General features: G+C 33.4%; 1 protein-coding gene, 2 long non-coding RNA genes and 1 other non-coding gene across 4 annotated transcripts; 1 reads left to right on the plus strand and 3 right to left on the minus strand.

Annotated features, from left to right (window-relative positions):
* Positions 1–9,030: 9,030 nt before the first annotated feature.
* LOC128282258 (uncharacterized) lies at positions 9,031–47,942 on the plus strand. The gene is made up of 3 exons (XR_008272478.1): positions 9,031–9,239; positions 10,155–10,196; positions 47,651–47,942. It is a non-coding gene; the product is annotated as an uncharacterized LOC128282258 (long non-coding RNA).
* Positions 19,703–21,219, minus strand: LOC128282260 (uncharacterized). The gene is made up of 3 exons (XR_008272480.1): positions 21,138–21,219; positions 20,576–20,657; positions 19,703–19,891 (listed from the first exon to the last, which is right to left on the minus strand). It is a non-coding gene; the product is annotated as an uncharacterized LOC128282260 (long non-coding RNA).
* Positions 27,456–27,561, minus strand: LOC128282854 (small nucleolar RNA R71). The gene has a single exon (XR_008273207.1). It is a non-coding gene; the product is annotated as a small nucleolar RNA R71 (small nucleolar RNA).
* Positions 47,943–62,377: 14,435 nt separating the features above from the next.
* On the minus strand, positions 62,378–63,256 carry LOC108488208 (ankyrin repeat-containing protein BDA1-like). The gene is made up of 2 exons (XM_017792499.2): positions 62,564–63,256; positions 62,378–62,485 (listed from the first exon to the last, which is right to left on the minus strand). The coding sequence occupies exons 1-2, from the start codon at positions 63,158–63,160 to the stop codon at positions 62,378–62,380; spliced, it is 705 nt and encodes a 234-aa protein (XP_017647988.2). The 5' UTR covers positions 63,161–63,256.
* Between the last annotated feature and the right edge of the window lie 6,524 nt (positions 63,257–69,780).

The raw sequence follows: 69,780 nt of genomic DNA on the forward strand, positions 1-69,780 counted from the left end.
TTACTGAGTCCACACGGCCTGGCACAAGGGCATGTGACCAGACTGTGTGAGACACACGGCTTGCTCACGGGCATGTTGTTAGGTCGTGTGTCTCCTGCACCTAAAATGCTACAAAACAGATTGCCACACGGGCTGAGCACACGGGCATGTGTCTTGGCCGTGTGAAATTAATTTGTTCATAGGCAAAAGTCAGAGAGCTCCACGAGTAGAAGACACAGGCGTGGCACATAAGCCACACGGGCATGTGGTACTGTTCATAAAAAGGAAAATTTAATAATTTTATGAAAAATTTTATAAGCTTCCAATTGAGTCCCGGTTTAGTTCTAACATACATTTTAAGTCTCGAGGGCCCATTAAAGGAACATTAAGATATATTTTATGAACTGAATTGTATTTTCTTTCTTTATTAATCATAATCGAATTGTAGTGACCGGTAATACTCTGTAATCCTATTTTGACTACGGGATAGGGTTAAGGGGTGTTACATTTAGTGGTATCAGAGCTATTTAGGTTTAACCGATTCTCAGATTAAATCAAGCTCAGAACTGAATCTAAAGGTACATGCCATAATTGAGTCAAAGTTGTGTCGGGGTCGGATGCTGATATATTTGCTTGGTTCTGTTTTATAGTTGAAAATGTTATACGAATATATCGATGGTATTGATTATGAAATGTATACTGAAGATGAATAGTCTCGTGAATTAGATGAAAACTGACTCGACAACACGAGTATTAACTCAATGGGTAATTAATTACTGAATGATGATTGATGAAATAATAGAGAAAGAAATGATACATATTATTTAGAACTGTAACTGATGCTCTTTAGTGAGTAGAAAAAAATTGTATCTGCTACGACATCTACCCCTCATGTTTCTCAATCGGTTCCCGAAATGCTTCAAGGTACAGAGCTTGTCTGAATGGGTAAGTTATCTGTTGCTAATAATCCGTAAATACAGTGTGGAAGAATTGAGAATTATAACTAAAAATGATCTTAAAAGAATTGGAATCTGGTTAGAGAATGTTATCAGGATTGTAATTGAATTGTTCTGTTCACCGATTAAATGTTAGAAAGGTATGATATTTCTGTTAAAAGATTCAGCTTGCCAGCGATGAGAAATATTTCTTTATGTTGTGATTAAGAAAGGGTTATTTGGAAACTTTCTGAAATGAGTTCTGACAAAAATATATATATACATCAGTCAGAGATTTCTTGATCAGAGATGTAAAGAATTTTTGAAGCTTAAATAGAGTTATGTGATTGAATAAATATATCAGAGAGCGTATTCTGATAGAAACTTATGGTACAAATTCTTAAAGATGGTTTAAATGAAGATATAAAGTTGAAGAACGTAGAATAAATAGTGGAATATGTGTTGGATATGATTCTTTTGATCATTATCTTAGTGATTGCTTAGAGAATTTGAAAAATATATTATTTAGAGTTCAAGTCCGAGTAACGCAGTTATCAGAGGTAGGTCACCCTGTAATCTCAGAAATACGAGTGAAAGTCGAAGTGTGACAAAGGATTTCATTGTAAAATCTAGAGAATGAACATCAGCCAGGGTATATGTTAATTGTATATAAGAAGATTTATCTCTACCGGATGTCATTACAGGTACTTTCTTCTTTTTCGACACTAATATGATTATTTTAAATTGATCTTGGTTTGACTATTCCTATAATTACATGAGTTCAGTATCTATTAAAGATTTGCCTGTTGAGTTTTCTGAAATTTTTGGGTTGAAGCATTAAATTTTTTGGATCAGTATTTATGGGCTAATAAGATCTGCAGGATCTGTTTGATAATGATACTACTGTTTTCTGATCGATTTGATGTTATTACTGTTTGATGTGATTTCAAGAATAGAATGGTTAATTCTGCATGATATATTGGTAAATTTTAAGCAAAAGTATATTATACTGCAACGTTAGAATGATGAAATGTTTTGTTGAATCAGAGAAGATTGAACTAATTGTTTATTGTGATATTGAACATGCCAACACAGACATATGCCGAAAAGGGGTCATGGTATTTACCTTGCTTATGTATTGAATATTAAAGTATTCAAGTTAAGGTTTAAATCAGTGGCAATAGTGCGAGAGAATTCTGATGTATTTCTAGAAGAGTTGCCCGAACTACTGTTGATTAAAAAAGTTGAATGTGCTATAGATTTTGTGACTGAGATGATAGTGAAAAATATATTTGAAAGCAGAGGTTTTCTAGAACTAATCGGTTATTACCAGAAATTTAAAAAAATATATTCTTGGATAAAATAGTTATTATAGAAAGATATGGAATTGGAATGATCTGATAGACTTTAGCAAGGTTCTGATTAGTTGAAAGCTCAGTTAACTGAAGCACTAGTTCTGGTTTAGTCTAAAATCTGGTGAAGAAATTTGTGATTTACAGGGATAGTAGTGGTTTGATGCAAGAAAGAAAGCTAATGAATTATGTTTTGGAAAGTTAGAATTACATGAGAAGAATTATTTGACACATGATTCGGAAGTGGTAGCTACTGTCCTTGCACTAAAGGATCATGATTTGATAATTGAATATCATCCAGGAAAAGCAAATGGAGTTATGAATACTCAGAATTGAAAGTTTTACTTTGTGTTATGAGCTATGAACATCCAACTGTTATTACCTGATGATGGCTCAAGTGTAATTGAGATAAAAGTTAAATTGACTTCTCTACAGCAGGTCTGCAAAGCTAAAAAATGTGATAACGAGTTATCGACTAAATGGGTATAGTGTACAAATGAATTCTGATTAAAAATTTCCGATTGGATTTGATGATTGTCTGCTATTTGGAAATAAAAGCTGTACTGAAGAATTCAGAAGCTTATACAGAAGATTTTGCATGAAATTTATAGTAGTAACATGTCTATGCATTCTGGAAGAATTAAGTTGTACTATGATTTGAAGCAGATGTACTGATTACTTGGAATGAAAAGTGACATTTTAGACATATATATGAGTGTTTATATGTCAACAAGATAAAACTGAATATCTGATGCTGATACCTTTAGAACTGTTACAGCCAGTAATGATATCAGAATGGAAATAGGATAGAATTTCTATAGATTTGAATCAGAATCATCTCTATTTGTGAAAAAGAAATATGATATTTGAATAATCGTAGAAGGTATGGCGAAGCTTGCATATTTTATTTAAACATTAATAAGTTTCTTACTTCAAAATTATATGAAATATGGGTTTCTAAGATCTTCAAATTTATGGTATGGTAGTTTCTATTATTTTTTATCGAGATACATGGTTTATATTCTGATTCTAGAATGAATACAAGATGTTTTGGATACACGATAATGATTTTCAGCACTGTATGAAGCTTCGTATAATTGTGAATGTAAAACTGCATAGTATTTGATTGAATGTAGCGAGAAATGAAATATGTAGAGTGGAAGAGATTGAAATAGATTGAAAGCAGCTTTTGACAGATGGAAATTATGCATATCAAATATTCTGCTAGTGATAAGGTATTTTTTAAGTTGCATGTTGGAAGAAAATCTTGAGATTTGATTGAAAAAGTGAAATTGAGTTCTTGTTCTGTTTTGGTATCTGAGATTATAGAAAGAGTTGGACTGGTAATGAATTGACTGGTTTTACTTCTGAAATTTACATTAAGAATTTATGAGATTTTTAGGATTTGGTCTTCAAAAGACATAGATCAGATCTTCCACATGTTACCTTGGCAAGGGATATTGAAATTTGAACTGATTCATTGTATAAAGAAGAAGAACCGATCAAGATACTAGCTTGAGAAATGAAGTCATAATATTGAGGAAGCCACACGGAAATCGAAGGAAACAATGAGATCACTGAACCCCCACCTCTCTTTCAGGTAAATTTCGAGGATGAAATTTATTAAAGAGGGAGAATTGTAATGATTCGAATTTTACAGTTATCGAAAAAGTGCATTTTCGGGTCTTTGTTTCTGAAAAAATGGATTCATAAATATTTATTAAAAATATTTACGAAGTTAAGTGAGTGGTTAATTAAAGTTTAATAAAGGGAATTAGTTTAAATTAAGGATAATCAGATAAAAGGATTAAATTGAATGAAGTGTGAAAGTTTAATTATAGATTAAAAGAAAGTAAAAAGGACCAAAATGGCAATTAAGCCATTTTGCATAAGATGAGGAGGCAAACTTAAGAAAAATCTGAGATGTTCATTTAGATTTTTATGTATTTTATAATTATTAAGGTTATTAAAATTATGATATTATATTAGGAAAATAAATTAGAATATGACAAGTGTAAAGCGATAATAATAATAGTATAAGATTTTTATATGATAATTAAATAATTATATTTTAAGATTTTATGTGATAAATATATTAAATTATGACAAATGTATGGTTATAAATGGATACAAATGTACTAATCAGATACACATGAATAAATAAATAATACTTATTATTTAAGTATAAATACAAGTGTATATATATATATATATAAGGAAATAAAGAAAAGAGAAAAGAAAGAAGAAAAGGGAAAATTAAAGGTTTGAAGCTTGGAAGTTTAATAGCTAGCGTTATGCCGGAAAATCTTGGCTAAGCGAAGAAAAGACAAAGTCAACGAGGGATAGCTCGAAAATTATGATTTGTATTTTTATAAACCGAATCTAATAATTATTTGTTGAATTTATTATTTAATATGAATGGTAATTATTATTATTATTATAGTATTGAATAGAATAAAAATTCATGAATTATATGTGATTATTGAGAAATGAATTGAAATATTTACTGATTTTAAACATCGAAAAAATGACTGTTATTTAAAAGAAGACTGAAAACCCTATTGACAGTATCGGGCTAGTCAGATATAGTTGGCATGCCATAGGATTGGAAGTGTTCAGGGATATTCCGACTTTGTGTCAATTAGACACTATTTGTATCGATTCTTCATTCGCTTAGGATTCGTTTGAAGAGATACTCCGTACTTGATCATTCTTATCGTTAGGATTTGTTCCAATAACGTACTTTGTATATCGCTCATCATTACTATTTACATTCGTTATTACCATTCTTGACACAATGTAATTCGCTCTACCGATGAAACACATGTACTATCCTCGGTGTGTGGGTTGGATCTGTGTATCCGTCCAGGTCTGAGTCACGTTAATAGGGGTAATGAAAAGTATTAAAGATTGATTGTTACTGAATAATTGACTGTTACTGAATAAACGACTGATACTGTATAAATGATTGTAACTGATTAACCGATTATTACTGTTGATTGACTGGTACTGAACAATAAAGATCAATTGGTTGTTACCAAAGAATATTTACTGTTATTGAAATGAAATAATATATAATATTGAATGAAATGTGAATAATATTATTATTCAAATGAATTGTAATGCCCCAAATTTCTCTAATTTCGGCTTTTGTAATATTAGGCTTGGAAATATCTAAACAATTGGGTCTGTGTTATTTTTGGCTTTAAACGTGTTGGGTTAAATGGTGGTGTGCTCTAGGGTGTGTTTGGGAGGTCCTAAGTTCAAGCTATAACTTCGGCTAAATTTTGGGTTGTATTAGAATAAAGCCTGACTTTAGGTCAGTGGGCTTATAAGGAATTAAGGGTAAAAACCTATCAGAATGGGTCTGCTGGTCTGGTGGTTAAGATGTGTGTTGGTGTGCTAAAGGTCTGGAGTTCGATTCCCTGCAGTAGCGACGAGATTATTATTTTGCTACAAGATTTAGTTAAGTTTTGGGTTTTACTAAAATTCTGAGTTGAGGGTTTTAGGGAAAAATAAGGGTTTTCTTATTTGTTTTCTTTTGGCAAAACATTTCTCTGCCGTTTTTTCTTTTCCCAAAACCCCTTACTGCCTAAAATTCCCTTTTCTTTTTCCCCTCTTCCCCCGTTTTTCTTTCTTTTCAATTAATGGTGATGTGTTGCTAGTGATTTCGTCGATTCTGTAAGTTTGGTTGTTAATAAAGTTAAGTGATTTCCGTTGGAGATTATTAAGAGTGATTTGTTTACTGTTAAGGGATATTCAAGGTTTGGTGGATCGCTGATCGAGTTTTTAACAACGAGGAATCATTGTTCTTCGTCGAAAGTAAGTAGATCTCACATTTCTAGATTTGTCCATTTTAAGTTTGTCGATTAAAGTGATTGATTTGGACTCGAAATTGTCAATCTTAGGCTTTGGAGTGCTCGTGGTTGGATTAGCAGTGAAAACGAACCAGGTGTGTACTCCGATCGAGTAGGAAATGAGTTTCGACGAAAGCTGAAATGCAGTCTGTCGACGCCATACGAGTGTGTGGTCTGCCCGTGTGGTAGCCTGCATCGTGGGACACGAGCGTGTCACTGACGAGCCAGGCTGTGCACTCGCCACACGGGCAAGACAGACATGAGCGTGTGAGGCAGATGAGGCTGTGTGCGAGGCACGAGCTCAGGCAAATGGGCCGTGTGGGCACACAGGCGTGTGGGAATCTGGGTCAGGCCGTGTGATCCACACGGGCAAAGGCAGTTTGGGCCGTGTGTCCCACATGGGCGTGTGGACCCACATGGGCTGGGCATACGGGCGTGTGAGCCCAATCAGTGTGAAATGTTCTGTAAGGTTGCACAGGTCGCCTAAGTCTACTATGACCTGATTGTAAGGGCGGTAAGCGTTACTCAAACCCCATACTCTGATTGATTACTGAATTGTATACAAAAGCATGTTTAATTGTCCCATTCTGTATATCTATTCTGCCATGAATTGATATGATCTGATATCTGCATATAAGCATGCCATGATATGTATGTTGCATCGCATTGGGTTGGGATTGTTGTGAAGAGAAAGAAGTCTGAAAGACGATTAGCTTGATATCTGGCAGCTACTTTGCCCTTATCTGTTGAGTACTGTTTTACGGTACCTTTTGGTGTGTAGGGCTGGATGGGTTGATTATGTCCCCATACTTGGTGTGTAGGGTTGGGTGGGTCGATTTTATCCCCACATGGTGTGTTGGGTTGGTCGAAGATGGTGTGTAGGGTTAGAAGGCATGTCTTCTGATATCTGATCTGTTATGTATGCGATATCTGTATAGTTAAGGCCGAATATCTGTATTCTGTTATCTATTTATATGCTTGATGTTTGTGGGGATATACACACTGAGTTTGCCAAAACTCACCCCCTTTGTTTATTGTGTGTGTCAGGTAATCCTCAGCAGTAGATGAATCGGTGTGGTGGAGGGCTCGATGATGACCACTGGTAGGCACTTTTTGGTTCTATGAATAATATCTATTTCATCTGTTTTACCTTAATATTTATTTTTGGGATTACTCATGCTTTCGAACTCGAATATTTTTATGTTTATTTTGGGATTTTCAATTCTTAAGTTTGTTGATTTATAACCGAATGATGTTTTAGCTTCCGCGTTAATGAAATGTTTTCTCATAATAATTGGAATAGAGATTTCACGACTTAAGTAAAGATAATAATCTGTACGATTTTCATTGGATAAGGTTTTGGAAAAAAGTTTTCTTAAAGCACTCTCATGTGACTCTGCCAAATTTGGCCATAACGTCTAAGCTAGGTTTAGGGTGTTATATTTAGTGGTATTAGAGCTAGGTTCAAAACTCGACTGTGAATTTTGGTTTCTAAAATTTGGTTTTTGTAAAATGATTTGTAAAGCGATTTGAAATAATTTCGATGACGAGTATGTGGTACATCGAGCCTCCAGCACACTGATCTTGTAAGTTCTCTGAAACTTTAATATGTATTGTCTGGAAGCATGCTTAACATAGAATATTGTCTGTAATTGTCTGAAATACTATATATGTATTGTGAGACTACTATAGGTAGTACTTTACTGAAACACTTAGGTAGTGTAAACTGAAACTGTAGTGAGCTTATTACTCACGATAACGGAATCTGAGACTCTAATATTGTCTTGTATAAAATATTTGCTAATAATTATTGGAACTGTAAACTCATGTGCATAAAAATTCTAAATATAGATTAATTTAATAGTTACGATAAGCACACGTAGTACTCGTGGACGAAGTACTAGAGGCCCAGGTAGAGGTTGTAGAAGGATTTTAGCTAAGTCCTTCGCATCTGATACGATCCCTAACCTGGACAATAGCGAGACGCCGGTGTCACCTGTTACTGAAGCTGGTGCAGAGTCCAGGGTCGTGCAGCTGGGGACGACGTATTGTCCCAGGCCATGCTGCGAATTCTGGATAGGGTCGCTAGGGCTAATGTTGGATCTAGAGGCCATGGGTCTGTTACGGAACAACTCTAGTCCAATGGGAATGAAGTATTTAAGGGCATCGCTGGAGTGGCTCCTAATGTGGCTAAGTACTGGATGGAGGCCACTGAGCATATTATGGATGATCTGGATTTTACTGCCGAGCAGAAGATCAACGAGGCTATTTCGTTGCTTCACGATGAAGCATATTAGTGGTGGCTGACGGTTAGGGATGGCACTCAGCCTGACAGTTTGACATGGGATTTGTTTAAGACAGCTTTCCAGTGTAAGTATGTGGGGGCCAGCTATATCGACGCTAGGAGGCGTGAGTTTCTGAATCTTACTCAGGGAGATCGTTCAGTGGCCGAGTATGAGGTCGACTTTCTTAGGCTGAGCCGTTATGCGCGATCTAACGCCCCAATTTTCGGGAATCCTGTGAATGTTGGCATAGGTTTAATTATGTTAGTGGGCCTCTAGAAAGCCCAAACTTAATATAGAACCCTACAATTTTAGTTAATTTTTGTTCCATAAGAAAAAGGGGGTGAAATTATGAAATAGAACCTATGTGAAAATGTTTGAAAATGCTATAGGCTAAATTGAAGTGGCCAAATAAATAGGAGTGCAAAATAGGAGGATTTGCATGACAAACCTCCCATTTTACATGAAGTGGCCAGCCATCATGTTGTTGTAGACAAAATGTGCACTTGATATCCATAATTTATGGTACAAATTGATACAAATTGATAATAGGTTAGGTAAATGTTCCATGATAATAGGTTAGGTAAATGTTCCATGATAATGGGTTAGGTAAATGTTTCATGATAATGGGTTAGGTAAATGTTTCATGATAAGAATTTCATGTCTTTTGTATTAAAGAATTAAATGGATGAAATATGAAGTTTTATTAAAAGAAAAAGGGGTGAAAAGAACAAAGTTTTGTCCATCTTTGTTCATCATAACTGAAAGTTAGAGAAGAGAAAGGAGAGGAGAAAGCTCTTGAGTTTTCGGTCATTAGGGGGAGGAAAATTGAAGGTAAGTTCTTGGTACCTTGCTTCTATTTTGAGGTTCATGAGTTCTTCTTGATTCTACCTTAACTCTTGAAGTATATTTTGATTTTTAGTTGTGTTGTGAGCATTTAGTCATGAATTAAAATGAAGGAAATGGTTGTTGTTTCATTTCTTTTGATGAAAAATGGAAGATAGGTGAAGTTGAGCCAAACAAATGAGCATGCATGTGCCTTAGATGTTAAAGGGAAAAATCAGCTAACATGTTGTGCTTTAAAATGATGAAATGGAGATTATACTTAAGTAAAATCATAGATATGTGATGATTGATTGGTGATATACATGTTTAAATAACATGCATGCAAGGTATGTGTGAAAGAGTGATTTGGTAATAAATCTGCTTGGGACAGCAGCAGTAACGTGACTTTGGAAAATCACCATAAATTGTGGGAGAAGAATTAGAAGCTGAACAAATAATGTAATTAAATCTTAATGAGTCTAGTTTCAAATGAAATAAACGAGAATATATTTTGAATTCTGTACAATGAGAAATTTGATTCGTAATGAAGGGTGGTCAGATTAGTCAAACAGTGAAACATGGGAAACTTTAAGAAAAATCTGGTATTGATTGGCCATACCAAAAATTATGAAAATTTTATGGATAGAAGATATATGAGTTTATTTTCAGGGAAAATTAACGAAACTTGATTTGGAGTTTTGTAGCTCCAGTTATAAATGATTTAGTGACTGTTGTTCAGGAAGACAACTTGCAGTGAAATTATGATTATGTGGTAAACATTGACAAAAATTTGTTAATGAGTTGCTTATTGATTTCTTATAAGCTTACTATGATCTGTAGGTGTGGTTGGCTGAATATTGTAAGGGGTTAATACGTAGTTTGTATTTGAATAGTTAGATTAACGTGTTAGTAATCCAATTGTAGGCGGTTCGTGTGTGGATCTCGTCAGCATGTCGTCGCAAACAGGTGTGTAACTAACACCCTCTTTCTTAGTCTGGATCGGCAAAAGTCGAAAAGCTGAAATGTCGAAAATCAGTATTTTGTAGATTTACGAGTGTGCGAATGCTCGTGAGGTAAATCGATTAATGTTTTTGGTAAGCTGCAAAGTTTGGACTGCAAAGTGTATGATTTCTGTGCCCTTGATATTTATGGGCTTAATGGGCCAAAATTGGAATGATGGGCCAACGGGCCCAATTTGGTAAGAACCCTCGGTACGTGATTCTGTTAGTACGTGAAAAGTAGGAATATGCATGAAAAACCCTAAAATAGATAAATTACTGAAATACCTTTAAAAGTGGAAAATTTACAATTTTACCCCTAGTAGATAAATTACCAAATACCCCTAGGATTAAATTGACCTAAATGCATGTTTGATCGTTGTTATTTATTGCATGCCATGTTGTTATTATCGATGCATGGGATTGGGATATTGACGGAGGAAGTACTTGAAAGTGGCTTGTCCACGTCTTGGAGGCTTTGCCTCAATTTACTCTTAAGCGAGCAAAGAAGGTCAAGCAATCGTGGGTGTTAAATGGGTGGGTTGAGCTATTCCCACATGGATTGTATGGTGGTACGGTGGAGTGTAGTGGTTGGTGGGTTGAGTAGTCTCCCAAATGGGCTTGCATATGTTTACCGATGTTGCATGTATTTTGAAATGGGCCTATGGGCCATACTGTTATCTGAATAAGGGCTAAGGCCCGCTTTATTGTAATCAAAAGGGCTCGCCCAAGACCACTGCATACTGAATGGGCTTAGGCCCAATAGGCTTGAGCTGACTTGGGCTTTGAATGGATTTTCCTTACACATGAGTATCCCCAAACTCACCCATTTTATTTTCATCCACGCAGAAATCCCCAACCATAGTGGGCTTGGAGTCGTGAGGGAATTCGAGTGGCCACCCGCTCGAAAGTTTGATTTTCTTCCGTGAACTGGACATCCTTTTATTTACGTTTGAAGTTTTGGGTTTTAAATGTAATAAGGCCATTTAATTATTTTGATGGTTTTAATATGTATTACTAAGATAGGTATTACTTACTTTAACTGTTGAAATTGGATAGCTTTAGGTAGCGTTTTCAAAAACAACAATTGATTTCAAAATAACACGACAACAAGCAAAGCTTCCAAGAATGAAAGTATTTTCCAAAATTAATCACTTTTCCTAAAAATGACTTAATCAAATCGGTTTCCTAGAAATATCCATGACGTTAAGGTGTGGCAATGGCGGTATGCATGTCAGGATTGGATCCGATGGGAGCTTGGTACTTAGCGATCGATGGACTCACCACCTCTTTTTCGGTTTCCTACCTGGTGCACAGCTTCCATTCACTTTAACCCTTAATGAATTAATCTTTTGAACATCAAGTACGATTTTCTGGACTTAGAGTGGAAAATTTTTTTAACGTTTTTGATGTGGCATGCCGGATCCAGCCATAACTTCTGGGCTGGGTTTGGGGTGCTACACGCGATGTATGGTAGTGACGGAGTATAAGCCTTGTGTTTGATTTGAGGATGGTCTTCATGATAGTCTACGAGTTCTGATAGCTCCTCAGAAAGAGTGGGATTTCTCAATTTTGGTCGAGAAAGCCAAGATAGCCGAAGTGGTGAAGCGCTCTGAGCGCCAAAACCGTGAGAAAGGGAAAGTTAAGAGGGATTCTGAGTCTACTAGGTCTGGGATGAGGCCTAAGAAAAGGTCAGGGCTGACAGGTCCGTTAGAGTTGGGCCTACTGTTGCACCTACTAGGGTGGCGATCTGTCAGCAATGTAATAGACACCATCCAGGCGAGTGTTAGATATCTTCTGGCGCTTATTTGAGGTGTGGATCAATTGAACATCGAGTTAAAGATTGTCCACTGAGGGGTAATCAGGTGCAAGCTTTGGTTGTTGAGACTGCACAGCTGTCGAGAAGAGTACAGCAACCACCTAAGGGCCGAGGACAGGCTAGGGGTGGTAATGGTATGGGCCGAGGACAGAGAGAACTAAGATGAAGTGCTAGGCCGACTGAGACGAGGCAGCCTGCGTTTGTATATGTTGCACGTCATCGTAAGGATGGAGATACTCCGGATGTTATCACGGGTACATTTTTTATTCTTAACGTACCTTATGTTACACTGATAGACGTAGGCTCTACACATTCTTATGTTGCATGTTCTGTGTCTGAGACTTGGGGATTTAGCATGAGAGTACTTCTAGTGAGATTTCTACGGTGAGTCCATTGGGGTAGACCATTAGGGTTAGTATATTGTTCAGGGACGTTCTGTTGGAAGTCCAATTTTGGCTGATCTAGTGGAACTTCTGTTTAGGGAGTTTGACTTAATTCTTGGTATGAACTGGTTAGTGAAGCATCGTTTAAGTCTGGATTATGCTGAAAAGAAGGTTGTTCTGAAGACCGAAGAGGATAATGATGTAGTCGTGATTGGAGAAAGATGAAATTATCTGAGTAATGTGATATCTGCGTTGGTAGCAGAGAAGTTGGTGAGGAAAGGATGTGAGGCGTTTTTGGCCTATATCAGTGCTTCTGATTCTGTGGACTCTTCGGTTAAGGTCATCCGTACTGTAAAAGATTTTCTAGAAGTTTTTCTAGAGGAACTACCAGGATTGCCTCTGAGCCGTGAGGTAGAATTTGGGATTGAGTTGATTCCTGGTACAGTTCCGGTGTCTATCGCCCCTTACCAAATGGCACCAAAAGAGCTGAAGGAACTTAAGGCTCAAATTCAGTCACTGTTGTGGATTTATTCGTCCCAGTGTGTCTCTGTGGGGAGCACATGTTCTGTTTGTAAAAAAAAAAAGACGGTACAATGAGTATGTGTATCAACTACTTTCAATTAAACAAGTTAACGATTAAGAATAAGTACCCACTTCCGAGGATAGATGAATTATTCGATCAGTTTCAAGGGGCTTCAGTGTTTTCTAAAATCGATTTACGGTCAAGTTATCATCAGTTGAGGGTAAAGGAGGCTGATGTGCATAAGACGGCATTTAGGACTTATTATGGACATTATAAGTTCCTAGTTATGCCCATTGGGTTGACTAATGCGCCAGCGGCATTTATGGACTTGATGAACTGTGTGTTTCATCCCTACTTGGATTGATGACATTTTGGTATATTTTAAGTCAGAGGACAAGCACGACGAGCATCTAAGAATGGTTCTGCAGATTCTCCGTGAGAAACAGTTGTATGCGAAGTTCAGCAAGTGTGAGTTCTGGCTTTGAGAAGTGACATTTCTGGGTCATGTAGTTTCTGCTAAGGGGATTTGAGTGGATCCTCGTAAGATTGAGGTTGTGCTGGATTGGAAATAGCTGAAGAGTGTGTCAGAAATCCACAGTTTTCTGGGATTGACAGGGTATTACCGATGTTTTGTGGAGGGGTTTTCGTTGATTGCAGCACCGTTCACTAAGTTATTGTGTAAAGGAGTTCTTTTTATTTGGATTGACGCACAGCAGGAGAGCTTCGAAAAGCTCAAGACAGTTTTGACTCAGGCTCCAGTTCTGACACAGCTTGAGCCTGGTAAGGACTTCATAGTTTACAATGATGTGTCGCATGTGGGTTTGGGTTGCATCTTGATGCAAGATGGTAAGGTAGTTGCCTATGTGTCTCAACAACTTAAGACTCACAAGGCTAATTATCTGACGCATGACTTGAAGTTGGCTGCAGTGGTCTTTGCATTGAAGATTTGGAGGCACTATCTGTACGGTGAGAAGTGTACCATCTACACTAATCACAAGAGCATTAAATATCTCCTCACTCAGATAGAGTTAAATCTTAGGCAGCATCGATGGGTGGAGCTACCTAAGGATTATGACTACAGCATTGAGTATCATACTGATAAGGCCAATGTGGTGGCCGATGCGTTAAGCTGTAGGGTTATGACTGATTTGATAATGTTGTTTGCTCAACTGAGTCTTTATGACTATGGGAGTCTTCTGACAGAGCTGCAAGTGAAGCCGACTTGGATTGAGCAGATTAGAGCTAAGCAGTTAGAAGATGAGTCTCTTCAGTTACGTTTTCGTCAAGTTGAGACTGGGACTACTACAGACTTTAGGATTAATAGTGATGGGGTACTGTGTTTATGGGGTAGGATCTGTGTACCTAATGATAAGGATTTATGACTGTCGATTCTGAGAGAAGGGCATACTAGTCCTTACGCTATGTATCCTAGTGGAAACAAGAAGTATCAAGACCTCCGAGAGTTGTACTAGTGGCCAGGATTGAAACGTGAGGTTACCGACTTCATTGCTAACTGTTTGACTTGTCAGCAGGTTAAGGCTGAGCATCAGTTACCTTCAGGTTTGCTGCAACTGGTTAAGATACCGATGTGAAAATGGGAACGAGTAACGATGGACTTCATTAGTGGGTTACCCCTCACACCCACTAAGAAGGATTTTGTTTGGGTCATCGTGGACCGATTGACCAAGACCGCACACTTCATCCCTATTAGGACAGACTTCTCTCTACAGAAGTTGGCAAAGTTTTACATTTCTGAGATAGTAAGGCTGCATAGGGTACCTGTCTCGATCATTTCTGATAGGAATCCTCGTTTTATGTCTCGGTTCTGGGGGAAAACTTCATGAGGCTTTGGGTTCCCGTCTTGACTTCAATACTACTTTTCATCCTTAGACAGATGGACAGTCAAAGAGGGTGATTCAGATATTGGAGGACATGTTAAGGGGTTGCGTAATAGATTTCTGAGACAGTTGGGAGGAGTACTTGCCTTTAGCCGAGTTCGCTTACAACAACAGTTATCAATATAGTGTACAGATGGCACCATATGAGGCACTTTATAGTCGTCGGTGTCGCACTCCTTTATGCTGGACTGAGTTGCGTGAGCGGCGTGTTCTAGGTCCGGAGTTGGTTTCAGAGACTGAGGATAAGGTTCGTTTGATTCGAGATCGTGTAGAAGCGGCATCTGATAGACAGAAGTTCTATGCGGATTTAAAGAGAAAGGACATCAAGTATTCCGTGAGAGACATGCACTACAAGAAAATAGACTTTTAGCGGCGTTTTTTTTTGGCCTTTAGCGGCGCTTTCACAAGCGCCGCAAAAAACGCCTCTATAGCTGACGCCGTTAAGGTTTGCGGCGTTTATTTAAAAAATCGCCACTAAAAGTCATGACCTTTAGCGGCGCTTTTCCCACAAACGCCGCTAAAAATCATGACCTTTAGCGGCGCTTTTCCAACAAACGCCGCTAAAAGTCATTAAATTTAAAAAAATTATTATAAAATATTATGAAGGTCATGAAAATTAAATTTATTATCAAAATATTGAGAAGAATAATATCCATGATATAAATATTCTATTAAAATTCATTATCAAATTAAATTTTCTATTAAAATAAAAATAAAAATTTAGAATCAAAACTAAAATAAATAATAAAAATTAGATTAAAATATAAAGATATCAATGAAATAAGGACTTAAATCATAACCATGTAAAATATAAGATATTATCATCAAGATTTACATCCTCATCTTGCTCAAATTTTGGTGGCTTGTACCCTTTCTTGAACCATTCATCTTGTAGAATTTTAGGAATAGTTAAACGCCAAAAGAACATGCGTAATTTCAACCAAAATGCACGCGCTAAAAGCTTATATTGTGATCAAAGATTGCATGTAATCATAAATTTTTGAAACTTACGGTAAGAGGGTTTGGATCAAGAATACGCTAATCAAATTCTCGCACCGGATGAAAACATTGATGTACAAATGAAAGAAGCCTCCCAGATCTGAAATTTATCAAGGTACAAACAATTTTAATGAAGTTCTCATCTAAAAAGACTGCCAAATCTGGAGGGTACCTACTTTCTTATACAAGCCTATAAGGCTTGGCTCATCAAAAGGCAAATAACCACCATGAGAACAAAGAGAATAACTCCATAAGACCAAATATCGATGATGTACCATCATAACCTTTATCTTTGAGCACCGAAAATAAAAATATCGATACCAAAAAGAAAAGGCAAAAAAAAAAAGAAAAGTTGCAAAGAATACAACCTAATTATTTTCGAGTTCATGAGTGAAAACCTCCAGAGCAACATAATTTGGAGTCCAAAGCAAGTGTAAAAATGAAAAAGAAATGCAAATCAAGCTCGCTCATCAGAAACTTAACAAAGAGACTTTGAAGAGAAAACAAAAGTGAAAATCATGTGATTAGCAATCAAACATTGTTACATCAAGAATCAATCATTATTGACGGGTTGGCTTAGGAAATCATGTGATTAGAGAGTATAACGGCATAAAAAGCAGAAGGATAAGAAAAACTATGGAATATATTTGTCTCATATAGCATGATATAAGGCATAACATCTGTTAAAATAAAGTTGACACCTAAATGAAAGCAATAGCAAGAACAATGGTGAAAAAACCCAGAGAGAGGGGTTGTTTTCATGCTAAAATTAGAGGTTATCTAAAAGGCATAGAAAAACAAATGTAAAATTTCTTTGTATTAAGTTACTTGGTCCCATATTCCAATAAATACATCCATCCATGACAAAGAAACAAGAAACCGACCAGAAAGGAAGCATTGCTCATCTGCATTAATTAAAGATAGAATCATAAAATTAGCTTAATTCTCTTTGGGCAAAATTGCCAAAGATCACATGTAATTCTGTTTTAAGTAAATTTGAAGCCTTAAGGGCTGGTACAAGTTACTAATATCATATGTAATTCCAGTTCATGGTCATTATAATGGTATTGTACAAGTAAAAATAACTTTGCTCATGTAATGATGAAAATGCCCCATCCAAGTTCAATTAGTTGTCGACAAACTCAAAAGAGCTCATATGACTATTACAATACAGATATACAGAGAAAGAGCAAGTTCTACCTTCTAAAACAGGACTAGCCTATTAAGTTATAGGTCATTCTTTAGCTAAAAAAATTCAATCATCATTATTTAGTTAGTTGACAAAAGGCTGCAACTTACATGCTGCAATTGATTCTAAAAGCCATGTGTGACCAATGACTTGTCCACCTAATTTTGTGGCTATATCCTGTGCTTCACTAACCCTCCGCCAAATAATCAAAGAGCTTTGGTGCCTGCAAGAGAAAGAAGTTAATTATTTGCAAAAGTAACATTACCAACTTGAAAACTAGAGCACACTTGAGCTCAAAAGAGTAAGACTCACATTATCCAATACCACGAGTCTGCCAGTTTTAGGACCATCACAACACCCATGGTTGTCAAGACTAATTTCATCAATCATGAAACTTTTAACACCAAAAAGAATCAATTAATGAGAAATTTCAGTACTTGCAAAAATATCATCAAGATAATGAGTTTACTTTTCAGCACAATAAAACACATACGCAAGTCAAAGATATAATTATTAAAAAGATAACTACTCAACAGAAAAATGAGTTTCATCTAATCTAACCTTTTCCTCGGAGACAAAGCAGATCCACGAAAAATAGACAATCTTTTTTTTAATTTAAGTTTAATTAAATATTAAAATTCTTAACAATTTAAATAGTAACTCCTACTTTTAGAAACCATTGAAGTTTAATATTTGGAACTTGTATTAATAGCAATAATGCTTCTAGAAAAGCACAGCAGAAATAGCATCTACCTCTCATGAGTTTCATCAATACACTAAAATGGGAGCTATTTAAATCTAATTGCCAAAGGACAATTTTTTAACTTATGAATCTACCAAGTTGGGGGGTTTGCCTTTACAAACAAAGGCTGAACTTTGGGGAACTTTATCATGTGTGATGTTCATCTGCAAAATCAAAGTTAACCATAACCTGGTAGACACAAGATTTTTTTCCAACCTCGACATCGCAATATAGCTCAGTGTATCGAGAATAAAAAGCTTTGAAGAAAAGGGGCCCTTCAGTTTGAGGAAGGGGTAAAGAAGCTATGTTGCAGCGGCCATGCTTGAATGCATAGCAAATGGAATCATCTATTTGATGTGATTCCGACTTAACTACCAGTGTAGGGAACCAGCCACACTTTTCATCATCATGAAAAGTTCCATCAACATCCCCCTTCGAGTCTATAACTTCAAAACTTATATTTTCCAGTTTAGAACCAGCAAGGCAGTGCTCAGGTATCTGAGAAAACATTATAGTAAACAGAAAAGTTTATGGAAATATTAGCAATGATGAAAATGAAACAAGAGTGAATAATTACTGACACTTGATGATATTCGTAGCTCCCTTTTCTCGGTTTGAAATGCTTGCTTGAAAGTTACTTTATCACCATGTAAAATAGATAGAGACACTGCAGGAGCAAGGCATGCAGGAAAAAAAATCAGCTAAAAGTATAGTTACAACTGATCTGGAAAAATTAATAGAATTTGAAACTAACAACATATGATTTATATTGAAAGGAAATTCACTGTCTTTTCAATGGGACAACTTTGCCAAGAAACACCAACTATCTAAAGAAGGAAGGTACATACCTTGTTTTCCATAACCTGCAGTGACTTTCAGTAGGCCTCCAAGGTCAATGCGTCCAAGGTTATCCACCTAAGAACACCATCATGCTTTTATCTCAAAAAGTGTAATTTTGACTATAAGTTTTAGCATCAAATTCATGAAAAATATTGAACATGCAGTATAAATTAGTACGACACTTTTATTCCCCCTTTGGGCCGAACTTGCTGTTTCAATGATGGATTTCAATGCTGAAACCGCATGGGATTTAACCATAACCTGGGTGTTGAATTCACATCCTAATACCCAGATCAATGATTTGATAATCTGATCATTTTGTTTGGGTAACAACTTTGCTTCAGCCGATGGAATTCGAATTAAGAAAAGGGCACTTAGGGCTTCCTCTAGGCCACTAACACAGTCTTCCTTGAAACAATTTACAATAAACGACAGCATAGCTGTAACGCCCCCTTTACCTGAGACCGTCGCCGGAGTCGAGCACGAGGCATTACTAAACTTATTTGAGCACTTAAACAAATTCAAACAATTTATATCACACTTTCCAGACAAGCTGTCCAACTGCATTACAGATGAAAAAAAAATCATATCTCAAGTTACAAAACTCAAAATCCAAATCCGTAAATTTTCCCCAAATCTAGGCTCATATATCTACTTACTAATTTTTTTCTAGAATTTTTGGTTGGGCCAATTAGTACATTTTATTAGTTGAAGTCTCCCCTGTTTCAGGGTTCAGCTACTCTGACCCCTGTTCACTACGAACCAAATTTCTCCATGTACAGAATTCAAATAACCAAGCCGTTTATTTCTCTTAAAAATAGACTCAATAAGGAATCCATACATATATCGTATGACTCCTAATTAATGTTTTACAATTTTTAATGATTTTTACAAATCAGAACAAGGGAGTTCAAAATCACTCTGACCTTGTCTCACAGAAATTCAAATATCTCCTGATATGAAAGCCTTTTGCTTACACAGTTTCTTCTATGTGAAACTAGATTCAATAAGATTTAATTTCATATTTTATTCAACCTCTAATTAGATTTTCATGATTTATGGTAAATTTTCAAACTCAAACTACTGCTACTAACCAAAAACTGTTTTAGTACAAAATGTTGTTAACTAGTTTATAACATCTTTACTTCATTTCATTTAAACTCTATACATGCCATATAAATCTTCAAACATAAAACAAAAGCTACCGAATTGATCTGGATAGTGTGCTTTGTTGTGTTGATCCGATCTACCCACTTCACTTCAAGTCAATCTACATAAAATATTAAACACACACAAGTAAGCTTATTGAAGCTTAGTAAGTTCATAGGTTAAAAGTAATGCTTACCAAACATAATATTTCCAAACAATACCAAAACATTTACTAAAGTTTCTGCGATTCACAACCATTGTTATAATAATTCACATAGTTGAGCTCAACAAGAATAACTACTCAATCTCTTTCATTTGGATCACTTCTCTTTATTTCTTATAATCAAATTAGGAAACGGCTTACGAAATTGAGTACGTCGTTGCTCAATGCCACGATTCACAACTCAGTATGGTTTTCCTCATTGAAATACCATACCTACATTTTTCAACTCGGTATGGGAAATGCCATACCTACATTTTTTAACTCAAGATGGATTTGATAATACCATACCTACATTTCACACTCAAGATGGATAATACCATACCTACATTTCACAACTCAGTATGGATGATACAATACCTACATTTCACACTTTTCCATGGAACAACCATGGTCTTATCCGTCAATTCATCACACGTCACGATACTGAACGTACTCAATCCTGCGTTTTCCTAATTTGCATTTCCACATTTATTCTTTCATTAACAAAATCTACACAATCCCACAACAAATTCGTATATAATAACACATTATAAACTTCAATCATTCACAAATAAACATCTAATTCCAACCATATGAACTTACCCGGCTAATTTGTAGAAGATATTGAAATTTAGGGACTATTCCGCAACTTTTTCTTTTCCTCGTTCTTCTTTGGATTCTTGATCTATAATATAAAATATTTCTACTCATTAGCATTTATTTGATTTCTATTTCACTTCACAATTTATGCTGTTCAAATTTCGAAATTGCACTCTTACCCCAAAATTTACAGTTTTCACAATTTAGTCTCTGCTTAATTCACCCATCAATTGAACTAATTTTTCTCAATTAACACTTTATTTTATCATTATAAACTATTTCAAAACCTTTTATATTCTGAATTTCAACAGCAACCTTCAATTCACAACTTTTTCACAATTAGATCCTAAATATCATTTCCTATCAAAATCACTTAATAAAACCACCTTAATATGAAATTAGAACTTAAATTTCATAATAATTCATCATAAAATTCCCTTATCCATCTAGGGTAACTTCCAATTTCACCCATAAAATCAAAAACTAATGAATTCTACAAGTGGACCTAATTGTAAAAGTCATAAAAACATAAAAATTATCAAGAAAAAGCAAGAATTAAACTCACATGATGTAAAAATATGAAAAACCAGCTTTCTCCAGACCTTCTATGGCGTTTTGGCTGAGAAAATATGAAGAAATGTCTAGATTTTTCAATTACATCATTATTTAACTATTAACTTTTATCTATTTCCAATTTTGCCCTTGTTCACATTGTTTTCTTGCTTATTTCATACCCAAACCGTCCAGCCATTAACCTTTGGGTCTAATTGCTCTTTAAATCCATCTTTTAAATACTTAAGCTATTTACTCACAATTTAACAAATTTTGTGCTATTTTCAATTTAGTCCTTTTAATTAGTTAGCCATCCAAACGTTAAAATTTTCTAACTAAACTTTAATACTAACTCAATGACACTCCATAAATATTTATAAAATATTTATAGCTCGATTTTCGACTTTGAGGTCTCGATACTTCATTTTTGACCCGTTTGACCTAATAAATTCTTTTAATTCACTAATTTCACCATTTCACAAATTCTTCTAAATTCTTACTTGACTCATAAATATTAAATTACTATCTTGTTCAATCTTATTTTTCGAATTTAGTGATCTCAAATCACCATATCCGACACCACTGAAAATTAGGCCGTTACAACTGCTCTAGGCACCCTAGCTTCCACCATGTATTTCCTGTTTCTTTCATTCTTGACTGCAAACAAATCCAATTCCTTCAAAGCTTTCATCTTGGAATCAGGATGTCAAGTTGTTTGATAAGTTTAAGGAAATGGAACATGGGTTTTCAAAACCAAAGGGAAAGGGAAAGGGAAAGGGAAAGGGAAGGGAAGGGATCGTATGGGTTCCAAGGTAAACCGATGAAAACGGCGTGTGTGAAAATGAAGTTTTGAGGATACCAATTTTAGAGGGAAATTTAGGGTTTCGAAGGGAGGGGAAATTTGGGAATAAAAAGGCGCCATTTTTTAAGTAAAATGATTTTTTACGATGTTTTTATAAAAAAACACTCTTATTGCTTATTTTTATAGTGTTTTGCACTAATTTCTATTTTATACATTTTATTTTTATATTTTATTTTTATTTATTATCAATGTTTTTATTTATTTATCAATGTTTTTTTAAATCTAATATTTAAATATATCAAATGGTTTAGATTAAATATTTTTGAAAATAAAAGTATTAATCTAAACCCTTAACCCTTAACCTTAAATTATAAAACATAAACCCTAAACTTTTACCCTTTAACGATTAAAGTTTAGCATATATTTTTATAATTTTGAAACGATTAAATAAAAAATTTTCCATTATTCAAAGGGATGAAGTGCAATTTTACCTTTAAAATTTTTAAAAATTTCAAAAAATCGAAATGAAAAATTTTTCATTTTAGAAAGGCAAAGACCCTTTCAACCCCCTACTTATGGCCGTAAATATATATTAATTATAGGGTTTAGGATTTAATTGAATATGATTCACTTGAGATTAACATACTACCCATGGCCATTAAACCTTAAACTATAAAACTATAAAACCCTAAATCATAGACCTTAAATCTTAAATATTAAACCCTAAACCCAAAAATAAATTTAATCAATATTAAGTATTGCTTCCGTAATTTATTATGAACATAAGCTTTTACATTAATATCTATGTATATACACATCAACATCCATATGATGTTTTTTGGGATTTAAGGTTTAGGGGTTATAGATTAATGTTTAGGGTTTTTTTGGGTTTAGGGGTTTAGGGGTTATATAGACTAGTGTCTATGATTTTTTAGGGGTTTAAGGTTTAGGGGTTTAAGGGTTTAGGGGTTAATATTAACCCTGAACCCATAACCCATAACCCATAACCCCTAACTCCTAAACTTTAAACCTCAACCCTTAAACCATAATTCATAAACCTTAAAATAGTAACTCATAAACCTTAAACCTTTAACCATATACCCTAAATTGTAAATCCTAAACTATAATGATTAATTGATTCAATATTTTTAAATTAACATTATCTCTTTTACAATTATATAAGAAAATATTTATCATATAAATTAAAAATACCAATTAACTAAACCCTAAACTCTTAATCCTTAATCTTTAAATCATAAACCCTAAATCCTAAAACATAAACTCTTAATCATAGACCCTTAACCCTTAACCCCTAAACCTTAAACCCCAACACTTAAACCATAATTTCTAAACCCATAATCCATAAAACTTAAAATAGTAACTCATAAACCTTAAACCCTTAACTACATGCCCTAAATCGTAAACCCAAAACTATAATGATAATTAATTCAATATTTTAAAATTAATATTATCTCTTTTACAATTATATAAGAAAATATTTAACATATGATGTGCATCGACATCCATGTGATATTTTTTAGGGTTTAGGGTTTTATGGGTTATAGTTTAATGTTTAGGAGTTTTTAGGGTTTACGGGTTTAGTGTTTTAGGGGTTATACATTAGTGTTTATTATTTTTTGGGGGTTTAAAGTTTTAAGGGTTATATGACTTTTAGCGGCGTTTTACAGAAAGCGCCGCTAATGCTTTGGTTTTTAGCGTCGTTTTACGGAAAGCGCCGCTAATGCTATGGTTTTTAGCGGCGTTTTATCGAAAGCGCCGCTAATGCTCCGGTTTTTAGCGGCGTTTTATCAAAAGCGCCGCTAATGCTCCGGTTTTTAGCGGCGTTTTATCAAAAACGCCGTTAATGCTCCGATTTTTAGCGGCGTTTTACCAAAAACGCCACTATTGCTCTGTTTTTAGCGGCGTTTTTGCTATTGCTCTGTTTTTAGCGGCTTTTTTTGTAAAACGCCGCTATTGCTCTGTGTTTTACAATTTTTGCGGTGTTTTTTGATAAAACGCCACTAAAAACACCGTTAAAGCCCTATATTCCTGTAGTGATGGTTTTCCTAAGGGTCTCGCTATAGAAAAAAGTTCTGAGGTTCGATCGCAAAGGTAAGCTAAGCGCTTGGTTTATTAGGTCGTACTGGTTTTTGAATCAAGTGGGGCCAGTTGCATATCAGTTAGAGCTACCTCCATAATTGGATCGTATATATGACGTGTTCCACTCTAGATGTTAAGACGCTACCGCTCTGATCTTACGCACATTGTGCCTATGGAGGAGATTAAGGTTAGGCCGGATGATAAGTTGTAATTTATACATATTTATACCCCATGCTTAACGTATTTTATGAATGATTTTTCCTTAGAATTAGTGAATTTGATGCTCCTAATGCCTTAATTTCATGTTTTACACTTAGGTACGCATAGGAGAGGGAAAGGAACGAGAAACGGGCCAAAAATGGAAAAAATGGGCCAAAGTACGAAATCAACATGGCCTGGACCTCCTCACACGGACAGCTTACACGGCCGTGTCAATTTGGCAGAATTGAAGCACGGCTCACACGGGTAGAATACATGCCTATGCCAATCTAATAGACTCGAACACGGCCTAAAATAATCGCACACGGGCGTGTCCCTGCCGAGCCTAAGTTGATTCCAATTCAGAAAAAGGCCACTTTTGAGGGTTCTTAGGCATTCCAAAGCCTATAAATACACCCCATAAGAGGAAAAGAAGGGAGACAGAGAATAGGAAGTGAGAAATTGCTCCGAGGAAGCTGATTGATCCATCTCAGAAGCCGGATTCACCATCAAGACTGAAGATCTCTCCTCAATTTCCCCTTCAGGAGTTTTGAGTTTTCTTTATGTTTTGTACTTTTTATTATTCTGGTATGTTTTCTTGTTTAGTTATGAACTAAACCCCTAAATACCTAAGGGGGATGAAACCTAAGACGAATATTATTATTATTTTCTGAATCGTATGATAAATATTTGACTAGTTCTTAATTATGTGTTCTTAATATCACTTCAAGTTACTACTCTTAGTTGGAGGAGGAATAGACCTTGACTAAGAGTAACTTTGTCATAATTAAGCAGGGTTGATTGCGCACCTAGAGATAGGGTGACAAGATTTTTCTGGATTAGGGTGAAACCTAATAAGGGAGCCCATAGATCGAGGTAATGTAATCCTAGGGTGTTAATTAGAGAAAATTATCGGTTATTCAACCTAGGGATCAGACGTTATTAGTCTTGAATAGGGATAATAACATAACTTAGGGATTTCTATGAAATAAGTTAAATGAATAAATCGTCCGGTTCGGAGCCAGAATAACAAGTAAAAGTCTAGGTGGATTTTTCCTTAGGAATTGTTCTTAATCAATCGTTTTCCCAAAAGTAATTTCCCAATCCTATTTTGATCGCGTGATTGTGTATGATAAGTTTTATAAATTTATAATGAATCATTCTTGAAACTAACTATTATCACGACATAGGCAAGTGTACCTATCGAACAATAGTATAGTTTTAGCAAGACTAGATTGTCGAACCCAAAGGACTAAAAGTACAAGTAACCACTGTCTTTCTATTATCTAGCCTAAGAAATAAAAGGGACTGTTTTAATTAACTAATTTAAACTAAGGAATTGCAGAAAGTAGATTTGGGAAATTACTTTTGGGGAAAAATGATTGATTGAGGCAATACCTAAGGAAAAATCCACTTAGACCCTTACTTGTTATTCTGGCTCTGAATCGGACGATGTATTCATTTAACTTATTCCGTAGAAATCCCTAAGTTATGTTATTATCCCTATTCAAGACTAATAACGTCTAATCCCTAGGTTGACTAATCGAGAGTTATCTCTAATTAACACCCTAAGGTTACATTAGCTCAATCTATGGATTCCCTTATTAGGTTTCACCCTAATCCGGCAAAATCTTGTCACCCTATCTCTAGGCGCGCAATCAACTTTGCTTAATTATGACAAAGTTACTTTTAGTCAGGGTCTATTCCTCCTCTAACTAAGAGTAGTAACTTAAAGTGATATCCTGAAATACCAAAGCAAGAATTAAGAACACATAATTAAGAACAAGTCAAATATTTATCATACGATTCAGAAATAATAACAAGGTTTGGTCATAGGTTTCATCCCCCTTAGGTATTTAGGGGTTTAGTTCATAACTAAACAAGAAAACATCTCAGAAGAAATAAGAATACAAAACATAAAGAAAACCCAAACCTCTTGAAGGGAAATTGAGGAGAGATCTTTAGTCTTGATGGTGAATTCGAAGCTGAGATATCCACACGCCCGTGTTGAGGTTGGTTTGGGCCGTGGTCGAGCCTGTTAGATAGGCACGGGCATGTGTGCTGCCCGTGTGAGGAAGCCCAGGCCGTGTTAATTCCGTACCTTCGCCCATTTTCTCTGTTTTTGGCCCGTTTCTAGTTCCTTTTGCTCTCATATGCTTACTTAAGGATAAAACATGAAATTAAGGCATTAGGAGCATCGAATTCACCAAATCTAGGGGAAAAATCATTCATAAATTACACTAAGCATGGGGTATAAATATGTATAAATTACGGTTTATCATATTTTTTGCAATTTCTTAGTTTAATTAGTTAGTTAAAACAAACCCCTTTAATTCTTAGGCTAGATAATAAAAAGACAGTCATTACTAGTACTTTTAGTCCTTTGGGTTCGACAATTCGGTCTTGCTAAAGCTATACTACTGTTCGATAAGTATACTTGCCTACGTCGTGATAATAGTTAGTTTTAAGAACGATTCATTATAAATTTATAAAACTTATCACGGAAAATCACGATCAAGTTTTTGGCACCGTTGCCGGGGACTAAAATATTAGGAACACTCAATTTTTATTACTTTAGCCATTTATTTTCTTGCAATTTAACTTTTTTTTATTTTACTAATTTTCTTTTTCTTTTTGCTGGCAGGTTCTTATAGTTTATGACTAGAAGAAACCCGTCGGGACCACTGTTTTTGATGAAGAAATTGATTGTACAGCTCGTAGAAACCGACGAGAAATCAGGCGTAGCTTAAGATACACAAAGGAAGAGCAAGAGGACGATATTTCAACTACAATCGAGGAGATGGCTGAAAATCAAGACAATCAGCTACCTCCAGCCATACCCGCTGAATTAGCAAATCAGAATCCTGCTCCTCGTATGATGTATGATTATACTAAACCTACATTAACAGGAACTGAGTCAAGTATAGTCAGGCCTGCTATTGCTGCAAATAATTTTGAACTGAAACCTAACACGATTCAAATGATACAGCAGTTTGTTCAGTTTGATGGTTTGCAGGATGAGAATCCCAACACTCACTTGGAGAATTTTCTGGAATTTTGCGACACTTTCAAAATTAATGGCGTTTCTGATGACGCCATTCGCCTTCGGTTATTCCCTTTTTCACTGAGGAACAAAGCTAAACAGTGGTTGAACTCATTACCACGAGGGTCCATCACTACTTGGGAACAAATGATTTTTACTAAAATATTTTCCGCCAGCAAAAACGGCTAAGTTGCATAATGATATTTCTTCTTTTGTGCAGATGGACTTAGAAACACTTTACGATGCATGGGAGAGATACAAGGACCTACTGCGGAGGTGCCCTCACCATGGGTCACCTCTATGGCTATAAGTTCAAACGTTCTACAATGGTGTGAACCCCTCAACAAGACAGATGATTGACGCAGCTGCTGGAGGAACCATCAACAACAAAACACCTGAAGAGGCTTATGAATTTATTGAAGAAATGTCACTGAATAACTATCAGTGGCAAGTCATGAGGACTAAGCCAACGAAAACAGCAGGCGTTTATAACGTCGACTCGGTTACTATGTTATCAAATCAGGTAAAACTTCTGAATAAAAAAATTGATGGTTTACTTGGTTCTACATAGGTACATCCAGTGACGAGGTGTGATTCAAGTGGAGGAGGTGTACATACAGAATATGAATCCTTCAATCCTACAACTGAAGAGGAACAAGTCAACTATATGGGTAACAATAACTTTAAATCTCAAAATAACCCATACAGTAATACTTATAATGCAAGTTGGAGGAACCACCCAAATTTCTCCTGGGGTGGTTGGGGGAATCAAAAGCCACAAAATCTTCAGGGTTTTCAACAACCACCTTATCAATAGGAAAAGAAACTGAACCTTGAGAAGATGCTATCCAAATTCATCTCAGTGTCAGAAACTCGTTTCTAGAATACTGAGACTACACTTAAAAATCAACAAGCATTGATCCAGGCGCTCGAGACCCAGATAGAGTCAGCTGTCCAAGCTAATATCCGAACGACCACAAGGTAGCTTGCCAAGTAATACTGAACCTAACCCAAGGGAACAGCTCAACGCAATTAATGTTTAAGATAAAGAATGATTCGTTGAGCCTGAGCTAGGACCGAGGCAAGAAAATATGGTGAGCAAAGTCATAATGAAAATAAAACGGTGAAGGTAGATTACAAACCTCGTGTGCCATACCCTAATGTGACAAGGAAAGACCGGTCAGACGAATAATTCGGTAAATTTCTTAAACTTTTGAAAAAATTATATAGTAACTTACCGTTTATTGAAGCTCTGTCGCAGATGCCGAATGCAATGAAATTTTTAAGAGAGCTTTTAGCAAACAAGCGAAAGTTGGACGAAGCGTCACATGTGGAGCTAAACGTAGTTTGCTCAGCTATTCTACAGAATAAGCTACCCCACAAATTGAAAAATCCAGAGAGTTTTACAATTCCTTGCTTAATTGGTAGTTTGGATGTGAATCATGCATTAGCTAATTTAGGGGCAATTATTAACGTCATGCCTTACAAAACGTTTAAACAACTAGGTCTTGGGAAACCTAAACAAACTAGGATGAGCATTCAATTGGCAGATAAAACTATAAGATTTCCTAGGGGCATTATTAAAGATGTACTAGTGAAAACAGATAAGTTCATATTTCCTGTGGATTTCGTTATTTTAGACATAGAGGAGGACAATAACACCCCTTTGATTTTAGGGCGGCCCTTTTTAGCAACTGCTAAAACAATTATTGATGTTAGCATAGGTGAGCTCACCCTTCATGTGGGAGACGAGACGATCACCCTTCAAGCTCATAATTCTGGCAACACATTGAATATTGAAGGTAATTGTCCACACCATTCTACTAAAACTGACAATATGACGTAACCTACTTTGCAGGAATTGAGTCTGAAAGAAGTACATGAGCCATGTTCAAGCAATAATAGAAGACCCAGTCATGAAGAATGAAGGCTACAAATCGAGAAGCTAGATGAATGGTGAGCACATAACCCGAGAAAACACGATAAACCAACACTACACCAGAATGAGCTCGATACCTCCCCAAATCTACTTAAGGTTGGAGATAAAGTATTACTAAATGTCGCAGATCCTCACATTGTCACAACCAACCCAAATGAAGAAACCCCTATTACAGTACTTAGTATTTTTCCATTCAACACAGTAGAGGTAAATCATCCCAAGTTCGGCACTTTTAAGGTAAACAACACCCGTCTAAAACCTTATTTTGATAAGATTGATAGCAGGAATGAGGAGTATGAACTCCTTAAACCACCATGACCATTCAACAGAGAGGTAAGTCGAGCTTAGACTATAAATAAGTACTTTTCGGGAGGCAACGCGAGCACTAACTGTATTAACTTTTTTAAATTTTAGTGTTTAACACCTGACATAGTAACGGAGCTCTTGAAAATAGGTTCACCATAGGGGCACGGCCAAGCACACGGGCGTGCTTAGGACCATATAGAAATAGTGCAAAGATTTTCTCAAAACACGGGCTACGATAAAATGCCACGGTCGTGCGACATGGCTGTGGGCGAACTTGTCAAAACAACACGAGCGTGCGACACGCCCGTGCCTTAGGACCATGGTCGAAACTGAGAAACTAGCACGGGCCAGCGATACGGCCATGTTTAACACCCGTGGTTGAACCTGTCGAATTAACAAGGGCGTGGGGCTTTCATACACGAACGTGGGAGAATCGAACGAAGCTAGACACGGTCGTGCGACACGGTCGTGTGCACCAATACGCCCGAGGTACACGGGCGTGTGTCGAATTTCAAACGCGCCAAAATAGGAAAAACGCAAAACACACGGGCTAAAATTGGGACACAGGGTGTGTCCCTTGGCCCTGTACCCCAAAATCTATAAATAAGTTGCACTATTCATTGTCATCCCCACTCAAAAACCCTAACCCTAGCCACTGCAAGTCCACACGGCCTCCTTGCCATGCCCGTGCGCTGCCTTCAACTACATTTTTGAAGCTTTTTCTCCTCTTCCTAGCATTTGTTTACTTCTTCCTTGTCTATTTTACTGATTTCTAGGGCTATTTATCATGATAATATGCAAGTTTTTGACTTTATTTCTATATTTTTATCATTTAAATGTCATAATCTAGAATATCCATTATCTTTTTCTCACCCATTGCATGATTTCTTTACTTCGTTTGATTAGTTAGAAGCAAATATGCATGATTAGGGTAGTTGAAACTTTCACCCCTTTTGTTTTGCTATTTTTTCATCCATATAATAGGTTACATTCTAGTCTTTATCATTTTTACTCATACCACAAGGCTCATGCTACAAAAATATGCCATTGAACTTAGTATTTTTAGTAATTGTGGTAGAACGTATTCATGGTTTTTCTTTTGAATTTAGTTGCATTTTACTTTGTCCAATTTTCAAGACGACTTAATGGTTCAAATTTTAGTTTTAATATGTCTTCGTCGCGAGGGAAGAAAGTCGTCGTCCCTGTCTCAAAGAAAAGGAAGGGAGCATCATCCTCATCAGGTCCTACCGCGGAAATTCGCCACTCATTCCTACAGTTTCCCAAAAGGACCCAAGAGGAACTCTTTCAGATACTACGTGCCTGACCTTTAACAGCAGGCCGCTGTATTGATTGGTCTGCCATCAAACAAATTCAGTTGGCTGATGCGATTCGGGCCCTCCTTACCACTGATCTATGGGAGCTATTTTTGGGGATCATCGAGCCGACATACTAAAAGTTAATGATGGAACTATGCTCCACGTTCTATCTTCAAATGATAATGACAAACTACGATGATCCCGGCACAGTCTAGTTTCGCTTAAGTAGATTAATCCACCAACTAAGCATCCCAAAATTCGGCACTGTATTGGTTCTTTATACCAAAGAGTTCAGAGAGGAGAATGACTTACATGCTCTAGACCCCCACATCTATCGTTCTCCCTCACGTTGCTGGGATGCCCTCGTCCCATGTTCAGCCACTTACGACCCCAGTCACACCAAGGTATCATCTCTCCCTCCATCCCTAAGGTACCTCCATTCTATTTTATCTCACACTTTAACAGGGCAGAGAAAGAGCACCGGCGTCGTCACTACCCACGACGTCTATTACTTATGGTGTATGTCAAACGGGTACATCATCGACCTCACCTACTTTATCGCCCTTGCCATACGCCACCAGACAGAGCGACATCGGAGGGGGGTCATCTCTATTGGTCCCTATGTGACTCGACTGGTATGACACGTCGGACTTCTCAACACCGCGGCTCAAGAATCATCTCTGACCCTTATTGGCCAGATGTTTCCACAAGGCATCTCGAGCATGCTTAGCATGAGGATGATCAAAAGACACCGAGGAACCTACCCTCTCCAATATCATCTCGCTCAATCTACCGAGGAGGAGGCTCCAGAGGACATTACTGATGATGTCCCTACCGAGTACAAGGACCCACCTTCCCAGCCACCACCACATTCTCGTCATGCGGCAGCTTCATACGCTGACATCTCTGAGTGCCTTAACAGATTCGAGCAGTAGTGTTTTCAAAGATTTTACAACATTGATGCTACTCTACAGCAGATTTGTCAACACCTCCATATCTCATCGCCAATCCCACCACGCGAACCATCCAGCGATGAAAATGTTTAGAAACTTTTATTTATTATTTTATGCTTCTATTTTTATTTTCATTTAAGACCATTTTTTATTTTTCTTTCATCTTATTTTTATTAGGATTTATAATTTTTATCTAACAATTTTTAATCTCGGCTATTCCTTTACGAGTAATTATTCTTCTTAATATCCCCTAAGCAGTTCTTGCTTTTATCACAGTTATAAAGAGCTCCAAAGCTCACAATCACTTAGGAACTTCAAACTCCATTGGAAAAGGTTATCCACAACTGCCTTGCCCTGCTCAATGACGAGATATAATATTCTTTTGGCACAGCACTGTGGTACCCAACCTCTACCACCGGAGTATCTTCCTCCACCTCCATAACTCCAAACTAGGACATTCATTCAACACTCATGAAGTTTTAATTCTCTTCCTATCTTATGATTTTATATTTTCCTATATATCTATCTTTGTACATTGAGGACAATGTACATCTTAAGCGTGGGGGGTAATCATTTCATTATTCGAAAAACCCCTAAATACTGCTTTGTTCTCTTGCAAATCTCTCATATCATATTTAGGATGAATTTTGATTGATTGATAATTTTATTGATATATCTTGAATTAAAACATAGCCATTCATGCATTGATTATTCAAACTTTAAGGCATTAGAAAATTAAGCATGATAAGTTGATTTTTAAGAATTTAAAATTTTAGGCTGTTTCCCCAAGTCTAGGTATTATCTTGAATTGAATCCCACAGGTTTAAACATCAAAAAATCCATAATTTTTGTGAGATTTTTTAGCCTTTTGAGCATCTATTAATTCTTTCATGCTCACTTTTATTATTGCTTTAAGTGTGTCAATATTGAATTGTTATTCTAGAACTTGCTTAATTATGCATGTCAAGACCACATTTTCTGATTTGATATGTTAAGATGATAGAGGCACTTAGGATTAACTCACTCATGCCATGAAAAGCCTACCTCCACGATTAACCCTTAGTAAACCCCTTTGAGCCTAACAAGCTATTCCTTGCATAACCCTCAATATTAACCCTTAATCTATTATTGTTGAAATCCCCTAAATTAATTTGATCCTTTTTTTTTTGTCAAGATTTGATTTGAATAAATTGCTTAGCTATGTCTTGTTCTTAATAGTTAGTTTATGATAATTTGACTTGTTCTTAAAAAAAATGTATATATATTAGTAGTAATCTTTTGTTTGTAAACTTCAGTATTCAAATTCTTTAGTCAGAAAAGAAGTTTTGTTGTATGCAAGTAATGATTAAATATTTTTCTAGTCAAGTAATTTTTCAAGTCAATCTCAATTCTAACCTTTTCTTTCAACTTGTGACCACACCCCCTAACCAAGCCTCGTTACAATCTTTTAAAGACCTTTTGATTGATGTATCATCTCGATTTATAGTGGTGGAGATTTGATTTTCATGCAAGCCTATGGTGATAACTTTTCATATTAACTGATGAGTGCTAATTTCATTGTCCTTAAACACTTTGAGTGATTTGAGTGAATCTTTGGTGAGGATGGTAAACTCTGTGAGGTTCCGAATCAATGATAACTACTTAGATGAAGGGAGATGCCTAAGTTTTTCATGATTAAATAATCAATTTGGAATGTTTGAAGCTTTATTGTTCTTTTAGTTGAATTCTCAATGTATGATTACTTATGAGATGGTTTGAGATATTATTGGTAGGAATTATAAGTTGAGAAAAAAGGAATTTTTAATTATGATTTGAGGATTTTGCTTGAGGACAAGCAAACGCTTAAGTGTGGGGGTATTTGATAAACCATAATTTATACATATTTATACCCTATGCTTAACGCATTTTATGAATGATTTTTCCTTAGAATTACTGAATTCGATGCTCCTAATGCCTTAATTTCATGTTTTACACTTAGGCAAGCATAGGAGGGCAAAAGGAATGAGAAACGGGCCAAAAACAGAGAAAATGGGCCAAAGTACGAAATCAACACGGCCTGGACCTCCTCACACAGGTAGAACACACGCCTATGCCAATCTAACAGGCTCGAACACGGCCTAAAATAATCACACACGGACGTGTCCCTGCCGAGCCTAAGTTGAGTCCAATTCAGAAAAGGCCACTTTTGAGGGTTCTTAGGTATTCCAAAGCCTATAAATACACCCCAGAAGAGGAAGAGAAGGGGGACGGAGAATAGGGAGTGAGAAATCACTCCGAAAAAGCCGATTGATCCATCTCAGAAGTCGAATTCACCATCAAGACTGAAGATCTCTCCTCAATTTCCCCTTCAGGAGTTTTGGGTTTTCTTTATGTTTTGTACTTTTTATTATTCTGAGATGTTTCATTGTTTAGTTATGAACTAAACCCTTAAATACCTAAGGGGGATGAAGCCTAAGTCGAATCTTGTTATTATTTTCTGAATCGTATGATAAATATTTGACTTGTTCTTAATTATGTGTTCTTGATTCTTGTTTTGGTATTTCAGGATATCACTTCAAGTTACTACTCTTAGTTGGAGGAGGAATAGACCCTGACTAAGAGCAACTTTGTCATAATTAAGTGGAGTTGCTTGCGTGCCTAGAGATAGGGTGACAAGATTTTGCCGGATTAGGGTGAAACCTAATAAGGGAATCCATAGATCGAGTTAATGCAACTCTAGGGTGTTAATTAGAGAAAAGTCTCGGTTATTCAACCTAGGGATTAGGCGTTATTAGTCTTAAATAGGGATAATAATATAACTTAGGGATTTCTACGGAACAAGTTAAATGAATAAATCATCCGGTTCGGAGCTAGAATAACAAGTAAAAGTTTAGATGGACTTTTCCTTAGGTATTGTCCTTAATCAATCGTTTTCCCAAAAGTAATTTCCCAATCCTATTTTCTACAATTTCCTAGTTTAATTAGTTAGTTAAAACAAACCCCTTTAATTCTTAGGCTAGATAATAAAAAGTCAGTCATTACTAGTACTTTTAGTCCTTTGGTTCGACAATCCAATCTTGCTAAAGCTATACTACTGTTCGATAGGTATACTTGCCTACGACATGATAATAGTTAGTTCTAAGAACGATTCATTATAAATTTATAAAACTTATCACGAAAATCACAATCACTGGATTTGACGTTTGAGGAGGAGCCAGTTCAGATTTTGGATCGCGACATCAAGGTTTTGCGTAGGAAATCTATTCCCTTGGTGAAGGTGCTGTGGCGGAATCATAGCACTGAGGAGGCTACTTGGGAGCCAGAAGATTCGATGCGACAGCAGTATCCTCACTTTTTCTGATCAGGTAAAATTTGAGGACGAATTTTCTTTAAGGGGGTAGAGTTGTAACGCCTCAAATTTCTCTAATTTCGGCTTTGTAATGTTGGGCTTGGAAATATCTGAACAATTGAGTCTGTGTTATTTTTGGCTTTAAATGTGTTGGGTTAAATAGTGGTGTGCTCTAGGGTGTATTTGGGAGGTCCTAAGTTCAAGTTATAACTTAGACTAAATTTTGGGTTGTATTAGAATAAAGCCTGACTTTAGGTCGGTGGACTTATAAGGAATTGAGGATAAAAACCTATCAGAATGGGCTTACTGGTCTGGTGGTTAAGATGTGTGTTGGCGTGTTAGAGGTCTGGAGTTCGATTCCCTGCAGTAGCGACGAGATTATTATTTTGTTGCAAGTTTTAGTTAACTATTGGGTTTTATTAAGATTCTGAGTTAAGGGTTTTAGGGAAAAAGAAGGGTTTGCTTATTTCCTTTCTTTTGGCAAAACAGTTCACTACTGTTTCTTCTTTTCCCAAAACCCCTTGCTACCGAAAATTCCCTTTTCTTTTTCCTTTTTTCCCCTGTTTTTCTTTCTTTTCGATTAATGGTGATGTGTTGCTAGTGATTCCGTCGATTTGGTAAGTTTGGTTGTTAATAAAGTTAAGCGATTTCCGTTGGAAATTATTAAAAGTGATTTGTTTACTGTTAGGTGATATTCAAGGTTCGGTGGATCGTTGATCGAGTTTTTAACAGCGAGGAATCACCATTCTTTGTCGAAGGTAAGTAGATCTCACGTTTCGAGATTTGTCCATTTTTATGTTAGTCGATTTAAGTGACTGATTTGGGCTCGAAATTGTCAATCTTAGGCTTTGGAGTGCTCATGGTTGGATTAGCAGCAAAAATGAACCAGGTGTGTACTCCGATCGTATAGGAAACAAGTTTCAGCGAAAGCTGAAATGTAGTCTGTCGACGCCACACAGACGTGTGGTCTGCCCGTATGGTAGCATGCGTCGCGAGACACGGGCGTGTCACTGACAAGACAGGCCGTACGCGCGCCACATGGGCACGACGAACACGAGCGTGTGAGGATGATGAGGCCATGTACGAGACAAGGGCTCAGGAAAATAGGTTGTGTGGGCCACACAGGTGAACCATACGGGCGTGTAGAAATCTGGGCCAGGCCGTGTGATCTACACGGGCAATGGCAGTTTGGGCCGTGTATCCCACACGAGCGTATGGGCCCACATGGGCAGGGCACACGGGCGTGTGAGCCCAATCTGTATGAAATGTTCTGTAAGGTTGCACGGGTCGCTTAAGTCGATTGTGACCTGATTATAGGGGTAGTAAGCGTTACTCAGACCCCATACTCATATTGATTATTGAATTGTATGCAAAAGCATGTTATTATAAGCATGTATAACTGTCTGATTCTGTATATATATTCTTTCATGACATTGATATGATCTAATATCTGCATATAAGCATGCCGTGATATGTATGTTGCCTTGCATTGGGTTGGGATTGTTATGAAGAGAAGGAAGTGTAAGAGGCGATTAGCCTCATATCTGGCAGCTACGTTGCCCTTATCTGTTGAGTACTATTTTACGGTACCTTTTGGTGTGTAGGGCTAGATGGGTTGACTATGTCCCCATACTTGGTGAGTAGGGTTGGGTGGGTTGATTTTATCCCCACATGGTGTATTGGGTTGGTCGAAGATGGTGTGCAAGGTTGGAGGGCATGTCTTCTGATATTTGATATGTTATGTATGCGATATATGTATGGCTAAGGTCGAATATCTGTATTCTATTATCTATTTGTATGCATGCTATTTGTGGGGATGCACACACTGAGTTTGCGAAAACTCACCCCCTTTGTTTATTGTGTGTGTCAGCTAATCCTCAAAAGTAGATGGATCGGTGTGGTGGAGGGCTCGATGATGACCACTGGTAGGCACTTTTTGGTTCTATGAGTAACATCTATTTCATCTGTTTTACCTTAATATTTGTTTTTGGGATTACTTATGCTTTCGAACTCGAATGTTTTTGGGTTTATTTTGGGATTTTCAATTCTTAAGTTTGTTGATCTATAACCGAATGATGTTTTAGCTTCCGCGTTAATGAAATGTTTTCTCATAATAATTGGAATGGAGATTTCACGACTTAAGTAAAGATAATAATCTGTACGATTTTCATTGGATAAGGTTTTGGAAAAAAGTTTTCTAAAAGCACTCTCATGTGACGCCGCCAGATTCGGCCATAACATATAGACCAAATTTGGGGTGTTACATGAATTGTAAATAAAAGTACTAAAAAACTAATTGTTACTGAATATTGGACTGCTACTAAATGTCTGAATGATACTGAATACTGGTTGTTACTGAACAAATATGAAAAATCGACGGATAATGAATAAACATTGAAACTGTATACATTTCATCGAAAGTGATTAACAAGATCTTAGTATTATAAATAAAAAACAAATGATTGAATTATTAAGAGTAATAGATTGAATTCTCAAGGTTCACTGATATATGATTTATTATTGACTTAAGTATCGGTTTATAGAAATACCACTGAGTCCATACTCAGCGTACGGTTTGTTTCTGTGCCCAGGTTAAATAAAGCTAGACCGTTGAATCAGCATCCCAGGCTGATCCCGAACTCAATAAGGTAAAGTATGTTAATTGTTGATAATGGCATGTACCTAGGATGTCTTAAGTGTGTTATTTTGTATTGAGATTGTAATAGTGAAATAAGTAAATTGATATTTGACAATGATACATGATAAGTGTTTTAAGTCAAATATTGGATTGTTTTAGTATTGGTATTTTGTATTAGTTGTGGTTTGAAATTTGCAGGGTTAGCTAGTAAAGTGTGAAAGGTTTATTATTGAGTCCACACGGCCTGGTACACGGGCGTGTGACCAGACCGTGTGAGACACACGGCTTGCACATAGGCATGTTGTTGGGCCGTGTGTCCCCCACAGCTAAAATGCTACAAAATAGATTGCCACACAGACTGAGAACACGGGAGTGTGTCTTGGCTGTGTGAAATTAATTTGTTCATAGGTAAAAGTCAGAGAGCTCTACGGGTAGAAGACACGGGCGTGTCACATAAGCCACGGACGTGTGGTACTGTTCATAAAAGGGAAATTTTAATAATTTTATGAAAAATTTTATAAGCTTCCAATTGAGTCCCGGTTTAGTTCTAACATACATTTTAAGTCTCGAGGGCCCATTAAAGGAAATTAAGATATATTTTATGAACTAAATTATATTTTCTTTCTTTATTAATAATAATCAAATTGTAGTGACCTGTAATACTCCGTAATCCTGTTCCGACTACGGGATAGGGTTAAGAGGTGTTACACTTAATGTTTATAACCCGCTTATAAGTAACATTATCTATAATTTCACTATTTACTTATGTATATTCAATACTGTCCATCTGTGTCATAGTCACTAAATTATTTTTATCTTAAGCTACAGAACTCCAAATTAGGATTCGTTAATTTTTCCTAAAATTAGACTCACATATCTTCTTACCATAAAATTTTCAGAATTTTTGTTTAGCCAATAAGTAAAATTTATTCTTTAAAATCACCCCTATTCTGCTGTTTGATAGTTCCAATCCTTCTTCACTAAAATTAATTATCTCCTCATATGAGATTAAGATGATGTTACCGTTTGTTTCTCTTGAAAATAGACTCATTCAAGATTTTAAACATATACATTTAATCCCCAAATTTTTTTCTCCAATTTTTGATGATTTTCCAAAGTCAAAACAGGGGAACCCGAAATCATTCTCACCTTATCTCACAAAATTTATTATATCTCATGATTTACAATTCCATTGCTTACACGTTTCTTCTATAAGAAACTAGACTAAATAAGCTTTAATTTCATATTTTATTCATCCTCTAATTCGATTTATACAATTTTTGGTGATTTTTCAAATTTAGACTATTGCTGCTGTCCAAAACTGTCTTAGTGCAAAATGTTGATTTCTATTTTGCCACAAATTTCACAATTTATACAATTCAGTACTTGCTCAATTAACCCCTCAATTAAGCTATTTTTTCTCAATTAATGCTTTACCTAGACATTATAAGTTGTTTCACAACTATTGAAATTCAAAATTTTCACATAAAACCCTAACTTCAAACTCTTTTACAATTAGGTCCCAAACATTCACTTTCTATTCAATTCTTTCAATAAAATCAGTATATAAACAATTTAAAGCTCTAATTCCATGCTAAATCATCATATACTTCTAGCACATATTCATAGCAACTTTCAATTTCTTTCATAAAATCAAAAACTAATGAATTCAACAAGTGGACCTAGTTGTAAAAGTCAAAAAAACAAAAAAAATTCAAGAAATAATCAAGAATTGAACTTACTTGTAGTAAAAATATGAAAAAACAGCTTAAGGAAACCCTTATATGGTGTTTTTGCTGATGAGAATGTAGAAAAATAAAGAGAAATCTAGATAATTCCACTTTAATCCTATCTTTATTAAGTAAATTTTGCAATATTCCAATTTTCCCTTAATTCTCCTTATTTTCTTGCTGGTTTCATCCCTTGCCGTCCAGCCCAAATAGACCTTGGGTCTATTTGCCTTTTAAACCCTCTTTCTTTTATCATTTAAGCTATTTAATCATTTCTCATGATTTTGCATTTGTTACAATTTAGTCCTTTTTGTTCAATTAACTATCGGAACTTTGAAATTTCTTGACGAAACTTTAATACTAACTTATAACACTCCATAAATATTTATAAAAATATTTATGGCTCGGTTTAAAATTTCCAAGGTCTCGATACCTTGTTTTCGATTCTAATTATTTTAATATTTATTTCTAGTACACTATTCACTATTTCAAAAATTTTCCTAACTTCACATTTAGCTTATACTCACTAAATTGATAATATTTTCTACTCATTTTTTGGATTTAGTGATCTCGAATCACTGTTTCGACACCACTGAAAATTCAGGCCATTACATTTACTTTGATCAAATAAGCTTATTAACAAAAAGAATATACCAACATATTATTGGTTAACATTTTAATTATTATTTTATATAGAATATTGATATTCTTCTATAATTTTAATTTGTTGTGATTTAATTTTGTTATTATATATTATTTATGACATGTTAAAATTAAAAAATAAAAGTAAAATAATTCATTTTCTTTCCTTCTCACAGTTTAGCAAAACAAGTCCACAAGCTCGCGTCGTTCGAAAAAATTAAATTCTTTAAATATATATATATAATATATATATATATATAGGGACTAGTTTTAACAAATGGAAAATATAGAAAAACAATATTAAAAGAAATGAGGATTGGAGGAAAACAGATGGAGAAGCAGAAGAGAATAAAAAATAAAGGAAAATTAAAAGAAGATAAAAAAAATTCAATTAAATTGCTCAAAACGAAAAAATATGGGGATCAGTTGTACAAATCACCCTAAAATTTTTGTTTGAAAGATGATTTAACATGTCACATCAGCTTATTGTTACACAGTTAATTGAAATTAATAGCTCAATGACTAAAATGTTATAACGTGATAACGTAAGTGACTAAAATGTAATATTTCAAACATAAAAAGTGACTATTTTAATAATTTACCCATACATTTATCCAAGCATACGCTTAATGTAAACATTTTTCAATTATTTTATTTTATTTTATTTTCACCATTATCCTTTATCCTTCTTTTTAAAAACTATAATTAATAATAGTATAATTATTTTTCAAAATTAATTTTAAGTAATACCCAAATAGATTTTATAACTTAAATTTATTATTTAATTTTGTAGTTTTTTATTTATCAAACAACGTTTACTCATAAGTAAATAAGTAAATAAAGGCCTTGTGTAATTAAGAAAGTTGAGAAAGGGTTAATCCTCACATGGTAAAAATTGGCTACAATAATGAAGGAAAGAGAAAAACAATATGGTAAAAATTGGGTACAATAATGAAGAAAAGAGAAAAACACTAAGGAAGATCTAATAATGGGGAGGTAATGTCAATGAGCATACCCCACTTATTCTATTTATTGTCAATGGTCATGGATCAATTGTCTACCGTACATGGTTTTTGTTTTCCTTTTTTTGTTATTGTCCAGTATTTTTTGGATTTGTGATCCCAAGCTATATAAAATTCCAAAGTCACTATGTGATTACATTTTAAAAAAATTATTTATTATCGATTGTATATTAACTCGATTGGTATAAACATCACGATGCAAGAGAACATGGGTTCGAGTATGTTAAAGTGCATTATTCTCTTATTTATGGATTGAAAATAAATTATGGATAGTTTTAGATATTGTCTAAAAAAAAGAATAGATATGATCAGAATTTATATTGAGATTTTTCAAAAAACTATATTTATTACACATGAATTAAAAGAAATCTCTTTATGGGTAGTTCAAGATTGTTGAAGCTATAAAATAAAATTTCAATTCGAAAATAGAAATCTCTTTTGTTTAACAAAATTTAATCATTGATTGAATTAATATCATGAGTCAATCGAACACTAATTTAATCGAGAAATTACGAAAATATTATTCTATATTTCAAATAAATTATATCATTTGAGGATAATTTAATCTTTTATGTCAAAAAATCAATAAAAATATGAATATGATGGGATTTGAAATAAAATCTTGAATTTACCAGTTAACCAAAACTTTATTTTTATTATATTTTATACATTTTTATTTTAATATGCACAATTTATTATCTTCATCAGTTATATATATATTAATAATTAAATTTATTGATTAAATTGATATCACAAGTCAACTCGACACTAACTGACAATTAAAGACAATACTTTGATAGATAGTTGTAGTGATCTAATTAATATTTTTAATTTGATGTATTTATGTGTTTAAATATTTTTTCTTCCTAAATTAATTTAATTTTTTTAATGTCGTACATATTTTATTTATTCTTAATGTTTTATTTTTATTTTATTTTATTTTTAAGCATACATATGTGTTGCACGTCTAAAGACGATTGATTACAAATATATTAAAACCATTGAAATCTCACATCTAGCCTGCTTTTATCATGTTGGGAAGATGTTATTGATCTTCTTCAAGTTGTTTTCCACAAATATATTATTCTATCAATTTTCATCAACCAAAACAAAAAAAAATGTAATTAAAGTAAAATTTAACTTTGATATATTACTCTATTGAAAACCCAGATGATTTCAAAGAGAATAATTATATCAATGAGTTTAATAATTAAAAAATATATTTTTCAAAGATTTTAATTTTAAAAATTTTATATAAAATTAAATAAATATTTTAAATGATATTTCGACCAATTTTAATAATTAGTTTATAATTTAGACTTGTATATAATATGGGTGATATAATGTCTTTTGAAGCCTTGGTGAAGTCATGGCTTTATGGCTTTTTATTTAAATAACTCAAATAATTTAATTAAGTATCAAAATGACTCACTTTTTTAATTAACATAAAATGACCTGAAATTTACAGTAAAAATTAGTGGAGCCAAATTATATAGCGCCACCAACTTGCCACGTCAATAGGGAACATAAAAAAAAATTAAATTTTTGGTGGAGCCATGTAGAATGGCGCCACCTGTATAAATACTATGTAAATACTGCAAATTCTAGAAAAATAGGGAAATTCAAAACAATTTTTCATTTTCTGGTGGAGCCAATTTAAATGGCGCCACCAGACTGACATCGTTTTGATTTTTTTACTTTTTTAACTTGTCTTTTCTTTAATTTTTCTTTTTTAAGTTTTATATTTTTCTTATTTTATTTTGTTTATTTATTTTTGTTATTAATTTTAAAAATTTGAAATGTTTTATAATATATATATTTTAAATTTTAAATCTTATTTTTAAATTATTTTTAAAATTTTGAATCTTATTTTTAAAATATTATTTTAAATATTAAATATATATTTTAATAATATAAAATATTTAAATATTTTAAAGATATAACCTTTTAAATTTATTATTAGTTTTTAATATTTTTAATATTATTTAATTTATTTTATAATTTTTGAATTATGATTTTTAAATTATTTTTAAAGATATTCGCTTTTTAATAAAATAACCTAAAAATTTAATTAATTATCAAAATGACCCATTTTTTAATTTGGCTCCACCAACTTTTACTATAGATTTCAAGTTACTTTTGTGTTTAATTAAAAAATGAGTTATTTTGATAATGAATTAAATTTTTATGTTATTTTTATAAAAAACTAAGATATTCAAACTATTTTTAAATTCTATTCAAAAGTTAAAAATAATATTTTATTTGAAAATGAAATTTAAATTAATTAAAAATAAAAAATATTAAAATTTATTTGTTAAAAATGAATTTGTTTAAAATATATATATTAAAAAGTAAAAGTTTAAATTAAAAGTTAAAAATATATATTTAACATCACATCATGTCAGTGATGTGATTAAGCATTAAATATTAATTAAAAAAGACCAATCTTATATAGGAGGCTTGGTCCTTTCAGAAGAAAGAAAGAGAGAAAAAAAGTCAAAGTTGGTTACTTTTTTTATTTTTATAGTTATTGTAATATAATAATTAATTATATTGTATTTATATTTTTAAATATTATGTAGATATCAAAATATTTTTTAGAGATACGGATCAAACTTCATCGAGGATCAACAAAACAATAAAATTAATTATGAATTAAATAAAAAATCGTTTTAATTTTTTTTTTTTCTTGCTAAGCACTACTTTGCTCAACGATTTTGATTGCATGAAAGTGATCTCTATTTAGTTATTATTAATATTCCTTTTAACTATTTTCTTGCATGAAATTAATCTCTATGTGTTGGTTATAATTTTTAATTTTGTACACATTTATAAATTTATATATTAATTTTTTAATTTTAGTACACATTCATAAATTTATGTACTTAATATATATTTTTAATAGATAAAGACAAAAAGATTTTCTTAATAGATTTAAAATGTTTAAAACTTAAAGAAATTAAATATATTAAAAATGTTATGTATGGCCAATTTTAAAATTTTAATATGTTTACTATATTTTAAAAAATTAAATATATTAAAAATGTTAAGTATAACCAATATTAAAATTATAATATATTCAATATATTTTTAAAAATATATTTTAAAATTTTAATATATTTAATATATTTTTAATTGGAAGAGAGAAAAGTGATTTTCTAATATATTTAAAATTTAAAAAACGTAAAAATATTTAAATATATTAAAATTTTAAATATGTTAAAAGAAAATGTTGAGTATAACTAATTTTAAAATTTTAATAACTGAATATATTTAAATATATTAAAATTTTGAACATATTAAAAAAATTAAGTCTATATATTATATGTAAGATAAAAGTTCTCGTATGTAAGATAAAATTTGAGTTTGAATATGCCTAGTTTATATTATATGTAAAACTCTATATATTATTATAGATATCAATTTAATAAAAATAATTTTATTTTTATATTTATATTTAACCATATAACTATTTTTATGTACTTTTTGTTGTTATATAGTTGCCTTTAGTTTTAATGCTTAACTTGATTAATATTTTATGACAAATCTTCATTCTATTATTAATATATTATTACTTATTTAATTTAACTTAAATAAAAATACTTAGAATGGCTACGTTGGTATAGTATAAGTGTAATGTTTTTGTTTTCTCAACCTTTCAATTTAGTCTTCAATATATAATTTTATGTCTAAATTATATAAATAATTGATTTATCATATTTTTATAAAAATTTACCATATAGGATGGTTATCGGGTTTTGGGGTCGCGGTTTCATTTTCCCAAGTACGATCCAGACAAGCGAATCATGCCATACTTACAGATGGCATGTCTGCAATCAATGTTGACATAGGAATGATTGGACTATCTTTCACTAGTGGCATGATGCAGTTGCAAGTACTTTTAGTGTAACGCCCCAATTTTCGGGAATTCTGTGAATGTTGGCATAGGTTTAATTATGTTAGTGGGCCTCTAGAAAGCCCAAACTTAAGATAGAACCCGCTAATTTTAGTTAATTTTTGTTCCATAAGAAAAAAGGGAGTGAAATTATTAAATAGGACCTATGTGAAAATGTTTGAAAATGCTATAGGCTAATTTGTAGTGGCCAAATAAATAGGAGTGCAAAATAGGAGGATTTGCATGACAAACCTCCCATTTTACATGAAGTGGCCAACCATCATGTTGTTGTAGACAAAATGTACACTTGATATCCATAATTTATGGTACAAATTAATACAAATTGATAATAGGTTAGGTAAATGTTCCATGATAATGGATTAGGTAAATATTCCATGATAATGGGTTAGGTAAATGTTTCATGATAATGGTTTAGGTAAATGTTTCATGATAAGAAATTCATGTCTTTTGTATTAAAGAATTAAATGGATGAAATATGAAGTTTTATTAAAAGAAAAAGGGGTGAAAAGAACAAAGTTTTGTCCATCTTTGTTCATCATAGCTGAAAGTTAGAGAAGAGAAAGGAGAGGAGAAAGCTCTTGAGTGTTCGGTCACTTGGGGAAGAAAATTGAAGGTAAGTTCATGGTAGTTTGCTTCTATCTTGATGTTCATGAGTTCTTCTTGATTCTATCTTAACTCTTGAAGTATATTTTGATTTTTAGTTGTGTTGTGAGCATTTGTTCATGAATTAAAATGAAGGAAATGGTTGTTGTTTCATGTTCTTTTGATGAAAAATGGAAGATATGTGAAGTTGAGCCAAACAAATGAGCATGCATGTGCCTTAGATGTTAAAGGAAAAATCAGCTAACATGTTGTGCTTTAAAATGATGAAATGGAGATTATACTTAAGTAAAATCATAGATATGTGATGATTGATTGGTGATATACATGTTTAAATAACAAGCATGCAAGTTAGGTGTGAAAGAGTGATTTGGTAATAAATCTGCTTGGGACAGCAGCAGTAACGTGACTTTGGAAAATCACCATAAATTGTGGGAGATGAATTAGAAGCTGAATAAATTGTGTAATTAAAGCTTAATGAGTCTAGTTTCAAATGGAATAAACGAGAACATATTTTGAATTCTGTACAATGAGAAATTTGATTCGTAATGAAGGGTGGTCAGATTAGTCAAACAGTGAAACATGGGAAACTTTGAGAAAAATCTGGTATTGATCGGCTAAACCAAAAATTCTGAAAATTTAATGGATAAAAGATATATGAGTCTATTTTCAAGGAAAATTAACGGCACTTGATTTGGAGTTTCGTACCTCCAGCTATAAATAATTTAGTGACTGTTGCTCAGGAAGACAGCTTGCAGTGAAATTATGATTATGTGGTAAACATTGACAAAAATTTGTTAATGAGTTGCTTATTGATTTCTTATAAGCTTACTATGATCTGTAGGTGTGGTTGGCGGAATATTGTAAGGGATTAATACGTAGTTCGTATTTGAATAGTTAGATTAACGTGTTAGTAATCCAATTGTAGGCGGTTCGTGTGTGGATCTCGTCGACATATCGTCAAAAGCAGTGTGTAACTAACACCCTCTTTCTTAGTCTAGATCGACAAAAGCGAAAAGCCGAAATGCCGAAAACGGTATTTTGTAGATTTGCGAGTGTCTGAATGCTCGTGAGGTAAATCGATTAATGTTTTTGGTAAGCTGCAAAATTTGGACTGCAAAGTGCATGATTTCTGTGCCCTCAATATTTTTGGGCTTAATGGGCCAAAATTGGAATGATGGGCTAACGGACCCAATTCGGTAAGAACCCTCGGTACGTGATTCTGTTAGTACGTGAAAAGTAGGAATATCCATGAAAAACCCTAAAATAGATAAATTACTGAAATACCTTTAAAAGTGGAAAATTTACAGTTTTACCCTTAGTAGATGAATTACCGAAATACCCCTAGGGTTAAATTGACCTAAATGCATGTTTGACTGTTGTTATTTACTGCATGCCATGTTATTATCTGATGCATGGGACTGAGATATTGACGGAGGAAGTACTGAAAGTGGCTTGTCCACGTACTGGAGGCTTTGCCTCAATTCTTTGATAATCGAGCGCAAAGCAAGCGCAATCGTGGAGTGTTAAATTTGGGTGGGTTGAGCTATTCCCCACATGGAGTGTATGGCTGGTACGGGTGAAGTGTAGTGGTTGGTGGGTTGAGTAGTCTCCCCAAATGGGCTTGCATATGTTTACTGATGTTGCATGTATTTTGAAATGGGCCTATGGGCCATACTGTTATCTGAATAAGGGGCTAAGGCCCAGTTTATTGTAATCTGAAAAGGGCTCTGGCCCAGTACCACTGTTACCCAAATGGGCTTGCATATGTTATTGATGTTGCATGTATTTTGAAATGGGCCTATGGGCCATACTGTTATCTGAATAAGGGGCTAAGGCCCAGTTTATTGTAATCTGAAAAGGGCTCTAGCCCAGTACCACTATTACCTGAATAGGCTTAGGCCCAATAGGCTTGAGCTGACTTGGGCTTTGAAGGGGTTTTCCTTACACACTGAGTTTCCCCAAACTCACCCTTTTATTTTCATCCACGCAGGAAATCCCCAACCATAGTGGGCTTGGAGTTGTGAGGGAATTCGGAGTGGCCACCCGTTCTGAAAGTTTGATTTTCTTCTGGTGAACTGGACATCCTTTTATTTACATTTGAAGTTTTTGGGCTTTTAAATGTAATAAGGCCGCTTAATTATTTTTGATGGTTTTAATATGTATTACTAAGATAGGTAATACTTATATTTAACTGTTGAAACTGGATAGCTTTAGGGCGCGTTTTCAAAAACAACAGTTGATTTCAAAATAACACGACAACAAGCAAAGCTTCCGCAATGAAAGTATTTTTCCAAAATTAATCACTTTTCCTAAAAATGACTTAATCAAATCGGTTTTCCTAGAAATATCCATGACATTAAGGTGTGGCAATGGCGGTATGCATGTCTAGGATTGGATCCGAAGGAGCTTGGTATTAGCGATCCGATGGACTCACCACCTCTTTTAGGTTTCCTACCGGTGCATAGCTTCCATTCACTTTAACCCTTAATGAATTAATCTTTGAACATCAAGTACGATTTTACGGACTTAGAAAGGAAATTTTTTTTTACGTTTTTGATGTGGCATGCCGGATCCGGCCATAACTTCTGAGCCGGGTTTGGGGTGCTACATTTAGCATCCAATTTCCGGTGGTCTTGAGACATACGTGCGACAGTACATGTATGACGCCTTTTTAATTTTCGTATTTGCCACTGTTGAGTCCTCTATATAAATGCAGCTCAAACTCGCCAACCACACCCATCGCCGGCTCTCCAACATTCCCCAACATATAATGTCGGTGTAGATTTGACAACCTTGTAATCAATCGACAACTTCATACTGTATTGTTTGATGGCAAACATACAGTCCGCCTTGTTCTCGAACTGTTGCCCAACGAATAACTCCTTGAACTGTGAATTTATCGCCAATCTATGAGCAGGTACTATATCGGCGTACTCAGGAAACTCGGATACATGCGTTGCATATGGATCTACGTTTAACATGTCGCCCCCAGGTTCATTTCGTAAAATAATACCACGACTTGGGTTATTGAATGAATGACCGTGAACATCTTCAACCTCTTCCGGGCCTTCATCATCGATATCGTCCGGAACCTCATCAACATCGAGGGCACTAAAATCTTTAACATCTTGATCAGAATCTTCACCATTATTGGTCATTTCTCTGACATTTGCCTCTGTGCTTATTATCACCTCTAGATGTATTTGTAAACGGGGACTGGGGGTAGGGTTGTTATACGAATTCCCACCATAATTAGAATTATTTTTGGGCATCTGTGATGTCCCTTCACATTCTAATTGGTCTGTCCATCCAACGTTAAGATCAAAGTCAAATTCGTGATGTTGACTTATTGGACTAACATTCTCAACAGGCTCTAAGTTTGTTAACTCGGCAAATAATTCAACTGGTTGGGGGTTCTCACTCCTAGTCGGCCACCATATTTCCACCATAGTGCCTGAGTTATCACCATCTAACAGCTGCATATTACAAAATTTGAACGGATCTGTAGAGACTAGAAACTTGTAAAATAATTTAGACATCGCCCTCCCACAACGGATAGCTATTTTCACACTGATCTTTCTTTTCATTTCTACTAGCTCCACATTTTTTTTGAATCGCAAACCTACTCTTTGCCGACCTTGAAATATACAACCAACATCACCTTCTATAATTTCACCATAAAAAATAACATATACCAAAAACACCTCATTATTCATCTTGAATAGATTTTTTTAACTCTCCTAATGAACACAATAATTTCACCATTCTATATATGATAGAGAACCAAGAGGTGGAGCCATAAAGAATGGCTCCACCAAAATAAAATAATAAATATTAAATTATTATATTAAAAAATAAAAAGTACACTATAAAGTGATGGAGGCATTCTAAATGGCCCCACCAATTAAAATATTAATTCTTACAATTTTAAATTTAATTTAAAAAACGTTTGAATATATTTAAAATTAATTTTAAAATTAATAATTTATAAAAATTATATTTAAAATTTTAAAATATTTAAAATATATATTTAAAATATTATAAAATAAATAATAAATTTGAAAGTTCATATCTTTAAAATAATATATTTTAAATAATTTAAAAATCAATAATTTAAAATAATTTAAAAATCATAATTAAAAAATTATAAAAAAATTAAAATATACATTTAAAATATTATAAAACTAATAATAAATTTGAAAGGTCATATCTTTAAAATATTTAAATGTTTTATATTATTAAATATATATTTAATATTTAAAAATAATTTTAAATTTTTAAAAATAATTTAAAAATAATATTTAAAATTTAGAAAAATAATTTCAAAAATATATATTTAAATTTTAAAAAATATATATTATAAAACATTTCAAATATACATTTCAAGTTTTTAAAATTAATAAAACTAAAATAAAATAAAATAAAAATAAATAAATAAAGATAAAGACAAAAATAAAAATAAAAACAAATGTCAGAGAAATGAAAAATTAAAAAAATAGTAAAAAACAAATTAAAAACAAATATTAAAAAGCAGAGTGTCAAGATAGATTTCTGGTGGCACCATTTAAATTAGCTCCACCAGAAATTGGAAAATTGTTTATAAAGTTCCTCATTTTTCAAAATTTTTAAATTATGATTTTTAATTATTTTAAAGATATTTAAACCTTTTAAAAGAATTTTTATAAAAAATTATTTAAAAATTTTAAATGTTTAAATATTATTAAAATATATTTAATATTTAAAATGATATTTAAAATTTTAAAAATAATTTCAAAATATATTTTTAAAATTTATAAGAAATAATTTCAAAATATATATTTAAAATTTAAAATATATATTTGAAATTATTTTATTTTGTTTAAAAATATTTTTTAAAATATATTTAAAATTTAAAATTTAGAAAATTAATTTCAAATATATATTTTAAAATTTATAAGAAATAATTTCAAAAGTATATATTTAAAATTTAAAAATTTTAAAAAATATATTATAAAACATTTCAAATTTTTAAAATTAATAACAATAAATAAATAAATAAATAAGCAAAATAAAATAAGAAAAATATAAAACTTAAAAAGAAAAATTTAAAGAAAAGACAAAAGTTAAAAAAAGCAAAAAAAATCAGAGCGTGTCAGGTCTGGTGGCGCCATTTAAATTGGCTTCACCAGAAAATGAAAAATTGCTTTGAAGTCCCCTATTTTTCCAGAACTTGTAATATTTTCATGGTATTTATACAGGTGGCGCCATCCTACATGGTTTCACCAAAAAAATAATTTTTTTTATACTCCCTGCTGACATGGCAAGTTGGTAGCGCTATTTAACTTTTACTATAAATTTAAGTTATTTTGGTGTTTAATTAAAAAAGTGAGTCATTTTGATACTTAATTAAATTATTTGAGTTATTTTGATAAAAAAAGCTTGGCTTTATATATGTTTATTTGTGAGCCCAACACTCACATCAAAATTAGATATGACAAACATAATTTAAAAGAAAACCATATAATATTACTAGCACTGAGCAATTTCAAGAAATAGAATTTCTTTTTAAAATTTTAAGTTAATTATTTGATTTTTAAAAAATTAACTTGAATGAGTGATTATGTTTTTAAAGTTTAAGTCGAGTTGAATTTTACAACTTAAATGTAAATATCTCTTGGATCACCGATAGTTTTAAAATGTACAAATTGATCCCTCTCAAAATTAAAAAATTCAAAATGATCTTCTAAAACTCAAAATATTTATAAAATATTTTCCCAAAATTTTATAAATACATATAAATTCAAAGAATTAAAAACTTAAAATTCATAAAAACATTAAATTATATATTTTTTAAAAATTAATAAAATAAATTTGAGGTCTTAAACAAGTAACTTATTAATTCAAGTTCATCATACTAATTATCTTGTATTCCAAGAGTTTTCATATATATATCAAGGCTAAGCTAGAATATTTTTAAGGGCCCAAAATGAATTTTTAATTTTAATAGTCTATATCTTTATATTTTTTAAATGATTAAATTATATTTTTATAATTTTAAGGGCCAAAGTACAATTTTACCTTTACTAATTTAAAATTTTAAAATTTTTAAAGGGCCTAGATAGTATTTTTTATTTTAAAGGGCTGAGGCCCTACCAACCCTTTAAATTCACCTCTAATATGTATATTATTTATGTTCAGTAACTCGAATTTAGTCATATTATCAATAATATTTCAATATAGAAAATTTACTTTTTAAAAAATTATCTCGAACAAACTTATTTAGCTTGAATCAATTAAATTTAAAAATTTAAATCAAATTAAAATAATAAAATAATAAAATAATACTCATTTACTACTCAATTTGATCTAATACTCACTTCTCAATATTACACCTTTTCAATCTTTATATACCATAAAAGGAGAAGTTATCCGTGGTGTGTGTGTGTTTAGTGCTCCTTATTTCCTTTAAAAACAAAGTTTAGTTTTTCCTTTTTATAGAAATGAAACTAAGGAATATTGATATTTATACTGCAAAAGAAAAACCACTATTTGAACATGTATAAATTAATATTGTACGCATAAAATTTATATTGAATAATATTTAATACCAAGAAAAGTAAAATAATATATTGGTGAATCAAATTTATTAAATAATTTATAGTTGATAGTTATATACAGAATGGATGATATAATATTTGTGAAGTCTTCCCTTGGTTGACCATAAAAGGAGAAGTCATTGTTTTATGTTTGTTTGGTATTTATTAGTGAGCCCTACACACACATCAAAATTACATATCATAAACATTGATTTAAAATTAAACTATATAATAATACACCTTTTGGAATCTTCCTATTGTTGACCATAAAAGGAGAAATCATCCTCTTCTGTCTTTTGTCTCCTTTAATTCTGTGTCTAATTATGTCAAAACAAGGGTTTTTTTTTCCTTTTCTTTGGTAGAAATTAAAATAAAGATGATTGTAATTTAAAATTCGATTCGATTCGAAAAATTCGATAAAATTTTTAAATTTTGATTTAAATAGTTCGAGTTATTGAGTTAATCAAGCTATTTGGATCAACTCGAATAAAAAATTAAGTTTTCGGTTTAACTCGAATATAAATTACACAATTCGAGTTATCTGAAAATCTAAATAAGAAAAGGTAAAACTTCGCCATTTTAATAAATGTTTACCTTTTCTAAAGTTAAAAGTCAAAACCATTAAGTTAAAAGGCAAAACTACATTGTTTTGATAAATGTTTACTCATTAAGTTAAAAGTCAAAACTATTGTAATAGGCCCAATTTGCCCGGGCTATTAAAAGTTTTAAAAAAAAAGAATAAACTAAATAAAAGAAAAATAAAGTTTTTTTAAACAAGTCCATTTTACAAGGCCCACAAACACTTAAACCCAATTACACCCAAGCCTATACCGTAGCCCAAATACCTAAACTACCCAGTAGCCCATTACACCCTCAACCCAAAAATATACGGGGCCTAAAAGGCCCAAATCAGTTAGCAGGTTAGGAAACCCTAGGGTTTCCAGAAGCTTCGCGCCGCAAGCACTCCAATCGTCATGCCCCTTCGGCTCGCGCCATTCTAGTGACCTTTCATCGGCGCCGTGACTCCAGCTCCATATCGCGCCGTAATCGGCGCACGAATCAACGCCAATGCACTCACCACCGTGATATCCTCGCTGGTATACCTGCAAAAAGGAAAGAACCACAGCAAAAAAGAGAAGCAAACATGGAAAAGAAATCAAGGATTTCTTTCCAAAATGTAATGATTCACAGAAGGCTATAAAAGCCTCTTCACTAATTTGTAAACGATACGATTTTTTTTATCAGATATAAAAACACAAAAACATATTATAAATTTTTGGAAGCCTTGCCAAAGAACAGTGGTGATTCCTCTTGTTTTATTTCCTTTATTTACTTCTCGAATACCTGCATATCGTACACACAAAGCACCATAAAAATAATAAAAGAGGATTACCTTTTCAATTCGCTAAGAAAAGCAAAACTTTTTGAATCCTGACCGCCGTACATGGTGGAGTTGGCAGAGACGCGTGGGGGAGTGGGCGCCCTGGGACGGAGGCTCGACGGAGCTCCGAAGGCCTGCTCTCAGTCTTCTTTAAGAGGGTTTTTCTTTGTTTTTTTTTAAAAACGGGCTCAAAATGATTTTTAAGGCAAAAATTTGGCTTATATAGCCTCATAGAAACGGCGTCGTTTAGGCTTAAAATAATAGGCTTCAAAACGGTGTCGTTTCAAGGCCGAGGATCCGCACGTTGACCCGAGACCCGGGAAGGATCCGCGTGTTTTTTGCTTAAAGGGCTAATTGCCCAATTGATCCTTTCGCATTTTCAAAATTTATAATTTCGTTCAATTCAAACTTTATTTTGTTTTAATTTGGCCCTGACCTTCTATTTTCATTTCAATTTAGTCCTATTTACTATCATAAAGCCTATTTCGCAACGCCGCCGTTTTGGGATTAGGGTCAAATTGCCCAGTGGGTCCTTCAACTTTTAACGCGTGTTTCAATTGGGTTTAAAATTCATTTTATTTATTTAAAATTAACCCTAGATTCTTATTTAAATTCAATTTTAATCCTTTTATATATATACATTTTACATACAATTTATTTATTTTAAATATTTCATATATATTAATTATTTTTATAAACATTATTTATACACGTAAAAATTATTATATATTATTTTATTATTTATCAGGTTATTTGTATTTTATTATATATTTTATTATATATTATATTTTATTATATATATTATTCCTATATTATCTTCATTTTATTATATATTGTTCTATTATTTATTAGTACATATAATTAAAAATTTGTAAATTATTATTAAATAATACATATATCATTATTAAATATTTAATATTTAATATCTAATGTTCTTAAATTTACTATAAAAATTTTGTTCCTATTTAACATATTATTATTTTTATAAATATATTAAGTTATTATATCATATAGTATGTTTTATATATATATTAATCGTTTTAAAAAATTCTCCTTTATCATTTTTATATTATTTTAAATATTATTTTAAATTATATTATTTTATTTTTATTTTTTGACTTATATTTTATATATGTTCATAATTTGTTTATTTATTTTTGTATTTTTTATTTATTTAGTAATATTGTTTTAGTAGGTTAATTTTTATCTCATAAATTATTTGTTATTTTTATGTTATTTATTGTTTTTATATATTCGCATGAAAATTGATTATTTATGTTGATTGAAGTTATATTTGCATGAAATATTATTATATATGTAATTTATGTTGTTATATTCATTATTTTCTATGTTATATTTTGCATGAAATATTAATGCATGTATATTTATATTATTTATATCTGCATGAAAGGTTAATGTATATTATATAATTTATGTTGTTATTCATCATTTTCTATATTATAGTTGCATGAAATGTTAAAGCATGTAGTTTATATTGTTTAGTATTGATATCTTGTAATATGTCAAACGCATCATTGTTATAAAAGTTTATATTTCATTTAATGCAAAAGAATTTTAAAAAATAAGGCAATGTTTTTGGTATTTAGGAATTTGGGAAGTAGTGCCCGAACATGTTGGGTTGCGATTTCCCGTTTGTCTAAATGTCTAAAAAACATCCTTCTAAATAAATTTTGTAAATCACAAGATGATTTCAGTTACGAAAGTATAGGAATATCGTGTCCAATCATGCTAGATGTGATATTCGTACTCTTTTGAAGCGCAGGAATCTTGATTTTCAACTCAAATTATTATGGTTTTGAAAAGATATCTTTTTTCTAAATTCCATCAAACTTTTGACATTAAGACAAAACTATTCAATTTGGTACCAATTTTGGGCGCTGCGAGGGTGCTAATCCTTTCTCATACGTAACCAACTCCCGAACCCATTTTCTCACAATTTTGTAGACCAAAATGTTTTATAAGGTGATCCAATCACACTTAAAAAGGTTGGTGGCGACTCCCGTTTTCAAAATACTCTCTTTGAAAAAAAGGTTTCGACAACCATTATATTGTTTATGTAGTTAAATAAATTTATACTTCGTTTACTAGTTAAATAATCGGCTCATGTAAACACAACATTAAGTATAAATAATATGATTCATTAACTTGACTCGACTTGACTTGAAAATTTTTTACTCGATTCAATCATATTAGGAAAAAATTCATATTGAGTTTGGTTGCTAAAATAGGATTCGTCAACTCGATAACTTAAAATTTTTTGACTCGATTCGATTCGACTAGATCGAATACTCACCCCTACCTGAGAAGATATAAAGTAAAGCAATAAAGGTCTAAAATATATGAATTATGAGTATTTATTACACTTGACCAATTGCTTTTCTTCAAACAAAACAAACACTAATGCACATGAAAATGCAAATTCACATGCAACCTAGGTATGCATTCTATATACAATGCAATGCAATGAATAAATAAATAAATATTATTTAACAATGGAGTTTCCTCTCTGTAAGTGCCTTTGTTTAACATATTTGGCTAGATGTTTTTAAATGTTATTTCACCATAGAATGACTCGAATAACATCTTGACTTAGTAAAATTGAACATTAGGAACAACTTAAAAGTTGAGGGCAACTTGAGAGTTTTGATCCCCTTTTGGTTCTTACACCTAATTATAATTCTCATACAGTAAAAGAACGTGATTGAGTTGAATGAATGGTGGTTGTTTGACATAACCTATAGAAAGTGAAAAAATAGTTGAAAATAAATCAAGTACTAAAACTAAAAATTTATGAAAGAAATTCTAGTATTATCGATTTTTCGTGAGGCTCAAAGCTATTTGGAACAAAGATAAAATCAATGTGTATAGGCTTAACAAAATACGTATCATCTTGCATTGTTATTTCATCCTAACCTCTTCCCTCATAACTTCATCTTCTATTTTTGTTCGACTTTATCAAAAGTCTCAAGAATTTCCACCTTGTCCTTTTTAACTTCAATGAAACTTTCTAGGGAAGGAAGCTCTATCGTGAATGACTTCGGTTCTAGTCAAAGTAAAACATAGTTTTTTTAGGTTTTTCGACTATTTATGCATCAAACTTTTAGGCCATTTTGGATACCATCCTAATGTTTTTGGGCTGCAATTTGTGAAATGAATTTAGGTAGATCTTTCAAGTCACATTAACATTTCGTTAATGATTTAATAAATGAGTAATAAAAGGATTTAGGGTTAATGTGTAAATTTGTCACTATACTTCACTTTAATTGATATTTGAGATTAAATTTTATCGCTTTTACTTAAATTTAATTGAATTTTTCCACTAAAGTTAGGTTTTTATTGACTTTTCTATTCAATTTAAATTTAAAATAACTTGAAGGCTAAATTGTATAAAAAATAGTTTTATATTTCACTTTAATATTTAACAATAATAAGTTAATTAATAATAGTTATTTTATAAAATAAATTTATTTTTCTCTTTTATGAGATATGGAGTCATTAAAATATAAATTCTAATTTAATTTGTTAATTTTAATATTTATAAGTTAAATTATTGTTAACTATTAAAATAAAATATTTGAAAGAATTTTAAATTATTGTTAACTATTAAAATAAAATATTTGAAAGAATTTTTCTTATTATATATATATATATATATATATTATGTTTTAAAATCATCAAATTAATATTGAGTGGTAAAAATAATTAAAAATTAATTTGGTGAAAAATTTTAATAAAATTGAAAATTTATAGTAAAATTCAATCACATAATAGTTGATTGATAAATTTACACAAAAATTAAAATATAACTATGAATATCAATGAAAATAAAGTTTAGTGGAAAAATTCAAAGTATAGTGATTAATAATGCAAGTTCAATGACTAAAAAACGAAAAATAATATATATGACTTTTTTTTTACGAAATTGAAATTAAGATCAAATAAATCATTATACGTAATATAAACAAAATCACAAGTATCCTTAAACTTGGCTTAATTGCCAATTAGACAATTTAGGATGTTACAACATTGATGCATAATCCACAATTTGGAGATAAAAGGATGAATAACCAAGTTCAAATAACTTCTGTAGGTTTTATTGTAAATAAATTTGTTTTTTAGAAGAATGGGATGAGTTTTAGAATATGTAGAGAAGTAGAGCAGTACTTCTTCCTTCTCCGCATAGTGGTTTTGCCTACAATAATGAAGCAAAGGGAAAAACACGAGAATGAGATGCAATGGATTCCCCTCGCATACCCAATACGTACTATTTACTATTTCTTTTCCTGCTGAAAAGTTGGTATTTTGGAATTATCGTTTTCAGCTCTCCAGATGTTCTTGGTGCTGTGTCTGTCTCTCTTTGGTGGGTTCTTGGTGGTTAATTTCAGGGTCGATTTGGATAGTTAGGATACAGAACTTCTGGCAATTGATGTTCCAATGGTTCGATAGATTGGGGATATGATGATTTTAAGTTTATTGTCGCCCCATCAGTTGGTTGTTTGGGTGCACAACTAAATTTTAGTATTATTTTATTTTCCATAATTATATTTATTTAAATTTTCTTTGTAAAAATATTTTACTAAGAATTTAAGTAGGATTAAATTTATTTTAGTTTTATTAAATAAATGTTAGACTTTGAGAGTTCAATTAAGAAAAGGAATTTTTTCCGCTCTTAATATAATTGATACTAAGCTAGGAAATAAAAATTATTGTTTTGTTTGTTTAAGCATAGTTTTGACTCGTGTACTATAATTAAATTATCACTTTAATATATTTATCAGTTTGATTTATGTACTTTCATTCTATATACTTCGTTATTTATTTATATTTTTATAAAAAATTCTCATCTAATCAAATGCTGTCATTTGTGAAAAATTCAAAATTCCACTAAAATATATAAAAATTCATAAAATTGTAAAAAAAAAGCATAAAACTCTAAAGAAATTATTAAAATTTTATAAGCATAAATTTCCAAAATTAAAGTTAAAATTTTTAAAGTTTCATATATTTATAGTTTAAAATTATATCATTTTCAAAAATAGATTATGAATTTTTAGGTTTTTAAAATATTTTTCTAAGTCTTAAGATTTTATTTTTTCATTTTATGATTTCTTTTTGGATTTTTAATGGTTTTAAATTTTTATAATTTTTCTAAAATGTTTTAAGTATTTTGATTGTGCGAGGCTTTGTGAATGAAGCGAAGGGTATCTTTATTGTGGTGAACTTTTAATTAGCTCAAAATGAAGTGATTTATTAGGTCGTGTGATTTGCGGATAAATGTTAAATATGAAATGAAATGTTGAATTTGAAAACAATGGTGTAATATTGCAGGGATTTCCAACATTATCATAAATTTTAGTGAATTTAGAGACGACATCAGAGGTCCACTGAGTTTTGTTCAAATCTAGGGATTTCATCGTCATATAGGGTCGATTTGGATAGCTAGGATACAAAGCTTCAGATCATCGATGTTCGGTGGCCATGGGAATATGTTGATTTTTGAGTTTATTGTTACCCCATAAGTTGGTTGCACTAAAAAAAAAAAAGGTATTACCGATGCTAAAAATTGTTACTAAAATTTTATTGTAGCAATAAAAGTTGTTGCAGGATTGTTGTCTATATTTTCGTTGTCTAAAGTATATGCAATTCTATTCAATTAAGTAATATCTACTCTTAGATATGGTCTATTCAACCACCGATTTAAGCACATCAAACACAAATTAATAATCTAGAAATAACAAACCAAGAATTAAGCACGCATAATTGAGAACAATAAATTAAGTATTTATTGCATAAAATAAAAAACAAATGATAGAATCTATCATAGGGTTCATCTCCTAAATATTTAGAAAATTAGTTCAAGCTTGAAAATTAAAACATCCAAGATATAGTATAACCTAAAGAAATAAACAAGTTCATGATAATCTCCTAAAAAATCAACTGAGAATCTTCAATCTTGACGGAAATTTGCTTCCAAGTTGGCTTCAATGGTATTTTCGAGTTGTTTTCTTGAATATTTTATGACGGCTCTCTTGTATCTTCTTAATTTTTTCATATATACGTCTTAAAATGCCTAAAAAAAACTTAAAAATCGTGATTTTATGCTGTTTGTGTGGCAATTCCACGAAATCAAAAAGGCCTACTATACACCAGTGTAGGTCACACGACCATGTGGTTTGCTCCTGTGAAATTTAGAAAATGCAAAAGATTTCCTATGCACTAGCTGTTGGGAGTCTAATGTATGCGTCCAGATATTGCGTACATTGTTGGGATGTTAGGCAAACATTTAAGCAACCCTGATATAGATCATTGGATAACAAACAAAAGGGTTATGAGGTATCTTTAGAGAACAAGATATTATATGCTCACATATTGGATGTTTGATAAGTTAGAGAACATCAAGTATACAAACTCCAATATTGATGGAATATTTTGCCACTAGAGTGCAAATTGTGACAAATAATTAGTAGTCTTTTATTCCAATAATAATATAAGCACATCAAAGTCAAAGCACATAGACTTTAAGTTCATAATTGTTAAAATAAAAGTTCAGGGTGGTTAGATGTCTATAAAGTATATTGAGACAAACTCCATGATTGCAGATTTGCTTACTAAAGGACTACCACCCAAAGTTTTTTCATGAGCAAACTATTGATATGGGTGTAATGTCATTTAAGGATATTTTACTTTAGTGGGAGTTTATACTTTTAAATATTTTTATGTTACAGACACATTTTCGGTTATCTCAGTCTATGAATATTAAGTTTATTTTCTGTAGAAATAAAGTTTATTTGGTAAAGTTTGACCTCACTAAGGTTAAGAAGGACCAGTTAAAATAGGCATGTTTGAATCATATTGCATGTAATTTTTATGTTACACATCCATACTTGATCTATGTCATTTGGTTATGTTAATATATGTGATTAAGGATGGATTTAGTTATGATATATGTAACAAAAGTCACATTCGTTCTATGTTAATATATTTAATGGACGAGATTATTCAAAATACCTTTTAGATATGATAGTAAAGTTTTGAACTCATAAATTTATATAATGACATGTAATTATAAGGTAATCGGTATATATATATATATATATATATATATATATATATATATATATGTGGCCAAGTCGTATGGGCATCTTATGTATAATTAGCCTAATTACGCCAAAATCCTTGCATACTTATAAGGCCCTTTAATGACTTTTAAGCAATCGTATCCATTTTATTTACAGGCCGCTTGTATGAAGGAACTTTGTGGTCATGATCGGGAGATCCAAATTTAGCATATTTATAGAGAAGGAAATCTTGTTTCAGATTTCTTGGCCCAAATGAGATATGGTTCCGGCTTTGATCTAAGTTTACTACGAGAGCCACCTGGAAATGCTCTCTCTACTTCAACTATACTATGTGATGATATTGCTGGTTCTTTGCCCTATCACCTGAGCTTGTTTGTGGGTAATTAGTTGTTAACGCTTTTGCCTCTTTCTTTTATTAAAAAAAAAAGGCTTGGCATGATGGATCGATCTTAGCTAGTAAAAAACTTCAATCACCGAATTGTACAGAATTTTTAACTTAAATTCAAATGCAACAACCTGAATCGTTCATCAATCCACAATATCAACAAATCTCAATTCAAACACAAAAATAACCAGTGAAAAACAACCCATAAACATTGAGAAATTTGAAACACTTACCACCATTCCCCTATCAGAAAGTCTTTCCCACATTCAACAACTAGAAATCAAGGCTCACCAAAATGTCTATTCTTTTCAATCTGAACCGACTCTACAATCACTTATTGCTCATGGTCATCAGCCTATAAACCCAGGAGCATTATTAACTTCTAAATCCAAAACACTAATATCAGCATCCAACCCTACAACGATTGTCTTATTGACTCATTTAAACAAGTTTCCTTTATCAATCTATATTCCGAATTTGGTAATCTCCAACATGGATTCAGAATTTAGGATAGCTGGAAAAAGAATAACAGCAAGGATGCAAAGGAAAACGACATGTTGGAGGAAGAAGGACCATTTTTTGGGTACTAACCTGTATAGCATACAATAGGATGTCCTGAATAATGTCATGAGAGCTAGTACCGTTGCCAAGCCGTAATTAGTAATGCTGAGAATAGGATAGGAAACGGATCCACGAGTCGAAAGATGGAACAAATACTGAAGTGCGAGTGTCCGTATGGAAAAAGCAACTAAAAGCATGTAACAGGTCCCAAACAAGGAAAGTGTTATGAGAATAAGCAAGCAGATTGAACGGCTGGGTAGGAGATAGGCTGTTAAAACAGTTGCTGCCCAAAAGGTTAAAGTGTTGTATAACCAAAACATTGTGGACACGTCTAGTAATTTTTTAAAATTTTCTTCTTCAGCGGGTGGATGACTTGGTACGGGTCCAGTGCTGGTTGAACTTAAAGATGCGTCATACTTGAGTTGGAAATTCTGGGAATTTGAAATGGTATGCTTTGGAGGGTTCAAAGTGGCAGTGTATGTGGCTGTTATAATTAGCACTGTGACTACTAAAAATGTGTCACGCATCTCATACGGGATTCCATTCTTTCCACGACTTGCTATTGCTGTAAATTTTTGAAGAACTGACACCTTTCCTTTTAAAGATTCGATGTGGAATGAAGAGATGGAGGTTTCGGGAAGCGAGGAAGAGGAACCACTCAAACCTCCTGCTTTGCTTATCATGCCTTTAATGGACTCGTTATAGTCCACGTTCCCTACATCGAATATGGGTATTGTGATTGGATATCAAGTGCAGTCAATCCCTTTGCATTTTTCGCATTGATATGGTCACCACACAAGTGTTCCAGCAGTACTTTTACCACCTGTTAATTAGAATATTCATACAAGTAACCTTTGAGTATATATATACATAAATAATTTCACTAGCAAAATTATCATACCTGAGGTCTGTTTCTGATAGCAGCAACATGTAAAACAGTGTTGCCATCAATGTCTGCCCAACTCAGTAGTTCTTTCTCCCAACGGTTGGCAGCTTTATGGCGGCTCCTTATAAGCCACCCCACCAAGACTTGGAAAGCTTCAAACCTGTTATTTTTTACGGCAAGATGGAAAACCGTCTCATCTCGAACAGTCACATCTTCAATAGCCTCGGGGCAAACCTCAAGGAACTTGATCAAAAAATCAACATTTCCATTTTGAACCACATGATGCAAAGGAGTGAAGCCCTCCCGCCTTTTGACACGAAGAAGGCCTTCATCAAACCTGAGGAGTCGAAGCACTGCTTGAGTTTTTTGATTTTGCAGAGCCAAGTGCATGGGGCTAAACCCAGCTTGGTTTAGCTTTCTTGCAAACGATGGCTTTAAGTTGATCATCTCCATCATAAAATCAAAATGCCCTGCAGAGGCTGCTACATGCAAAGGAGTATGGAAAAAAGGTACATCATCGATACGCTGTAAAACATATGGATCATTCAGAATTAACTCATACAAGATGTTTATGTCTCCTGTTTGTGCAGCCCCTATCATCCTCTCATCCATAGCAAGGTGCGAAAATTTGCACAATATAGAAATGGAGTGAAGAAAAAAGGCTTTAGCTAGCAGACGATATGATTATGTTAAGGATATAATGAAGTGTTTGATTATTTTTTCCAGATGAAGTGTTTGACATTTTATAGCACTTCATTATTTTGGATTTATATTTGATGTCAGCCTCACAAGTATACACGTGAATGTCACCTATTAGAAAGAAATAGTAATTATATTTAGTAATTAAATTCATATTTAATATATATTTTTTGTCGAAACTATTTTTAAATCGAGTTTTAGGAAAATGAGAATCAACTTTAAAAAACGAAAACGGGAGTCGCCACCAATCTTTTTAGGTGTGATTGGATCACCTTTAAAACATTTGTTCTAAAATCATTAGTTTTGGTCCACAAAATGAAAGAACGGGTTCGGGAGTCGGTTATGTACGAGGAAGGATTAGCACCCCCGTAATGTCCAAAAATTGGTACCTAATTGATTATCAAATGTCTTTAATGTCGGAAATTTAAAAAAATTTAAGATGTAGTCCTCTTTAAAATATTTTAACTTTGAAAATTGGGATTCACTCGCGTCAAAGTATTGATATTAAGTTAACCTTTTTTGAAATTCATATCTCGAAACAGCAAAACGCTATATCCAATAAGTTGGGACATATTACTTTGAAATTCCAAGATAGTGGCTTGCATTTAGAAAACCTTTTAAAAAAAACTTAGAAGGATACTTAATTATTCGAATTCAACGAGAAAAGTGGCAACCCAATAAGTTAGGGCACTACTTTCTCGAAATTTCCGAACACCAAGCATTGCCTTATTTGCAAAAAAAAAAAAAAATCTTATCTCGAGATAATAAGATGTCATATCCAGTGAGTTAAGACACAACACCTCAAACATCAGAGAGTAAGTATTTTATTTAACACTTGTATCATGATTTAAGAGAATATGCCGTTATTTAGGTTAAACGCGAAAAAAAAATCAAAACCCAGTAAGTTAGCTATACTCTCCCCCCGTCATAATGTTTCCCACTTCGTGTATGAGAACCTTCATTTTGCGTGCCCCTGGACGCGCTAGCTATACTCTCCCCCTCAGGTATTGTTATAATGCAGTCATAGCTCTATGGCACCCTCCTGTCATCCTTATAAGGGAAAGGATTGGGTTTATGGATGACTATTTTGGGCCTAGTTTGCGACCCCTCCTTATTATTCCCTGGCAAGGAAATAATAATTCTCGGTTGGTTGGTTCTTTGTCGTTCATTCTCCAGCACACATATTTGTCCTTCATAAGAATTACCCTCAGAAACCTGCAACTCTTTGTTAACTATAAGGCCTTGTACCATGACCTTGAACTCTTCACAATTTTGGATCATATGACCCCCCTCCCCATGGAACTCACAATGGTTCTCTATTCCTTCTCCTCCTTTTCTAGAAGTCAGCATACCTCTCTTCACCATCTCCTCCCATATTACCTTCATAGGTGTCTTCACCTCAGCAATGTCTTCCTTGATTTTTCTTTTCTTTGTTTCATCAATGGCATTCACTCCTTGATTGCCATGATCCGGTAACGGCCTTTTAGTATTAGGGGTACTATAAAATTTCACAACCCCCATTTTGATGAGCCTCTCCACGACCTTCTTGAACCCAGTGCAGTTTTCAATTGAATGCTCCAATATTCCCGCATGATATTCACATTTAGCATTTGCATTATACCATTTGGGGTATGGTGGCTACAGCGGTTTCAAGTGAAATGGAGCAATGGCATGTGCATCGTATAAGCTTTGATAAAGCTCACGATATGTCACCGGGATAGGAGTGAATTGCATCCTCTCTGAATTCTGTCTTGTACCCGATTCCTGTCTTTGAGTACTTTGTTGCTCACCCGTAGCTGCTTTAGGTTGTTCAACTGTGATTTCCCTGGAATTGAAGCTGTTTATGTTATTTACCTCATTGTCTTTTCTACTTGGGGTCGATCTTTTAGCCACTTTCCCCTCGATTTTACCGCCTCTCACGGCATTCTCAATCATCTCACTCGCCATAACTATATCCGAGAAACTTTTCGTGGTACTTCCAATCATATGTGTGATGAATGGCGCCTTCAAAGTATTAATAAATAACATGGTGGTTTCCTTTTCCAACAATGGTGGTTGTACTTGCATTGCCACCTCCCTCCATCGTTGTGCATATTGCCTAAAACTTTCATTAGATTTTTTCTCCATGTTTTGAAGTGTGATCCTATCTGGCGTCATATTAGTCACATGGTTATACTGTTGCATGAAAGCCTGTGCAAGATCTCTCCAAGAACCGATCCTTGCACGGCTCAACTGATTGTACCACCTAGCCGCCGCTCCCATTAGGCTGTCCTGAAAACAATGGATCAATAGTTGATCGTTGTTCACATAGCCAGTCATCCTTCTACAAAACATTGTTATGTGCGCCTCTGGGCAAGTAGTCCCGTTGTACTTTTCAAACTCTGGCATCTTAAATTTATGAGGAAGCACCAAATCTGGAACCAAACTTAAGTCTTTGGCATCGATCCCCTGATGATTGCCAGCGCCTTCTAAAACCCTAAACTTCTCCTCTAACCACCTGCAACGATCTTCTAATTGTTTCGAGGATTCAGTGGCCATTCTTTCTTTCTCCATTAAATCCAGATCAGGAGTAATAGGGTTGACCGAGCTATCACCCAAATTATTTTCCAACCCAGATGGGAAATTTATGGGGATTCCATCATCCACTGGCTCATGTTGAGGCCTCACTGTGACAGATGGCCTTCTAGGAGGTGGCTCGGTTTGCAGGGGCACATGAGGCGGGGTAAAACCCAGAGGAGGACCTTCATCCTCTTCTTCAGTGATCGCCATGGGAGCTTTTCCTTTATCAATGGCTCTCAGCAGCTGAGCCATTTCAGCCATCATGTTTCTCTGAGCCTCTTGCATCTGTTCCCTCATTTCATTCTGCATTTTGGCCAACTGCTCTTGCATTTGATCTTGCATGTCTTTTTGTAATTGCTCAAACCTTTGATCCATGTTCTTAGTTTTAGTACGAGTGCCGTAAGGATGTGTGATTTCCAGGTTTTCTTTTCTACCTTTGGAAAGTAAACTTTAACTAATCATGGTCTTTTTATAACTTTGAATGCAAATGATGTGATGAAATGTTATGAGATGCAAATGCATGAATGCAAAAAAGAATATCGATTCTGGTTCAACTTCATTTAGAAAATTTTATTTAGAAAAAGAATATCTTTACATATAAGAGGATTACAAATACGATTTCTCCCTAAGGCCCAAAGCTTTAACTCTATCTAATAAAAGGGCTAACTCTCGTCCTACATCTGACGATGATGAATACATCAGACTCAAAATGCTAGCTCGAATTGCCAAGTCTTGCACATACTCAGCAACCTCTCGAATCTGGGCTACGGCTTCACCAATGACATGATCCCTTTTTCTAACCTGTTCTTTAGCCTGGTGTAGCTCTCCCCTCAGATAATCCTCTTGCGCCTTGAGCTGCTCAACCCGGAGTTCACCGTCATGCCACGCCTCCTCCAAATCTTCAACCTTGCTTCTTAGCTCATTTAACTCGACTGTAGAATTATGGTTTTGGTGCCAACGCAGGGATTTTCCAAGTTCTGTTACCTTGGTCTTCAATCCTTTATTCTCTTCCTCTAATGCCAAATTCTGCACTTGCATCTCTTGGAATTTCCTCTTCCAGTACTCAGCTCTAGCCTTTTCCTCTTGGACCTCCTTCTGCAACTGATCTAAAGATCCTCTTACTTTTGCCCTCCTCATGTAACGCCCCAATTTTCTGGAATCCTGTGAATGTTGGCATAGGTTTAATTATGTTAGTGGGCCTCTAGAAAGCCTAAGCTTAAGATAGAACCCGACAATTTTAGTTAATTTTTGTTCCATAAGAAAAATGGGGTGAAATTATGAAATAGGACCTATGTGAAAATGTTTGAAAATGCTATAGGCTAAATTGAAGAGGCCAAATAAATAGGAGTGCAAAATAGGAGGATTTGCATGACAAACCTCCTATTTTACATGAAGTGGCTAGCCATCATGTTGTTGTAGACAAAATGAACACTTGATATCCATAATTTATAGTACAAATTGATACAAATTGATAATAGGTTAGGTAAATGTTTCATGATAATAGGTTAGGTAAGTGTTCCATAATAATAGGTTAGGTAAATGTTCCATGATAATAGGTTAGGTAAATGTTCCATGATAATGGGTTAGGTAAATGTTTCATGATAATGGGTTAGGTAAATGTTTCATGATAAGAATTTCATGTCTTTTGTATTAAAGAATTAAATGGATGAAATATGAAGTTTTATTAAAAGAAAAAGGGGTGAAAAGAACAAAGTTTTGTCCATCTTTGTTCATCATAGCTGAAAGTTAGAGAAGAGAAAAGAGAGGAGAAAGCTCTTGAGTATTTGGTCATTAGGAGGAGGAAAATTGAAGGTAAGTTCTTGGTACCTTGCTTCTATCTTGAGGTTCATGAGTTCTTCTTGATTCTACCTTAACTCTTGAAGTATATTTTGATTTTTAGTTGTGTTGTGAGCATTTAGTCATGAATTAAAATGAAGGAAATGGTTGCTGTTTCATATTCTTTTGATGAAAAATGGAAGATAGGTGAAGTTGAGCCAAACAAATGAGCATGCATGTGCCTTAGATGTTAAAGGGAAAAATCAGCTAACATGTGCTTTAAAATGATGAAATGGAGATTATACTTAAGTAAAATCATAGATATGTGATGATTGATCGGTGATATACATGTTTAAATAACAAGCATGCAAGTTAGGTGTGAAAGAGTGATTTGGTAATAAATCTGCTTGGGACAGCAGCAGTAACATGACTTTGGAAAATCAACATAAATTGTGGGAGATGAGTTAGAAGATGCATAAATTATGTAATTAAAGCTTAATGAGTCTAGTTTCAAATGGAATAAATGAGAACATATTTTGAATTCTGTACAATGAGAAATTTGATTCGTACTGAAGAGTGGTCAGATTAGTCTAACAGTGAAACATGGGAAAGTTTGAGAAAAATCTGGTATTGATTGGCTAAACCAAAAATTCTGAAAATTTTATGGATAGAAGATATATGAGTCTATTTTCAGGGAAAATTAACAGAACTTGATTTGGAGTTTCGTAGCTCCAGTTATAAATAATTTAGTGACTGTTGCTCAGGAAGACAACTTGCAGTAAAATTATGATTATGTGGTAAACATTGACAAAAATTTGTTAATGAGTTGCTTATTGATTTCTTATAAGCTTACTATGATCTGTAGGGGTGGTTGGCCGAATATTATAAGGGGTTAATACGTAATTGTATTTGAATAGTTAGATTAATGTGTTAGTAATCCAATTGTAGGCGGTTCGTGTGTGGATCTCACAAGATATCGTCGCATAACAGTGTGTAACTAACACCCTCTTTCTTAGTCTGGATCGGCAAAAGTCGAAAAGCCAAAATGCCGAAAATCGGTATTTTGTAGATTTGATGTGCGAATGCTCGTGAGGTAAATCGATTAATGTTTTTGGTAAGCTGCAAAATTTGGACCGCAAAGTGCATGATTTACGTGCCCTAGATATTTTTGGGCTTAATGGGCCAAAATTGGAATGGTGGGCCAACAGGCCCAATTCAAGAAGAACCCTCGATGCGTGATTACATTAGTACGTGAAAAGTAGGAATATGCATGAAAAACCCTAAAATAGATAAATTACTGAAATACCTTTAAAAGTGGAAAATTTATAGTTTTACCCCTAGTAGATAAATTACCGAAATACCCCTAGGGTTAAATTGACCTAAATGCATGTTTGGTCATTGTTATTTACCGCATGCCATGTTCTTATTATCGATGCATGGACCGGGATATTGACGGAGGAAGTACTGAAAGTGGCTTGTCCACGTCTTGGAGGCTTTGCCTCAATTCTTCGATAATGAGCAGCAAAGGCAGCAAGCTGTGGAGTGTTAAATTTGGGTGGGTTAAGCTATTCCCCACATGGAGTGTATGGCTGGTACGAGTGGAGTGTAGTGGTTGGTGGGTTGAGTAGTCTCCCCAAATGGGCTTGCATATGTTATTGATGTTGCATGTATTTTGAAATGGGCCTATGGGCTATACTGTTATCTGAATAAGGGGCTAAGGCCCAGTTTATTGTAATCTGAAAAGGGCTCTGGCCCAGTACCATTGTTACCTGAATGGGCTTAGGCCCAATAGGCTTGAGCTGACTTGGGCTTTGAATGGGTTTTCCTTACACACTGAGTTTCCCCAAACTCACCCCTTTTATTTTTTCATCCACGCAGGAAATCCCCAACCATAGTGGGCTTGGAGCTGTGAGGGAATTCGGAGTGGCCACCCGTTCTGAAAGTTTGATTTTCTTCTGGTGAACTAGAAATCCTTTTATTTATGTTTGAAGTTTTGGGTTTTTAAATGTAATAAGGCCGCTTAATTATTTTTTATGGTTTTAATATGTATTACTAAGATATGTATTACTTATTTTAACTGTTGAAATTGGATAGCTTTAGGGCGCGTTTTAAAAAAAACAACAATTGATTTCAAAATAACACGACAACAAGCAAAGCTTCCGCAGTGAAAGTATTTTCCAAAATTAATCACTTTTCCT

Source organism: Gossypium arboreum, chromosome 10 (genome assembly GCF_025698485.1).
Source record: "Gossypium arboreum isolate Shixiya-1 chromosome 10, ASM2569848v2, whole genome shotgun sequence".
In the NCBI taxonomy this organism is placed as follows: Eukaryota; Viridiplantae; Streptophyta; class Magnoliopsida; order Malvales; family Malvaceae; genus Gossypium; species Gossypium arboreum.

Bases quoted from the DNA above. Each gene is read 5' to 3' on its own strand.
- LOC108488208 (XM_017792499.2), bottom strand. From the start codon at position 63,160: ATGGATGAGAGGATGATAGGGGCTGCACAAACAGGAGACATAAACATC. The intron at 62,486-62,563 runs GTATGATAATTT...TCTAATTAACAG, and splicing joins CTATCAGAAACAGACCTCAG to GTGGTAAAAGTACTGCTGGA.